General features: G+C 39.8%; 2 protein-coding genes and 1 pseudogene across 2 annotated transcripts; 2 read left to right on the forward strand and 1 right to left on the reverse strand.

The window, feature by feature from the left end:
- The first annotated feature begins 15163 nt into the window (after window positions 1-15163).
- LOC111159263 (olfactory receptor 10A3-like) lies at window positions 15164-16237 on the forward strand. Its single transcript, XM_022521687.1, is given in 1 exon segment — window positions 15164-16237. A coding segment is annotated over 1 exon segment (1074 nt).
- Window positions 16238-23656: 7419 nt separating this feature from the next.
- On the forward strand, window positions 23657-30571 carry LOC111159264 (annotated as a pseudogene).
- Window positions 30572-63626: 33055 nt separating this feature from the next.
- LOC111159265 (olfactory receptor 1030-like) lies at window positions 63627-64562 on the reverse strand. Its single transcript, XM_022521688.1, has one exon. The coding sequence runs from the start codon at window positions 64560-64562 to the stop codon at window positions 63627-63629; it is 936 nt and encodes a 311-aa protein (XP_022377396.1).
- Window positions 64563-72089: the final 7527 nt, after the last annotated feature.

Raw genomic sequence — 72089 nt, forward strand, 5'->3', positions numbered from 1 at the left:
CCTGAAGTAGTCTCAGCCTGCTACTTCTCTGCCATCTTGACTCCGCCACTCTCTCACATAAGTTTTTAATCCATCCTTTTTTTTTTAATTTAATGTCTTTTCAGTGTAACAGAATTCATTGTTTATGCACCACACCCAGTGCTCCATGCAATATGTGCCCTCCATAATACCCACCACCAGGCTCCCCCCCCAACCCCCGCTCCTTCAAAACCCTCAGATTGTTTTTCAGAGTCCATAGTCTCTCATGGTTCACTTCCCCTTCCGATTTCCCTCAGCTCCCTTCTCCTCTCCATCTCCCCATGTCCTCCGTGTTATTTGTTATGCTCCACAAATAAACGAAACCATATGATAATTGACTCTCTCTGTTTGACTTATTTCACTCAGCATAATCTCTTCCAGTCCCGTCCATGTTGACACAAAAGTTGGGTATTCATCTTTTCTGATGGAGGCATAATACTCCTTAGCGTATATGGACCACATCTTCCTTATCCATTTGTCTGTTAAAGGGCATCTTGGTTTTTTCCACAGTTTGGCGACCATGGACATTGCTGCTATGAACATTGGGGTACAGATGGCCCTTTTTTTCACCACATCTGTATCTTTGGGGTAAATACCCAGTAGTGCAATTGCAGGGTCATAGGGAAGCTCTATTTTTAATTTCTTAAGGAATCTCCACACTGTTCTCCAAAGTGGCTGCACCAACTTGCATTCCCACCAACAGTGTAAGAGGGTTCCCCTTTCTCCACATCCTCTCCAATACACGTTGTTTCCTGTCTTGCTAATTTTGACCATTCTAACTGGTGTAAGGTGGTATCTCAATGTGGTTTTAATTTGAATCTCCCTGATGGCTACTGATGATGAACATTTTTTTCATGTGTCTGATAGCCATTTGTATGTCTTCATTGGAGAAGTGTCTGTTCATGTCTTCTGCCCATTTTTTGACATGATTATCGGTTTTGTGTGCATTGAGTTTGAGGAGTTCTTTATAGATCCTGGATATCAGCCTTTTGTCTGTACTATTATTTTAATCCATTCTGAGTTTACTTTTCTGTATGGTATAGGAAAATGGTCCAGTTTCATTCTTCTGCATGTTGCTGTCCAGTTTTCCCTGCACCATTTGTTGAAGACACCCTCTTTTTTTCCAGTGGATATTCTTTCCTACCTTGTCCAAGATTAATTGACCATATAGTTGTGGATTCATTTCTGAGTTTTCAATTCTGCTCTGTTGATCTATGTGTCTACTTTTGTGATAGTGCCATACTGTCTTGATCACTACAGCTATGTAATATAGATCAAAATCTGGCACTGTGATGTCTCCAGCTTGTTTCTGCTTTTCAAGGTTGCTTTGGCTATTTGGGGTCTTTTGTGGTTCCATACAAATTTTAGGATTGTTTGTTCTAGCTCTGTGAAAAATGTTGCTGGTATTTTGACAGGGATCGCATTAAATCTGTAGATTGCTTTGGGTAATATGGACATTTAACAATATTTGTTCTTCTAATCCATGAGCATGAAATGTTTTTCCATTTCTTTGTGTCCTCTTCAATTTCTTTTGTAAGTGTTCTACAGTTTTCAGAATACAGATCGTTTATTCCTAGGTACTTTATGGTTTTTGGTGCAACTGTAAATAGAATTGATTACTTGATATCTCTTTCTGCTGCTTCACTATGGGTGTATAGAAATGCAACAGATTTCTGTACATTGAATTTATATCCTGTGACTTTACTGAATCTGTGTATCAGTTCTAGCAAGTTTTCTGGTGGAGTCTTTGGGTTTTATATATAGACTGTCATGTCATCTGCAGACAGGGAAAGTTTGACTTCTACCCTGTCGATCTGCATGCCTTTTATTTCTTTGTGTTTTCTGATTGCTGAGGTTAGGACTTCCAGTACTATGTTAAATACCAGTGGTGAAGGTGGACATCCCTGTCTGGTTCTTGATGGTAGAAGAAAAGCTCTCAGTTTTTCCCCATTGAGGATGATACTGGGTGTGGGTTTTTCATAGACGGCCTTTATTATGTTGAGGTATCTTCCCTCTATCCCTACTTTGTTGAGGGTGTCTATTATGAATGGAAGCTGTACTTTGTCAGATACTTTTACTGCATCTATTGAAAGGATCATATGGTTCTTGTCTTTTATTAATGTGATCTATCATGTTGGTTGATTTGTGATTATTGAACCCCCATGCAGCCAAAGAATAAATCCCACTTGTTCCTGGTGTGTGATTTTTTAAAAAATGTGTCATTGGAATCCATTTACTCATATTTAATGAGAAATTTTGCATCCAGGTTCATCAGGGATATTGGCCTGTAGTTCTCTTATTTTTTACCTGTTTTGGTATCAAGGTAATGCTGGCCTCAGAGAATGAATTTGGAAGTTTCCCTCCCTTTTCTATTTTTGGAATAGTTTAAGAAGAATAGGTATTTAACTCTTCTTTAAATGTCTGGTAGAATTACTTATGAAACCTCTGGCCCTGGACTTCCATTTGTTGGGAAATCTTTTTACTACTGATTCAATTTCGTTGCTGTTTATCAGTCTGTTCAAGTTTTCTATGTTTTCCTGTTTCAGTTTTGGTGATTTATATGTCTATAGGAGTTTATCTATTTCTTCTAGGTTGTCCAGTTTGTTGACATATAGTTTTTCATAATATTCTCTTATAATTGTTTGTCTTTCTGTGGTGTTGGTTATTATTTCTCCTTTTTCATTGGTGATTTTAATTATTTGGATCCTTTCTCTTTTCTTTTTGATAAATTTGGCTAAGGGTTTATCAATTTTATTAATTTTTTTTTCAAAGAACCAATGCCCAGTTTCATGGATTGTTTTTTTGTTTTTTTTGTTTTAGTTTCTATATTATTTATTTCTGCTCTAATCTTTATAATTTCCCTTCTGCTGGCTTTGGGTTTTGTTTGTTGCTCATTTTCTAGCTCCTTTAGGTGTAACATTAGGTTATTTGAGATTTTTCTTGCTTCTTGAGGTAAGCCTGTGTTGCTATGTACTTCCCTCTTAAGACCAGTTTTCCTGCATCCCATAGATTTTGTACCATTGTGTTTTCATTTTCATTTGTTTCCATGTATTTATTTATTTATTTATTTATTTTTCCCATGTGTTTTTTAAAATTTCTTCTTTGATTTCCTGGTTGACCATTTATTGTTTAGCAGTATGTTGTTTAACCTCCATATATTTGTGGTCTTTCCAAATTTTTTCTTGTGGTTGACTTCAAGTTTCACAGCATTGTGTTCAGAAAATATGCATGGTATTGGGCACCTGGGTGGAATAATCAGTTAAGTGCCCAACTCTTGGTTTTTGCACAGGTGGTGATCTCAGTGTCATGAGATGGAATCCCATGTTGGGCTCTGTGCTCAGGGCCGGGTCTGCTTGTTCTCTCTCTCTCTCTCAAATAAATTTTTTTAAAAGATTTTATTTATTTATTTGATAGACAGGGATCACAAGTAGGCAGGGAAGCAGGCAGAGAGAGAGGAGGAAGCAGGGTCCCCACTGAGCAGAGAGCCCAACGTGGGGCTCGATCCCAGGACCCTGGGATCATGACCCGAGCCAAAGGCAGAGGCTTTAACCCACTGAGCCACCCAGGCACTCCTCAAATAAATTAAAAAAAAATTTTTTTTAAAGAAAATATGCATGGTATGATCTCAATCTTTTTGTACTTATGAGGCCTGATTTGTGACCTATATGTGATCTGTTCTGGAGAATATCCTATGTACATGTAAAAAGAATGTGTGTTCTGCTGCTTTAGGATGAAATGTTCTGCATATATTTGTTAAGTCTATCTGGTCCAGTGTGTCATTCAAAGCCACTGTTTCCTTGCTCATTTTCTGTTTTAATGATCTGTCCATTGATATAAGTGGAGTGTAAAATTCCCTTGACTAATTGTATTATTACCAATGAGTTCTTTTATGCTTGTTATTAATTGTTTTATATATTTTAGTGCTCCTATGTTGGGCACATAAGTATGTAAAATTGTTAGATCTTCTTGTTGGATTGTCCTCTTTATTATTATATAGTGCCCTTCTTCAACTTTTGTTGTAGTCTTTGGTTTATAGTCTAGTTTGTCTGATAAAAATATTGTTACTCTGGCTTTCTTTTGATGGTCATTTGTATGATGGATGTTTCTCCGCCCCCTGACTTTCAATCTTCAGGTTTCTTTAGGTCTAAAATGAGTCTCTTGTAAGCAGAGATGGAGGGGTCTTGTTTTTATGTCCATTCTGACACCCTATGTCTTTTATCTGGAGTATTTAGTCCATTTAAATTCAGAGTAATTATTGATAGATAAGAATTTAGTGCCATTGTATTACTTGTAAAGTCACTGCTTCTGGAGATTTTATGTTTCTTTCTAGTCTTTGTTGCTATTGGTCTTTCTTTCCCACTCAGAGTTTCCCTTTAATACTTCTTGCAGGGCTGGTTTAGTGGTCATTAACTCCTTCAGTTTTTGTTTGTCTTGGAAATTCTTCATCTTTCCTTCTATTCTGAATGATAACCGTCTTGGATAAAATGTTTTTGGCTGCATATTTTTCCCATTTATCATGAATATAATATGTCAGTCCCTTCTGGCTTGCCAAATTTCTTGTGAGAGATCTACAGCTAGCTTAATGGATTTTCCTTTGTAAATTAGGGAATTCTTTTGTCTTGCTACTTTTAAGACTTTTTTTCTTTATCACTATATTTTGCAAATTTAATTATAATATGTCTTGGGGTTGAGCTATTGATTTTGATGGGAGTTCTCTGTGCTCCTGGATCTGGATGTGTTCTCTCACCATATTAGAGAAGTTTTCAGCAACGATTTCCTCAAATTAATTTTTTGCCCCCTTTACTCTCCTTTTTCTGTGACTCCTATAATACGAATGTTATTATGTTTGATGGAGTCACTGAGTTATCTAAGTCTATTCTTGTGTTCCATAATAATTCTTCATTAATTTTCCATTATTTTATCCTCTATATTATTTATTCATTCCTCTGATTTTTCTGTCCTTATGGTCATCACATAGTCTGTTTCCAGTCTCAGTTACTACAGTCTTCATCTCTGACTGATTTTTTTAAACTCTTTTATTTCTGTTGTAAGGGCCTCCCTGATGTCTTCAAGCTTTTCTCAAACTCAGAGAGTATCCTCATGTTTATTCCTTTAAATTCTCCATCAGGTATGTTACTTATATCTGTTTTTCTTAGATCTGTGGCTGTGATCTTATCTTGTTCTTTCATTTGGGATGAATTCATCTGTCTTGGCATTTTGTCTAAGTCTCTGTCTTTTTCTCTGTGTTAGAAAAGCTCATGATGTTTTCTTTTCCTGAGAGTAATGGCTTTATGAAGAAGAGGTCATATGGTATCCGGGCCTGGAACTTCAGGGAATGGCTCTAGTTTGTGCTACGTGCATTCTGATGTTGTGTTTTGGTTGCTTTTTTCCTTTGGGCCAGTTATCTGCAGTTCTCCTTGCCTGCAGTGGCCAGTGTTTGGTCCTTGGCCAGAAGATGGTGAGTTTTAACTAGGTGTGTTCTGGTCTGCTTGTTAAATGAGACCTGATACTATTTCCACTCGAACTGGGGCCCTGTAGAACTCTCTGATTAGGAGACATGGTGTGGGCAGTGGTTTGTGCTGGTATTCTGAGGAAAGGGCCTGCTGCAGTGGGATTCAGACAAGCTTTACAGAGAAAGGCAGTACCACCAGAGCACAGGAGTGTGGGACTTGGTATAAGCAGGTTAGGCAGCCAGTGTCCATCGCTCTGTATTGTTTACCACAGATGAGTGATTCTGTGTTTATGCTGAACCTTGGAGAGGTCATCTTCCTCAACACCACATCCTAGGGAAGATCTCCCACGAAGAGGGGATAATCTCCCCACTGTGGACCCTAGGCATTCTTCAGATCTTTGTTTCCAATCCACCAGCTGCCCCTAGGTTGTTTGCCTACCTTCTCTCTAGGAGGAGGGCAGCACCCTTAGAGTTCTATCCCAGCCAAACCCATTGACCTTTAAAACTCCAGGCTTTAAGCCTTGTTGGTTCTAAGAACTCACAATTAGCCTCTCTTGTGTCCCAGCCAAAGGCACTGGGGAGGTGTTCTTCTTGTGTGTATCCCCTGTGTGCCTCTCTCTCCATGACCGGCATTCTCTCCCATCTACAGCACCTTCAATCTTTTTCTCTGTCTCTGCATTTCCTACCTTCCTTGATGTGGCTTCTTCTCTCTCTTTAGTTTCAAATATTCACTCACATTATACTTTTTGTTCTGTTTCCTTTGTTCATTCTACTCTAAATAGCAGCCACTCTGGTAGTACCAGCTTCAAGCTCATGGCAGCTGGTAGGACTGATACTGGAAATCATGCTTTCCTGGTGTCAAAGTTGATGCCAAGATTTCCAACCACAATCAACAGAGAGAGGAAATAAGTGAACGTTTAAAATGTAAATCTTGGGACACCTGGGTGGCTCAGTTGGTTAAGCTGCTGCCTTCAGCTCAGGTCATGATCCCAGGGTCCTGGGATTGAGTCCCGCATTGGGCTCCTTGCTCAGCAGGGAGCCTGCTTCTCTCTCTGCCTCTGCCTGCTGCTCTACCTGCTTGTGTTCTCCCTCTCTCTCTCTCTCTCTCTGACAAATAAATAAATAAAATCTTAAAAAAAATGTAAATCTTATGATGTCTCTCCTTGTTTAAATATTTCAGTGGGTTCCTATGGATTCAGGATGAAAAACATCTTTAGTGTGGTGGGTGTAGCCCAGCTTAACTGGGCCTTGCCTGTGCTTTCTATTCTTTCATGTTGCAGTCTGCACTTGTCACAGCTCATTCCCTTGCCTACCTTCCTGGTGCAAGGTTTGCTTTCCGTTTTTGGTGTCACTATCCCATTCTGGGCTAGGACTGTCAAAACATGCTTTTGTCTCTATCTGATATGTTTATTATTCCACTTTTCAACTAGTTCTTACTCCTCCTTTAAACCTATTGAAAATGCCTTTCCTTAAGGTGATCTTCCTTGTTTCTCCCGTTTCCTAACTGTCCTCCTCAATTTGTTCTCCCTCTGAAAACCCTGTCCTTTCTTCATAGCTCTTTTTCTAAATTTTCTTTTAGGCATCAGAGTGGGATTTTTTCCCTCTTAGTGGGAACTTGTACCCAGTTTCTAAGATAAGAAATGAAATTTTTTGCAAAGTGATCCCGGCTGGGGACACAGATGTGTCCTTAGCTTAGTAAGCTGAAGTGCAAGACAGCAATTCAAAGAAGTTCCTCTTCACAGCATAAAATCTGATGTGTGTTTTTTGTCATCCTTCAAACTGACCAGTCCATCTTCCCTACCTCTGAGTAGTTCCACCTGCCTCCGTTCTCCAAAGCTCTTGAGCTTAGTTTTCAATGGTCTATTCATTGCACTCAGCTTTTTTGTGATCTACTTGCAGGGTCAAAGGAATTTTGTAACAACTGTATAATTCTATTATCTTCTGATGTATAATCCCCAACCCACTCTTAATTTCGATGCCAGTACATCTCCCTCCATAGTTACATAATTCCAAGTTATCATTTCTGAAAGATTTTTTTCATCACTGAATTTCCTGTTATGTCAGGACATTTCTATACACCACACAGAAGAAAGGATGGGATCTACAGGCCAGCCAGGTGGTAAAGATCCGGTCTCCAATCCCTATTTTACTGCCTGATTTCGCTGACTACTTTGTGTACCATCTTTGCTAGTTTCTCTGGGAAGAAGACACTGATATGGAGTCCCCCCAGGGAAGGAAGATACCTGGGAAAGAAAAAGGTTTGAAACAGGATTGTGTTGGATAAGCCCTTTGACTGGCACACAAGCCTGGAAGAGTCTTCTGCACACCCGACAGGGAGCTCCGGATTGTCCATTAGGAGCATCCTGCGTGGGTCAGAAGTGACAAGACCCCTGCTTGGTCATTGACTACAGACTTTCCCAGAAGAGTGGGTCTTGACTTGGAAGCTTAGTCTGACCATGAAGGAGCATACAGGAGTCAAATAACCATCTCCTTTGCATCTGGGCAGTGACTCTTTCTGGGAGAGGGACCTGAACAGCACACTTTCATGTCCACCACAATAGGTCAACAAGTTTGATGTATAAATGATTTAAATGGCAAGAGAAAAATTATAAATTTCCAGTGATATACCAGGGCAAAACCACTACCTATGATGGATTTGGGCTTTAGTCAAAGAAGAAACAAAGGAATTTATTTTGGTGTTATATGCTTGTCAAAAGCATGTTTGAAGGATATAGTAGAAGGTTTGATGAGCTAGAAAATACAAGTATAAATTAAGTATACAATATTCATCTTTGCTAATTGCATATGTGTGAAATATGATTGAAGGGAGAGGCAGTGTGGCTTTGAGGAACCACCAGGAATACACAACAAGAGTGAAATTACCCTAGTTTCATATACTGGCTCTGCCATTTTCCATGTTTTGACAGGTCCTTCTCCTTTCTGAATATTAGCCTCTTCACCATAAAAGCATGATGATGATAATAATAATACCATTTGAGATACTGTGAGGATCAGCTGCAATAACAATAATAGCAATAGTAGTCACAGAAGAACAACAACGAAAGGATCACAAGCTGTAGCTTTTGTGTGCCAGGTATTGTGTCAAATGCCAATACTTGTCTCATTTAATCCTCACAACAACTTTATGAGCTAGATACTATTCATATCCCTGATCCTTGAATGATTTCCTTAAGTACTCTTTTACATCTACTACTAGAACTGATCAAAAAATTCAGTGAGGTTGCAGAATATAAAATCAAAGTTTAGAAATCTGTTACATTTTTTGCACTAATTATGAAGTAGACAAAAGAGAAATTAAGAAAACAATCCTATTTACAATTGCACCAAGAATAAGAAAATACCTATGAATAAACTTAACCAAGGAGGTGAAAGACCTGTACCCTGAAAACTGTAACACACTGATAAAAGAAATTGAAGAAGACACAAACAAATGGAAAGACATTCCATGCTCATGGATTGGAAGAACAAATACTGTTAAAATGTTCATAGTCCCTAAAGCGATCTACAGATTTAATGCAATCCCTTCAAATTACCAGCAGCATTTTTCATAGAACTATAACAAATAATCTAAAAATTAGTACAGAACCACAAAAGACCCCAAATAGCCAAAGCAACCTTGAAAAAGAGGAAAAAATCTGGAGGTATCACAATCCCAGATTTCAAGATATATTAAAAAGCTGCATGCCATTTATCAGTGGGTAATTCCTTACCTTCTGTGTTGTTTTCTTCTGAATAAATTGCAAGTCATAAAAAAGCTGTAATCAAAACAATATGGTATTGGCACAAAAACAGACACATAGATTCAGGGAATAGAAGAGAGAGCCCACAAGTAAACCCATGATTATATGGTCAAATAATTACTGAGAAAGAAGGCAAAAATTATGCAATAAGAAAAAGATAGTATCTTCAAATGGTGTTGTGAAAACTGGATAACACATACACAAGAATGAAACTGAATCATTTTCTTACACCATGCACAAAGGTAAACTCAAAGTGGATTAAAGACCTAACCATGAGTCCTGAAACCATAAAAACCTAGAAGAGCGGACAAGCAGTAATTTCTCTCACATTGGTTATAGCAACATTTTTCTATGTGGTCAATTAATCCTCGACAAAGTAAGAAAGAATATCCAATGGCAAAAAGATGGTCTCTTCAACAAATAGTACTGGGAAAACTGGACAGCAACTTGCAGAAGAATGAAACTAGACCACTTTCTTACACCATACAGAAAAGTAAAATCAACCCATTAAAATCCTAGAGGAGAATACAGGCAGTAATAATCTCTTTGACATTGGCTGTAGCAACTTCTTACTAGATACATCTCCTGAGGAAAAGGAAACAAAAAACAAAAATGAACTATTGGGACTACATCAAAATAAGAAGCTTCTGCACAGCATAGGCAACAATCAACAAAATGAAAAGACAACTGAATGAATGGGAGAAGATATTTGCAAATGACATAGCTAATAAAGGGGTTTGTATCAAAAATATATAAAAACTTACATGACACAACACCAAAAAACCCCGTAATAATCGTTTAAAAATGGACAGAGGACCTGAACAGACGTTTTTCCAAAGAAGACATTTGGATGGCCAAGAGAAACATGAAAAGATGCTCAACATCACTCATTGTCAAGAAAATGCAAATCAAAAGTACAATAAGATATTATTTCACACCATTCAGAATGGCTAGAATTAATACCACAAGAAACAACGGTTGTGGGAAAGGATGTAGAGAAAGGGGAACCCTCTTGCAATAATGGTGGGAATGTAAACTTGTAAATACATTCTGGAATATGGTGTGGAGGTTCCTCAAAAATTTGAAAATGGAACTACCATACAATGCAGCATTTGTACTACTAGATATTTATGCAAATGATAGAAGAATACTGATTCAAAAGTACACAGGCACCCAGCCGTTTGTAGCAGCATTATCAAAAATAGCAAAATTATGGAAATAGCCCAAATGTCCATTGACTGATTAATGGATAAAGAAGATATGCTATATCTATCTATAAAACTACATATATATATATATATATATATAAAATTAGATATAGACATAGATATATAGTGAAAGAGATAGATAAAGAAGATATGTTATCTATCTGTAGATCAAAATATAGATATAGGTAGATGATAGATGATAGATAGATAGATAGATGATAGATAGATAGTGGAATATTATTCAGCCATAAAAAGAATGAAATCCTGTCATTTTCAATGACATGGATGGAGCTAAAGAGTATTATGCTAAGCAAAATAAGTCAGTCAGAGAAAGACAAACACCATAGGAGTTCACTTACATGCGGAATTTAGGAAACAAAACAGATAAGGATATGTGGCAAAAAAAAAGAGTCAAATGTCTTTATACACTTTTCATTACAGTCTAATACACATGGAAGAAAATGTACAATTGTGACCGTACATCTTGATGAACACTCATAACATGTACATCACCTGTGTTACCATCACCGACACAAGAAACTGACCATATATGACAGAAGCTCCCATGGGAACTATGGGGGCATGAATCATAGAGAATACATATGAGGCAGCATTTCCCTGCCTGGGGCATGGGACTGGTTCACAACGGGGTGTAATTCCCCCATGGTGAATGACATGGGAGGGATTCCTGGGTTGGAATGTGGAAGTGAAAATCCCTTTACCTCAGGATAATGGCTCTATTTCCCACTGGACACAGAGTAGAGAGAATGAATCCCTAAGTGTTGTTGGCAGCCTTATTGCTGTGGGGGGAGGTGAGCTTCCTTGAGAATGCAACCTGCTTTAGGAAAGTGCAGTGAGAAGTAGACAAAGGTAACCTGCATTCAGTCACAATGTCCAGTTCAGCACAGAGCCAAATCTGCAGAGTGATTCAGCTCTTCCCTCTGTGGGGACTGAGCCAAATGGTCTCCTTGATTGTTCACTCAGTGTCGACTGATCTCTGAATCTCTTGATTTTCATATATATTCAATGAGATTCATCACATTATGTTTATTTTATGGAGAAAGTTATAGAATCAGTAAACGTTAAATGATTTGCTCAAATCTCACAACTAGTCCAGATCATTGGAGTCATAGTTTGAAAGCTCTTTCAATAAAATCAATTGTAATGACATTTTTCTCACAAGTTTTCAGTGGCTCTATATTTCTTCTACAAATGATCAGAAGTTCTTGGATGGTGGGAGTTCAGTTGTCTAGAGCTCGGCTTCAATCCACTTGCCTTAGCTAGTTTCCCACCAGGACCCAAACTGTGCATTCCACCCAATCATCCTCTACCTGTAGCTTACCTGCCTTCCCTCACACTCTCACACCACTGATCTATTCTTTCCTGGTTTACAACTGTTAGTCAGCCTCTGTTTTCACCTCCTACTGGAGATGTCGTGGTGAACTGAGTCCCTTGTGTGAAGAGGCACTTATCCCCATTAGGAATACGAAGGAGTGATGCTCCAGGGGTGTGCTCTTGAGGGTTCTCATGGGGGGGGGGGCAAGGTCAAGCCTCTTTAGTCATCATGCAAAAATAGGAGAAGGTGTTTATGACATGATTCCACATTCTCCAGGGAGGGATTCTACAGGGCATATGATTCAGTGTCATATAATGTTCTAGAATCAGTGCCCCGAAGCACTGAATTGTATGTATGAGCAGGTGGCTTTTGAGTAGAGGTAAAACTTCTGACACAGTACTGAGAAATTTCAAGAGACAGAGTCAATAGGTAAGAATGGGAGGATTCTGCTGTGTGTGTGTGTGTGTGTGTGTGTGTGTGTGTGTTGGTGGGTTTTCCATTTATAGTTCCTCTCCAGATGATCGTGGAGATGCTGTTGAAGTGATGTGTCCATGCTCAGGAATCACTGGACACAGCTGACACATTGCCATCAGTAGACTCCTTGGTTTTGATGCTGGTGACTTTTCTTTTCTCTTTTTTTCAGAGATAAGTACTCTGTACATATTTTTTAAAAATATTTTATTTATTTATTTGACAGACAGAGATCACAAGTAGGCAGAGCAGCAGACAGAGAGAGAGGGGGAAGCAGGCTTCCCGCTGAGCAGAGAACCCGATGCGGGGCTTGATCCCAGGACCCTGAGATCATGATCTGAGCTGAAGGCAGACGCTTAACCCACTGAGCGACCCAGGTGCCCCAGTACTCTGCACATATTAATCATCAAGTCTTTGAATGTTGCAGCTGGAAGGGAACTTGGTATAAGTGCCACTCCCACCTCCTCATCTTGAAAGATGAAACCTACTTAGGGAGTGCTCTGCCTAAATCTTTCTGTTCAGGAGTTCTGCAAGACAGCATTGGGGTCTCTAAGTTCCAGAGCAAAGGTGCAGACAGGGCAGTCAGTGGCTTGTTACCAGTCATGAATGGCTTTGTTTTTTTCTTCATAAGATGCTTATAGTCCATTCTATAAAGTTTTTCTATTTTATTTACATGACACTTAAAATTTTCCAATTTTCAAGATCTATCCACTTCTAAATATTTGGAACTAAATGCACTTTATTCTTTTTTCTCATCAGAAATGGATTTTAAGTGTTTGATCCTGTGACTATAATTTACTGATTTCAGGAGTCTTTTCGATAGGCAAATGATAATTAGCATGGTTAGTATGGACATTTACTCTTAATGGATGATATGGTCAAACTTAGAAATAAATCAAGCTGCCTTCTACTCTCTGCTAATGTCCTACTGGTCTTTACTCAAGGTGACATGAGCTGTGTCCTGTTCTCTTGGGTTCCTCAGCTCCCACAGTGTACTTCTGCTGGTTTTCAAACATCACACAAAGGCCAGTAGGTCTCCATTGAAACGCTAGGGTGTCATCAAATACATGTGCTTTGAGTAAGACCCTCTTCTTCCTTATGCCTTTCTCCTTCCACCGACTGTACCTTCCACTGGTGACATGCTATAATTTGGTTATTCACACTCCCTCCACACTGAGAAGTATCAAATCCCTCACAGAAATATCTCATAGACCCTTGTTATTACCTCTGCTTGCCAACAGTGTTGTATGTTGGTTTCACTCTTCTTTTTGGCACTCTCTTTCTTAAAGCCAGAGTGGATTTCCTCATTTTTTTATTCTAGCACTCATCAAACATTGGCTTAGTATCAATTATGGGTCAGGGACTATTGTAGACATTGTGAATGTAGCAAAGAAAAAAACAAATTCTTGGATTCCTGGAGTTTATATTTATTGATGGAGTTAGATTTTGCTCATATGGAATCTGTAAATATTATAAACATATAATATATAAATTCTAACCCCTTTATTCACACACACACACACACACACACACACACAAATGTCAATTGCTGATAATGGAAAAACACAGAGCAAGGTATAATAGATAGAAACTGAATTACTGGCATAACAGTGGAATGCTGTTTTATGTATTTTTTCCAACTTTCTGTTGAGCTGAAAATCCAATGTTTGCCTACGATTACTGAACCTAGAAAATGGTACTTGTTCAATCAGTGTTTGTTGAATAATTAATGATTAAATGAACTCCTGATAAGAAGGAAAATAGGAGGGAGAGAAAAGACAGACAGACAGGAAATGTTTAAATCACTTTAGAATGATCAGAATTGGATGATTCTTAAATATCATGGTCACAAGGATTAGTCATAAAGAACTAGCTCTTAAAATTTCCATTGCAGGCCAATCTCCATATAATTGTCCATGACCAGTGTTTGCAAAATCAATAATCCTGAAGCAATTCACACTATTTACAGATCACCTAAAATAATGAAATATGAGATATGAAAACTGTGCAGGAATCCACAACTACAGTTGAACTTAGATATATTTTTCATATTTAATAAGCTTCATACTGGTATTTTGAAATGATAAATATTTATAATAAATATAAATCAACTGTGCTGTATCTTTGAGTCATTAGGTTGTCTTAAAAATTTTTGTGGAGGGGCACCTGGGTGGCTCAGTGGGTTAAGCCTCTGCCTTCGGCTCAGGTCATGATCTCAGGGTTCTGGGATCGAGCCCCGCATCGGGCTCTCTGCTCAGCAGTGAGCCTGCTTCCTCCTCTCTCTGCCTGCCTCTCTGCCTACTTGTAATCTCTCTCTCTGTGTCAAATAAATAAAAAAATAAAAAAAATTTTAAAAAAATTTTGTGGATATCTTTTTCCCTTTGTCTACTTTTTTTTTTTTTAAGATTTTATTTATTTATTTGACAGAGAGATCACAAGTAGACGGAGAGGCAGGCAGAGAGAGAGAAAGAGAGAGAGAGAGGGAAGCAGGCTCCCCGCCAAGCAGAGAGCCCGACGCGGGACTCGATCCCAGGACCCTGAGATCATGACATGAGCCGAAGGCAGCGGCCTAACCCACTGAGCCACCCAGGCGCCCCCCCTTGGTCTACTTTTTAATACTTTATTTTTATTTTTGGTAGTTTAAAATGCAACTACTTCTATAAAATTGAGAAAAACAGATAACTCTGATAGCAATGTTATGGGAATGGAAACTCAGTTATAAAATATCAATGTTTGTTTTAAGGCTAGGTTTAAAATCAAACTATATAACATGTAAGTTATAAGAGCATTTTGGTAATATACTTTTCAGACAAGACTTCCAAACTGGCATTCTTCACTTTCTCCTTTTTATTTGAAACGTTCATTATTCAGAGTGATTGGCCATTTCTAAAATCACCAAGATGAATTTGGTCAGGACATGTTCCTCTTTACATCTTCAGCCAAGAATATCTGGGGGGAATTGCAGATGCAGACTCTCAGCTATTGGACTGTGACTTCATAATTTGTATACAATGTCCCTAAAAAAAAAATACTCTCCACCACTGAAATAAAAAGGCAAAATCAAAGCTCTGTGGCTGAATTCATCCTCCTGGGCTTTTCTGACTTTCCTGAACTCCAAGAGCAGCTCTTTGGGGTTTTCTTGGTTGTCTACCTGGTGACTCTGTTGGGAAATGTCATCATTATAGTCATCATCTCCTTGGAACAGAGCCTCCATGTGCCCATGTACCTGTTCCTCCAGAACTTGTCTATGGTGGACATGAGTTTCAGTGCAGTCATTATGCCTGAAATGCTGGTGGTCCTCTCCACTGAGAAAACATCAATTTCATTTATAAGCTGTTTTGCACAGATGTATTTCATTCTTTTTTTTGGTGGCACTGAATGTTTTCTCCTGGGGGCGATGGCTTATGACCGATTTGCTGCAATCTGTCACCCTCTGAACTACCCAATGATTATGAACAAAAGGGTTTTCATGAAATTAATAATGTTCTCCTGGGTCTCAGCGATCATGGTGGCTACTGTGCAGACTACATGGGTTTTCAGTTTTCCCTTCTGTGGTCCCAATGAAATCAACCATCTCTTCTGTGAGACTCCCCCAGTGCTAGAACTTGCATGTGCAGATACCTTTCTGTTTGAAATCTATGCATTCACTGGCACCGTTTTGATTGTCATGGTTCCTTTTGTGTTGATTCTCTTATCTTACATTCGGATTCTCTTTGCCATCCTGAAGATGCCATCAGCCACTGGGAGGCAAAAGGCCTTTTCCACCTGTGCCTCCCACCTCACGTCTGTGACCCTCTTCTATGGCACGGCCAATATGACTTATTTACAACCGAAATCTGGCTACTCCTCAGAAACCAAGAAGCTGATGTCATTGTCTTACTCACTTCTTACACCTCTGCTGAATCCACTGATCTACAGCTTGAGAAACAGTGAGATGAAAAAAGCTTTGATGAAACTGTGGCGCAGAAAAGTGGATTCACACCCATTCTGATAGTACTGAGAAGACATGTGATATTTGGTCACTGTTTGACTGAACTCTATATAAATTTAAAAAATGGCCAAACATTCTATATTCCTATGTATGAACATGTTTAATTTGATTTTTCCACATTCAATATTAGGGATACCTATCTTCAACAGCGTACTGCTGTTATTCATTTTTTATAGAACATAGAATACAACACTTGATCCATTCCTGTACTACAACATCCAGGGCATTAGTGGACTGTGTCATTAGAAGGACCTTTCAATAAACAACTTCAACCCTCCATTATATGTACTGATATTTTATTTCTGATACATTCTTCAAAGTGATTCTGACGAGATCAAAAGTATGTGTCACATAAACATGACAGTAACATTCTTTGAAACCCATTTCCTATGATTGGCCAGACACAAGGACTCCATGTGGGATGTAAAAATGTAGACTCTCAACTCCCACCAAAGACTTCATGAATTCCAACTGAATATTAAAAGGATTCCAACTTTAAAGTGGGGGAAGCATTGGTGTATAGCATAGCTTATATCCTTATAATAAAGATGAGTTTGTTGTTCCCTTGCTACTCTGCCATCAGATCATCAGAACTTACATTGCCCCATATTATCCTCTTGACAGACAGCTTCCAGAAACTGTGACATATTTGTGGGATCCTCTGATCATCCATGCCTACCTGCTTTTCCCTTGTGTCAGAGTAGGTCCAGGGAAGCCTTTGAGAACCCTAAGTTCTAGAGAACTCTTCTAGCTTTGTCCAAATTGCCCACATGGAATCCCCTCTGAGTCTTCATGCATCATGTTTTGACCCTCACTGTTTTTGACAACCCTTTTCTCATATTGTAATTTTGGATAAGACATGTAGCGGTTGCTTGGAATATGAATTTGAGGCTTATGTTCTTATTAGTATTGTCAATTTAGGGAAATTTCCAGGATGCTAATACCATCTCTACTCTGAATTTTATGCTGCTGCATTTCATGTTGTATTTTTAAATAGAAACCCTGCCTTTAATTTTTTACAAAAGTACTAACTTTTTAAAATTCAAAGAGTACATATATATATATATATAAACTAATGCAAAAGTCTCTCAAAAATACCTCAACTCTCATTCCCGATTCCATTGTTAGAGCTAATCACTCTAAATTATTTATGTCCAGGCTCTTGATTTTTCCTGTGCATGTCCAAGGACTGGTAGGTTTACATACAGTTCTTTTTATCAGAATAGGAGAGAAGAGTTTACAGTCTGTTTTCCAAGTCTTTCATTTCATATCATTTTTCAAGGATATCATTTTGTGTCTCTATGCAGATTGCTTTGTTCTTTTCAATAAGTGCATCATATTCTAAACGAGTAAACATCACATTATGGCCAATTTCCTCAAGAGAATATTTTACTTCCAACTTTTCACTATTATGAAACTGTTGATATGAATATCCTTCTACACACCTCCAACATATATTTACTGTGTATCAAAGTTTAGGAAATAGAATGCCAGATCAAAGAATGTCCTACTAGATTACTAATAAATGATAGCATCTTAGATTTTCCTGCAGTAGGGCTTAACCAATCACATCTTCCAACAGAGTATGAGTGTCCCTTTGCAAAGTTCTTGCCAATTCTAGGTATTCTGTCCCACAATGCTTTGTTCATTCATTTGCATGTTTAATTACTAGTAAGACACATTATTCAAAAACAAAATCAGATGCCAACCACTCTGATCATCACACTTGAAGCTCATTGTATTTCAGAGCTACTCTATGCAAACTTCAATTCACATATTTCATTATGGACTTTTTCTACCCATTGATTCAGTAATTGGACTACTGGGTATTTACCCCCACAATACAAAACACTAATTCAAAGAGATACCTGGACCCTTACATTTATTTCAGCATTATTTACAATAACCAAATTATGGAAAGAGACCAAGTGTCCACGGATATATGAATGGATAAACAAGAAGTGGTATATATATATATATAATGGAATATTACTTAGCCACAAAAAAGAATGTAAGCTTGCCATTTGCAAAACATGGATGGAGTGAGAGGATATAATGCTAAGTCAGACAAGTCAGTTGGAGAAAAATAGATACCATATGGTTTCACTCATATATGTAGAATATAAGAAACAAAACAAACAAGCAAAGAGAAAAGGAGACAAACCGAAAAACCAGACTCTCAACTCAAGAGAACAAACAGGTGGTTACCGAGGGGAGGCAGGTGGGGGTAGTGTGGGTGAACTAGGTGAAGGGGATCAAGAAGACAGTGTGATGAGCACTGAGTAAATATATAGTATTGTTGAATCACTCCATTTTACATCTGAAACTAGTGTAACACCGTATGTTAATTATACTGGAATTAAAATGTCAAAAAATCATAAGGAAGAGAAAAAAAGAATCTTTGCATCTTTAGGTACATTGATTATGCATGCATTGGATCTTTTTTGTTAGCTTTACAAATTTATGTTGTTTACTTTGATCATTTAAATTGAGTTCATTTTAGTGCCTTCTTAGTGCAGTAGGTAGTGCATTAGTCTCATAAATTGTGTTCATTTTATTTCATTTTGCTTGGCTAATCCTCTCTCAACTACTACATTGGGCAGTGTCTATTTTGTTTTTCAGTACTTCCAACATGGACATCATATTTGTGAATTTTTTGGAAAAAATTCAACATCTTTCCTGAACACTGCCAACTAAAGTTTCATCAGTGTCTGTTGTTTTACTTTGTTTTCCCCGAGCATGTGTGATTTTTCCTTTGTGCTCGTCGTTACAGGAGCAGTAACTTCCTAAATGGTAAACATTCCTGGCAATATTCTTGCTGATAAATTTTATCCACTTTGTGGCTACACTTTCTAGTGAGTGTTTTATTCATCACTTGCTTTTCCTGTTCCATTCCTCCTTTTACCCTTTAGTTTCTCTGTGTTACACTGGTTCAGCATCTCTTTGATATCCCACAGTTGGAACACAGTGTACTCCCTCTGGACCAGCTGTTTGCAAAACGTTTGTCTGGAGATGTGCCAGGCCATATTTCACAAGTTCCCTGGAATTAGCCATAGTGAACACTAGCACTCTTTTGAAACCTGTTCCTCAATTATGGGTCAGACATAAGGGCTCCATGTGGGATGTAAAAATGTAGACTCTCTGCTCCCACCCAAGACTTAATGAATTTCAGTCTGCATATTAAAAGATCCACAGGGCCCGTGGGTGGCTCAGTCTGTTAAGCCTCCAACTCCTGGTTTCTGCTCAGGCCCTCATCTCAGGGATGAGGGATGGAGCCCAGTGCCCTGGGTTGGGCTCTATGCTCAGGGTGGAGTAGGCTTCAGATCACACACACATTCTCTCTCTCAGAAATAAATAAATAAAATCTTTTAAAAAAACAAAAACAAAAAATAAAATATAAGGATCCCCAGGTGACTTGGATACACTTTGAAGTTGGAGTAACATTGGTGTACAGCACGGCTCATATCTTTATAAGAAAGATGTGTTCGTTGTTCCTTTACTACTCCTCTGCCAACAGATCATCGAACTCACATTGCCCCATATTGTCCTCCTGACAGACAGCTTCCCAAAACTGTGGCGTATTTGTGGGATCCTCTGATAATTCATGCCTACCTGCTTTTCCTTTGTGCCAGAGCAGGTCCAGGGAAGCCTTTACCAACAGCATACCCACCCAGCTTTCTTTGTTGCAAACAGCAAGAAGATTGTCCTGCCCTCTTGGTGTGCTGTTCATGCTGATTTCCAGGTGTGGTTATGATGCACAGACTCATCTGGATGGAGATAAAGACATTGATTGCAGGCCCCACATAAGGGGTCTGTTTCAGTAGGTCAGTGGTGGCCCCTGCTAAGTTGCACATGGAGTAATTCCCCAGGTGGTTCTGAAACTGTTGGTCCAGGGACTACACTTTGAGAACCCTAAGTTCTAGAGAACTCTTCTAGCTTTGTCCAAATTACCCCCATGGAATCCCCTCTGAGTCTTCATGCATCATGTTTTGACCCTCACTGTTTTTGACAACCCCTTTCACATACTGTAAATTTGGATAGGACATGTAGCAGTTGCTTGGAATATGAATTTGAGGTTTATGTTCTTATTAGTATTGTTGATTTGGGTAAATTTCTAGGGTGCTAATGCCATCTCTACTCTGACTTTTTTTGCTACTGCATTTCATTTTGTATTTTTAAATAAAAACCTTGCTTTTAATATTTTACAAAAGCAATGACTTTTTAAAATTCAAAGAGTACATATATATATAAACTAATGCAAAACTCTCTCAAAAATACCTTAACTCTCATTCCATTGCTAGAGCTAATCACTCTAAATTATTTATGTCCAGGCTCTTGATTTTTCCTATGTATGTCCAAGGACTGGGTAGGTTTACATACAGTTCTTTTTATCAGAATAGGAGGAGAAGAGTTTACAGTCTGTTTTCCAAGTCTTCCATTTCATATCATTTTTCAAGGATATTTTGTGCCTCTATGCAGATTGCTTTGTTCTTTTCAATAAGTGCATTATATTCTAAACGAGTAAACATCGCATTATGACCAATTTCCTCAAGAGAATATTTTACTTCCAACTTTTCACTATTATGAAACTGTTGATATGAATATCCTTCTACACACCTCCTCATGCATTCACTACATATCCAAGGTTAGGAAATAGAATGCCAGATCAAAGAATGTCCTACTAGATTACTAATAAATGGTAGTATCTTAGATTTTCCTGCAGTAGGGCTTAACCAACCAAATCCTCCAACAGAGTATGAGTGTCCCTTTGCAAAGTTCTTGCCAGTTCTAGGTATTCTGTCCCACAATGCTTTGTTCATCTATTTTGCATGTTTAATTACTAGTAAGACACATTATTCAAAAACAAAATCAGATGCCAACCACTCTGATAATCACACCTGGAGCTTGTTGTATTTCAGAGCTCCTCCGTGCAACCTTTAATTCACATACTTCATAATGGACTTTTCTGTAGGATAGACTTTAGACAGCTTTTTTTTTTTTTTAAGATATATACTCAGAAGTCCTTGATTCTTTTGTTTCTTAGATATATTTTTAAATTTCCATTTTCTAATATTTTTGTTGTGCATAAACAATAATTTTGTAATAGTGATCTTGTCCTTTTTGGTTAGATTTATTAGTAACTTGATACTTCAGAAATTTTTAGATTCAATTTTTTATCATTTGCTGCTGGTCTTTAGATATAAAATTTACTTTGGTTGTTGATTCCTTATCTAGAACACTTGTCAAACTCTGTTGTTAATAGCAATACATCATTCCAGGATCACTAAGGTGTTCTGTGCACACAATCATGTCATATGTGAAAATGAGCAGTCTTAGTTCCCTATTTCTAATCCTTATACTTGGAATTTTACCTTTTGCCTTACAGGCTACAAGTTCTAGGGCAATACTGAGACAGCGAGAGTGGGGATCTTTCTTGTGTTCAGCATCTCAACGGGAACAAGTTTTTAATTTTTCCCTATTAAAAGCCATTTTTGCTATAGTTTGTGGATACCCATCATCAGACTGAGGGACTTTTCCCACATTCTTAGTTTACCAAGAGTTTTTGTCAGGGATGGATGTTCAGATTTGCAAGATCTTTTCTGCATCAATTGTAACAGGAGATTTTTCTCCTTCTATCCATAATGTGGTGAATTTGCTGATTGGTTTTCTTATACTTAACCAACTTTGCGTTCCTGGGGTTAAGCAAACTTGGTCACGATGTATTACCATTTTATATGTATTCCAGGACTTAATTCACTGATGTCTCACTTAGGATTTCTGTACCCATGTTCACGAAGAAGATTAGCCTGTGATTTTCCACTCGTGTAACTGTCCTTGCTCTGTTTTGATATTACAGTTATGTAGACCCCCCCAAAACCTGGGAACTGTACCCTCTTTTTAATTTTCTGATAGATTTATGAAAGATTGAATTTATTTCTTCTGTAAATGTTTGGCAACAAGTACTAACAAATCTATTAAGCATGGAGTTTACCTTTTTAACCCGTAAAGGTTTAATTACCCATTTGATATCTTGAGTGGTTTTGGGTCTGTAGGTTTTCTATTCTTGTCTCAATTTGGATAAGCTCTATATTTCTGAGAGGTCATATGATCTAAATTTCATATTTATGGTGCAACATATTGTCTGCATGTTCCATGGTAATATCCTGTTTTAAAATGCCTGATAATGGTTATATTTCATTTTATCTTTTTTTAAAAAAAGATTTTATTTATTTATTTATTTGACAGAGAGGGAGAGTACAAACAAGTGGAGCAGCTGGCAGAGGGAGAAGCAGGCTCTCAGCTGAGCAGGGAGCCTGACATGGGACTTGATCCCAGGTCCCTGAGGTCATGACATGAGCCAAAGGCAGACGCTTAACGGACTGAGCCATCCAGGCGCCCCATGTTTGGCTCTTTTGATCCTCCCACTATATAATTTACTTTCCATTTCATTAAGAGATACTTCTTCACTAATAATCTTCCAGGTCTATGTCCTATGTTTTTTTGCTTTTATCAAACATCTGGAAGTGCATACTAGGCTCACTGCTCTTCATGCTGACTTTAGGGCAATAGAGGCATTCTGTGCCTCATTCTTGTTTTGTGCAACATACTCTCTAATTTTCTTGCCTCCTCTTTCTTTCTCACATGTTATGTAGACAAGCATTTCTCAGGTTCAAACATGTGGTTATTTCCCAGTTATATTCAATTATAGAGTCTCAACAGAAGGTACTGTGATCGCACAAACTCCCATGGAGGGTGAATCCTTTAATGGTTGTTGATCATTGCTTTGTGGCCCAGGGTCCTGTCAGGTTCATGAATACTGCATGTGACTGGAAACAATATGCTTTCTTCCCAGGGCTGGATACATGTGTACTAGACTAAGGTGTGGTGTGAGTATTTTCTTACAGGTTAGTTATTTCTTGTAAAGATTATGTAAAGAAGCATGTTGGGTTCTCTGGCTATGACTGACAGTCCTTTAGGTTTCTTTGTGATTCTGTTGATATTTGCTTAATATTGTTGCTGCCATATTATTGCTTACTTGCAGGTTTCAAATTGTTATATCTTCTTGGAAACAGTTGCACCTTTGCTCGTTACAAAGTGACTCTCCTTATCCCTAGTAACATTTCTTCCTCTGAAGTCAGCTTCTTCTGATAATAATATAGTTGAATAAATTTCCCTTGATTAGCATCTTGGGCTATCTTTCTCCATCTTTTTCTTTTTAACCTTCCCATGTCCTTCTTTAGATGCATCTCTGCTGAGGAATGCTGTGGAGAAAAATAAGTCAGGAGAGTAGAGTTGGGGTTGGAGTTGATTTTCACGAGCATTGACTTGGGAGGAGCTCCTGGAGGAGATGTCCCTGGGGCCAAGGGACATAAGGGAGTTAGCATTTTGGAGAGTAATAGTCTATGTTCAGGGAAAAGCATGGAGAATGCTTTGAGAGGGGAACACAGCTGTCAGATTCGAGAACTAGTAAGGAGGCCAGCATGGCTGGATGAGAAGGGACAACAGGATGTAGTGGAGGTGAGCTCAGAGAGTAACAGGGAAATAGATCTTTAATATATGAATTTGGCTTCTCACCAGAAGGGATAGTGTGCTATTGGAGGGTTTTGAGCAGAGGTGAGGAAGGAAGAAGGGAGAAACTGAGAGGCCATGGCAATTATCCAGTTGAGAGACAATAGTAGCTTGGGCCAGGGTGATAGGCCAAGTAAAGGTAGAATGTTCAGTTTTTGGACACATTATCACATGAAAATGCAGTAACTTCATTTGAAACTCTTATTTTAGTAGTCTGAATTTCATTTCCAACTTCCTGTTAGCTAGAGATACCTTCAGAGTGTTTTGAATTTCCAAGGCTCCAGTTTTCTTTTTTGCATTTGGCTTTGGTTCTCTTGTTTTATTTCACAGTATGTTATGTGTATTAACCCCAAATATTTGAATTTGTTGCTATATCCTTCATACAATTATATCATGACTTTTCCCCATATTTTATCCCATAAATATTTTGAAAGGAAAACATAAACTTAGTAGTGTAAAAAGTGTTCGCTCTCTTATTTACTGTTATTATCATCTGTTAGAGCAATATTTTATTATGATAACCTCATTTCAATATCTTTCTGGTCTATTTTAACTGTCAATCATTGAGGGAGGTGTTTTTTAAATTTTTTTATTTTTTTTAAACATATAATGTATTTTTAGCCCCAGGAGTACAGGTCTGTGAATCGCCAGGTTTACACACTTCACAGGACTCACCATAGCACATACCCTCCCCAATGTCCATAACCCCAACACCCTCTCCCAACTCCCCTGCCCCCAGCAACCCTCAGTTTGTTTTGTCAGATTAAAAGTCTCTGATGGTTTGTCTCCCTCCTGATCCCATCTTGTTTCATTTATTCTTTTCCTACCCCGCAAACCCTCCACGTTGCATCTCCACTTCCTCACATCAGGGAGATCATATGATGGTTGTCTTTCTCCGACTGACTTATTTCGCTAAGCATAATACCCTCAAGTTCCATCCACGTCATCGCGAATGGCAAGATTTCATTTCTTTGGATGGCTACATAGTATTCCATTGTGTATATATACCACATCTTCTTTATCCATTCATCTGTTATGGACATCTAGGTTCTTTCCATCGTTTGGCTATTGTGGACATTGCTGCTATAAACATTCGGGTGCACGTGCCCCTTCAGATCACTGTTTGTATTTAGGATAAATACCCAGTAGTGCAATTGCTGGGTCATAGGTAGCTCTATTTTCAACTTTTTGAGGAACCTCCATGCTGTTTTCCAGAGTGGTTGCACCAGCTTGCATTCCCACCAACAGTGTAGGAGGGTTCTGAGGGAGGTGTTTTAATATTTCCACATTTTGATCTTTCTTTAATCTATTTAGTACTATTGGCTATGACATTATAGTTTTATATTAATACAATTTCCTTTTTATGCCCCTTGCATGTATCTGAATTTTTTCCACACTTTCATTCATGCCTAACATACATATATGAAGTGCACAGATCCTGACCCTACATCTTGATGAACACTCATAACATGTACATCACCTGTGTTACCATCACCGACACAAGAAACTGACCATATATGACAGAAGCTCCCATGGGAACTATGGGGCATGAATCATAGAGAATACATATGAGGCAGCATTTCCCTGCCTGGGGCATGGGACTGGTTCACAACGGGGTGTAATTCCCCCATGGTGAATGACACGGGAGGGATTCCTGGGTTGGAATGTGGAAGTGAAAATCCCTTTACCTCAGGATAATGGCTCTATTTCCCACTGGACACAGAGTAGAGAGAATGAATCCCTAAGTGTTGTTGGCAGCCTTATTGCTGTGGGGGGAGGTGAGCTTCCTTGAGAATGCAACCTGCTTTAGGAAAGTGCAGTGAGAAGTAGACAAAGGTAACCTGCATTCAGTCACAATGTCCAGTTCAGCACAGAGCCAAATCTGCAGAGTGATTCAGCTCTTCCCTCTGTGGGGACTGAGCCAAATGGTCTCCTTGATTGTTCACCCAGTGTCGACTGATCTCTGAATCTCTTGATTTTCATATATATTCAATGAGATTCATCACATTATGTTTATTTTATGGAGAAAGTTATAGAATCAGTAAACGTTAAATGATTTGCTCAAATCTCACAACTAGTCCAGATCATTGGAGTCATAGTTTGAAAGCTCTTTCAATAAAATCAATTGTAATGACATTTTTCTCACAAGTTTTCAGTGGCTCTATATTTCTTCTACAAATGATCAGAAGTTCTTGGATGGTGGGAGTTCAGTTGTCTAGAGCTCGGCTTCAATCCACTTGCCTTAGCTAGTTTCCCACCAGGACCCAAACTGTGCATTCCACCCAATCATCCTCTACCTGTAGCTTACCTGCCTTCCCTCACACTCTCACACCACTGATCTATTCTTTCCTGGTTTACAACTGTTAGTCAGCCTCTGTTTTCACCTCCTACTGGAGATGTCGTGGTGAACTGAGTCCCTTGTGTGAAGAGGCACTTATCCCCATTAGGAATACGAAGGAGTGATGCTCCAGGGGTGTGCTCTTGAGGGTTCTCATGGGGGGGGGGGCAAGGTCAAGCCTCTTTAGTCATCATGCAAAAATAGGAGAAGGTGTTTATGACATGATTCCACATTCTCCAGGGAGGGATTCTACAGGGCATATGATTCAGTGTCATATAATGTTCTAGAATCAGTGCCCCGAAGCACTGAATTGTATGTATGAGCAGGTGGCTTTTGAGTAGAGGTAAAACTTCTGACACAGTACTGAGAAATTTCAAGAGACAGAGTCAATAGGTAAGAATGGGAGGATTCTGCTGTGTGTGTGTGTGTGTGTGTGTGTGTGTGTGTGTTGGTGGGTTTTCCATTTATAGTTCCTCTCCAGATGATCGTGGAGATGCTGTTGAAGTGATGTGTCCATGCTCAGGAATCACTGGACACAGCTGACACATTGCCATCAGTAGACTCCTTGGTTTTGATGCTGGTGACTTTTCTTTTCTCTTTTTTTCAGAGATAAGTACTCTGTACATATTTTTTAAAAATATTTTATTTATTTATTTGACAGACAGAGATCACAAGTAGGCAGAGCAGCAGACAGAGAGAGAGGGGGAAGCAGGCTTCCCGCTGAGCAGAGAACCCGATGCGGGGCTTGATCCCAGGACCCTGAGATCATGATCTGAGCTGAAGGCAGACGCTTAACCCACTGAGCGACCCAGGTGCCCCAGTACTCTGCACATATTAATCATCAAGTCTTTGAATGTTGCAGCTGGAAGGGAACTTGGTATAAGTGCCACTCCCACCTCCTCATCTTGAAAGATGAAACCTACTTAGGGAGTGCTCTGCCTAAATCTTTCTGTTCAGGAGTTCTGCAAGACAGCATTGGGGTCTCTAAGTTCCAGAGCAAAGGTGCAGACAGGGCAGTCAGTGGCTTGTTACCAGTCATGAATGGCTTTGTTTTTTTCTTCATAAGATGCTTATAGTCCATTCTATAAAGTTTTTCTATTTTATTTACATGACACTTAAAATTTTCCAATTTTCAAGATCTATCCACTTCTAAATATTTGGAACTAAATGCACTTTATTCTTTTTTCTCATCAGAAATGGATTTTAAGTGTTTGATCCTGTGACTATAATTTACTGATTTCAGGAGTCTTTTCGATAGGCAAATGATAATTAGCATGGTTAGTATGGACATTTACTCTTAATGGATGATATGGTCAAACTTAGAAATAAATCAAGCTGCCTTCTACTCTCTGCTAATGTCCTACTGGTCTTTACTCAAGGTGACATGAGCTGTGTCCTGTTCTCTTGGGTTCCTCAGCTCCCACAGTGTACTTCTGCTGGTTTTCAAACATCACACAAAGGCCAGTAGGTCTCCATTGAAACGCTAGGGTGTCATCAAATACATGTGCTTTGAGTAAGACCCTCTTCTTCCTTATGCCTTTCTCCTTCCACCGACTGTACCTTCCACTGGTGACATGCTATAATTTGGTTATTCACACTCCCTCCACACTGAGAAGTATCAAATCCCTCACAGAAATATCTCATAGACCCTTGTTATTACCTCTGCTTGCCAACAGTGTTGTATGTTGGTTTCACTCTTCTTTTTGGCACTCTCTTTCTTAAAGCCAGAGTGGATTTCCTCATTTTTTTATTCTAGCACTCATCAAACATTGGCTTAGTATCAATTATGGGTCAGGGACTATTGTAGACATTGTGAATGTAGCAAAGAAAAAAACAAATTCTTGGATTCCTGGAGTTTATATTTATTGATGGAGTTAGATTTTGCTCATATGGAATCTGTAAATATTATAAACATATAATATATAAATTCTAACCCCTTTATTCACACACACACACACACACACACACACACAAATGTCAATTGCTGATAATGGAAAAACACAGAGCAAGGTATAATAGATAGAAACTGAATTACTGGCATAACAGTGGAATGCTGTTTTATGTATTTTTTCCAACTTTCTGTTGAGCTGAAAATCCAATGTTTGCCTACGATTACTGAACCTAGAAAATGGTACTTGTTCAATCAGTGTTTGTTGAATAATTAATGATTAAATGAACTCCTGATAAGAAGGAAAATAGGAGGGAGAGAAAAGACAGACAGACAGGAAATGTTTAAATCACTTTAGAATGATCAGAATTGGATGATTCTTAAATATCATGGTCACAAGGATTAGTCATAAAGAACTAGCTCTTAAAATTTCCATTGCAGGCCAATCTCCATATAATTGTCCATGACCAGTGTTTGCAAAATCAATAATCCTGAAGCAATTCACACTATTTACAGATCACCTAAAATAATGAAATATGAGATATGAAAACTGTGCAGGAATCCACAACTACAGTTGAACTTAGATATATTTTTCATATTTAATAAGCTTCATACTGGTATTTTGAAATGATAAATATTTATAATAAATATAAATCAACTGTGCTGTATCTTTGAGTCATTAGGTTGTCTTAAAAATTTTTGTGGAGGGGCACCTGGGTGGCTCAGTGGGTTAAGCCTCTGCCTTCGGCTCAGGTCATGATCTCAGGGTTCTGGGATCGAGCCCCGCATCGGGCTCTCTGCTCAGCAGTGAGCCTGCTTCCTCCTCTCTCTGCCTGCCTCTCTGCCTACTTGTAATCTCTCTCTCTGTGTCAAATAAATAAAAAAATAAAAAAAATTTTAAAAAAATTTTGTGGATATCTTTTTCCCTTTGTCTACTTTTTTTTTTTTTTAAGATTTTATTTATTTATTTGACAGAGAGATCACAAGTAGACGGAGAGGCAGGCAGAGAGAGAGAAAGAGAGAGAGAGAGGGAAGCAGGCTCCCCGCCAAGCAGAGAGCCCGACGCGGGACTCGATCCCAGGACCCTGAGATCATGACATGAGCCGAAGGCAGCGGCCTAACCCACTGAGCCACCCAGGCGCCCCCCCTTGGTCTACTTTTTAATACTTTATTTTTATTTTTGGTAGTTTAAAATGCAACTACTTCTATAAAATTGAGAAAAACAGATAACTCTGATAGCAATGTTATGGGAATGGAAACTCAGTTATAAAATATCAATGTTTGTTTTAAGGCTAGGTTTAAAATCAAACTATATAACATGTAAGTTATAAGAGCATTTTGGTAATATACTTTTCAGACAAGACTTCCAAACTGGCATTCTTCACTTTCTCCTTTTTATTTGAAACGTTCATTATTCAGAGTGATTGGCCATTTCTAAAATCACCAAGATGAATTTGGTCAGGACATGTTCCTCTTTACATCTTCAGCCAAGAATATCTGGGGGGAATTGCAGATGCAGACTCTCAGCTATTGGACTGTGACTTCATAATTTGTATACAATGTCCCTAAAAAAAAAATACTCTCCACCACTGAAATAAAAAGGCAAAATCAAAGCTCTGTGGCTGAATTCATCCTCCTGGGCTTTTCTGACTTTCCTGAACTCCAAGAGCAGCTCTTTGGGGTTTTCTTGGTTGTCTACCTGGTGACTCTGTTGGGAAATGTCATCATTATAGTCATCATCTCCTTGGAACAGAGCCTCCATGTGCCCATGTACCTGTTCCTCCAGAACTTGTCTATGGTGGACATGAGTTTCAGTGCAGTCATTATGCCTGAAATGCTGGTGGTCCTCTCCACTGAGAAAACATCGATTTCATTTATAAGCTGTTTTGCACAGATGTATTTCATTCTTTTTTTTGGTGGCACTGAATGTTTTCTCCTGGGGGCGATGGCTTATGACCGATTTGCTGCAATCTGTCATCCTCTGAACTACCCAATGATTATGAACAAAAGGGTTTTCATGAAACTACTTATAATGTCATGGGCCTTAGGTTTCATGTTAGGTACTGTGCAGGCATCATGGGTTTTCAGTTTTCCCTTCTGTGGCCCCAATGAAATCAATCATATCTCTTGTGAAACCCCAGCAGTGCTAGAACTTGCATGTGCAGATACCTTTCTGTTTGAAATCTATGCATTCACTGGCACTGTTTTGATTATCATTGTTCCTTTTATTTTGATTCTCTTATCTTACATTCGGATTCTCTTTGCCATCCTGAAGATGCCATCAGCCACTGGGAGGCAAAAGGCCTTTTCCACCTGTGCCTCCCACCTCACGTCTGTGACCCTCTTCTATGGCACGGCCAGTATGACTTATTTACAACCGAAATCTGGCTACTCCCCAGAAACCAAGAAGCTGATGTCATTGTCTTACTCACTTCTTACACCTCTGCTGAATCCACTGATCTACAGCTTGAGAAACAGTGAGATGAAAAAAGCTTTGATGAAACTGTGGCGCAGAAAAGTGGATTCACACCCATTCTGATAGTACTGAGAAGACATGTGATACTTGGTCACTGTTTGACAGAACTCTACTTAATAGATGGTGGCAACAATTTGCATTTCTTGGTGTGTGATGTTTAATCTCTTGATGTCTACATTAGTTATATATTTGAGGTATCTTCATATATTAGTGTTTTATTTCTGTTTTTAAATAAATGTATGATGTTCATTAATATTGGATATAAAAGAGTCTTTAAAATTCATTTATTGGTGGCCATACAGGTGTTTACGTTAGGTTTTGCCCCTTGCAGTATGGTAAATAAACCAGTTGTAAACACATAAATAAGGTGGCTTTAATTTCTGTAGACTAGGTTTCACAACATGGGTTGAATGGGTCAAAGCAACTGTGAGTTTGCAAACTTTTATAAATATTACCAAATTACTTTTAAAAAATGATCATTTATTTTAGAGACAGAGAGAGAGAGCGCAGGGCAGAGGGGAACAGAGGGACAGAGACCCTCCTGAAGCAGGCCCCTGTTGAGTGCAGAGTCCAATGGAGGGCTCCATCCCAGGATCCTGAGATCATGATCTTAGCGGAAATCGAGAGTTAGCTGTTTAACTGGCTGAGCCACCTGGGCGCCCCCCAAATTACTTTTTTAAATGTAATTCAGATTGGCTTTGAAGACCCATTGTGCCCCACTGACTGGATTGAGTGCTAAGAAGACAATAAAGAGATGGGGGTTTTTTGTTTTTTTTTTGGAATGAAAATCTGTTCCATGTATGAGTTGAAAAGAGCAGTTCTTTACTGAAAGGATCATATGGCCTCTATTCTGGGACCTATAGAAGTTATAGACCATATTTAGCTTTCATCAGTTTATCTTAGAGCATATTCACCTATGATGCCTGGGTGCCTCAGTTGGTTAAGCGGCTGCCTTTGGTTCAGGTCACGATCCCAGGGTCCTGGGATTGAGCCTCACATCGGGCTCCCTGCTCAGCGGGGAGTCTGTTTCTTCCTCTCACTCTGCCTGCTGCTCCCTTTGTTTGTGCTCTCTATCTCTCTCTGTCAAATAAATAAATTAATTAAATATTTGTTTTTTTAAAAAAGAATATTCACCTAGTGTGTGACTGGAAAACAGCATGGGATTGTTTTTGAAGATCATTTATTTGTTTAACAATATTTGTTGAATGACTCCTATATATCAGAAACCGTACTAGGTCCTGAGAGCACAAAGTTTAGCAAGACAGTCTCATGAGAGAGATAACTGCTAAACAAATAGCCACACACTGAAAATACAATTAGAGTTGTGATAACTGTTAAACAGGAAAAGCACAAGATACCCTGGGATCATCACAGGAAGGCTTTATCTGATTTGGAGTGGCTGTGGGGGAGAGCTGTGGCATTGGGAATGACTTTCTCAGGAACCTCCCTGAGAAAGTGACATTGAAACTGAGCCTCAAGGACAGGTAGGAGTTATCCTGGCTCAGCTCCAGCATGAGGGGGTAGAATCATCCATGTGGAAAGAAGGATGTGTGTGATGGTCTGGATGGGAAGGAACTTAATGTCATTCCAGGAAAGGGAGGAGAGTGTACAGCGAGGGAGGAATGAGATGATGATATGAAAAGGGAGGCATCAACTAGACCAAGTAAAATCTTGTTGGTACAAGAACTCTGAACTCACCTGCCAATGATAGGTGGCTAGTGAGTTAAGCAAAGCAGCAACACAGACATGTCTGTAGTTTTAAAATGTCTTTCTGGATTATTATTGATGAAAGAGGTTCAAGAGTGGAAACATGCTGGAGAAGACAATTGCTACAGCCCAAGTGAGAGTGATGTGCTTGGGCTGGGGTGACAGCAGTGAAGATGAGCAGTGTGGATGATCCTACCCATACTTAAGAAATCAAATTGACATCACTTCATAAGGGATTGTATGGGGGAGAGGGTAGGAGAGAGAAGTGAAAGATGAACCCATATTTCTGGTCGGAGCAGAAAGTGCATGGGAAAGTCCATTTGTTGAGAGAGGGAACACTGGAAAGGAAGAATTTGGGGGGGAGAAATCCAATTTGGGATGATTAAATTTTGGGATGTCTGTGTGAAATCAAAGTCAAGTCGATTGCTGGGATATAAGGTCAGGCTCAGAATGGAGGTTCTGAATTAGGGGAACAGGGCTACAGGGCAACACCTAGAGAGGGAAAAATTCAGGGAAGGTCTTCTTAAGATGGAGAGACTCTAGAATGTCTGAAGTTACATGGAAATAATCCAAAAAAGCAGGGGAGGTGCTGAATCAGTGTGTCTCGGGCCTGGTGCTGAGATGATTCTACACGAGGAAGAGAAAGATACAAATGGACAAAATGTTGCATAGATCCCAGAGGGAGAAAGACAGAGCTGTGAAGTTGTGGGGGTTCCAGGGACGAAAGAGCTAATAGTAGGAGGCTGGGGGAAGAGTATTAGGAATAAAGGAAGTGGATCTGGAAAGAAGCTTCAGGATGGTACCTCTAAGCCTTAAATGAATGAAAGTTCCAGGAGGGATTTATGAACTCTGCCAAAAGATGGACTAAATTCTTACTGCTGTCTAGTGGCTCAAGCATATAATTGCTTTAATCTCAGGGCTGAAATCTCAGGGAGCTAAACCTGTTCGTGGTTCACCAATATCATTTCTGGTGAACTCAGAGAAAGTAATAGAAGCAATCACATCAGTCCTGGGGTCAAAGAATGTGGGCAAATGACAAAGGCAGTGGCAAGTTTCATGTCCTTAATAGGTGTAGATGTACCTTTTTTATCAGGCTTAGGAGCAGAAAGGCTGAAGGTCATATTTATTCTTCCCCTTTTCCCACCTCCTTTCTTTTGCCCTCCCCCATCATGACCACCCCCAACCTCACCTCTATCACTACCCCCTTCACCACCACCATCACCATCAACATAATCATTATCTCGTGTCCCACACATTATACATTCACAATAGTGGGTTATGTCTTCAATCTCACTTGAATATCCATTCATAAAATCAAAACCATTCATTGGGTACCTAACATGTGTCCGTTGCTGTGTGGGATGTTAGGTAAAACTTCTAGGAGATTACTTGAGTGACCAAGCAAATAAATGAACCCTTAACAACATTGTGTGGTGAGTGTTAGAACTGTGGTTAGCACTTGTGCTGTGAGACTTCACTGGATAAGACTCTTAGGACTAGGAGTCCAGGAAGACTTCCTGGAGGAGAGGATTGTGGTTATAGTTTGTAAAGACTGACAAGAGTTAGTTATATGGCAAAAACAAGAAAGAAAACTCTACACCTAGAGAAAAGCTGGTCTGAAAAGCATGGTAGATTTTAAGATCTTGAGTGGAATTGTGTAACAGCTGCATAGAAGACTTGAAGAATGACAAAATAAATTCAGACTGCGAATGACTTTATGAGCTAAACAAAGGCATTTGAACTCAGTGTTGAAAGGTATGGGAAAGTCACTGAAGGATGTTCCATAGGGGAAAGACAAAAATCAAACTTGCATTTTAAAAATAGCTAGTATTTATTGGACATTTACTACATATCTGGCTAAGCCCCTTATGTGGTTGAGCTCAATTTATTCTTCACAACAACATTTAACAGAGGAGGTGAGAATACTTTGTCCAAGTATTTGTCCAAAATAATTTGTCCAAGTATTCAAGATTATTTTGCGGCTGTGTGGGATAAGAACACATGTTTCTTGGATGTCTGCATTCGTGCTTTTGGACCATCAGTTGCTTTATTGTATCTTACATAATGGAACCAAAGGAAGTGAAAACACTCTCAAGTTGGGCTTATGTGTCCCAGGCATTTCTCCTATGGCCGCACCCTGAGCTGTTATCCCAGTGTACATCCCAGGCTGGAGCACCCTCCTGGAGGGGGCCACAGGGCTAGCGCTGTAGTGCCAGAGCAGGTCATTAGCAGAGATTGTTGGGCAGAATGGTTAAGATCAAATACAGTTTTTTTTTTAATTTTTTTTTTGAGACTTTATTTATTTGACAGAGAGAGACACAGTGAGAGAGGGAACACAAGCATGGGGAGTGGGAGAGGGAGAAGCAGGCTTCCCCCTGAGCAGGGAGTCCAAAGTGGGGCTCAATCGCAGGACCCCGAGATCATGACCTGAGCTGAAGGCAGACGCTTAATGACTGAGCCACCCAGGCGCCCTCAAATACTGTTCTTGCAGGAGAGATAAGACCTGAGATCATCACGTGGTCCTCGTGCAACTCTCCTGACACTCCATGTGAACAATATGGGCACAAGAAATAGCTGCTTTGGGGTTCTAGACAAAGACAATTCTTTTCAGAAACCTCACATCTCCCCTAATTTTTGACTTTTCCACCAGGCTTTAAGAGGGGAAAGCAGGCATTCGTTGCACACAAAAATTCTTTCAATCTCTGTTGTTACTGTTCCCCAGTATGACCTCCTTCTTTTGCCAACATTTTAGCCTTTGCGAATAAACTTTGTAGACTTGTGATATTTGGCAATTTATAGACTATCAAGTCAATGTTTCAAAATAAAAATATACCAAACTTGGTTTCTGTATTAGGGCTTCTAGATGGGCTATTTCTCTGTTTTTCTGATAATCATCCAGAAACAGGAGCTGACCATCCCAGGTGCCATTATGACAACATCCCAGCAGTAGGCCAGAACTCCTTCTAGGTTGTGATGGTCAAAAACAGTGGAAATATCAAGAGTAGGGCCCAGATACTTCCATCTTAGTAACTGCAACCTTTTTTTCTTGCTCTATTTCTTTGTTTCATTTAGAAATAAACTATTCAGGGACCATATTTTATTGCAGTTTTGTTTAGAACAGTGGTTCTCAAACTTAGTTTGGGGACTCCTGACAGATGCTGAGACCCTTTTAGGAGTTCTGTGAGATAAAAATTACTTTAAAGATATTATTTGCTTTTATCTCTCATTCTCTCAGAAATGTACAGTAGAGTTTGCCAGAAACTACATGATACATCATATCACAACAGACTGAGAATTCAGTTATGTCCTGTTAAGCCAGACATCAAAGAGATTTGCAAAATTGCAAAAACAATGCCCCTCTTTTTTTTTTTTTTAAACTTCTGAGGTATCTTTTAATTTGGAGAATTTGTGACATTAGGTGTTTTTTTTAATTTAAATTTTATTATTATTATTTTTTAAACATATAATATACTTTTATCCCCAGGGGTACAGGTCTGTGAATCGCCAGGTTTGCACATTTCACAGCACTCACCATAGCACATACCCTCCCCAATGTCCATAACCCCACCCCCCCTCTCCCAACCCCCCTCCCCCCATCAACCCTCAGTTTGTTTTGTGAGATTAAGAGTCACTTATGGTTTGTCTCCCTCCCAATCCCATCTTGTTTCATTTACTCTTCTCCTACCCCCTTAACCCCCCATGTTGCATCTTCTCTCCCTCATATCAGGGAGATCATATGGTAGTTGTCTTTCTCCGATTGACTTATTTCACTAAGCATGATACCCTCTAGTTCCATCCACGTCGTCACAAATAACAATGCCCCTCTTCTAAATGCTTTTTGAAAATATAATTATTTTCCATCAAAATATGTCATTTCTGTTCATGTGGAATGGGTCACTATTGTTATTTTTAAAGGAGTTAAGTAAATATTTTAAAAATGTCTTTGTTTTCATTTCTAATATAGTAAACATCAATTACTATAATCTGTATGAATAAAAGCTCTTTGAGGTTCTCTATAAATTGTCAGAGGATAAAAAAGTCCTGAGACTACAAAGTTTGAGAATGGTAGTCCTAATAATTCACTGTAGACAATTTCTCAACGATTTCAGAGGAGGCTGTATCTCTTGATTTACTTGGCATCACCCTTATGCTAAAGGAAAACAAAAGGCAGCAGAAATACACATGCTTACAACTTCCTGGTCTCCCTGTGTCAAATATGGCTCCCTGTACAGCTGATCTGTTTCCTTGGTAACTAAACTGTACCTGCCATGTGCGGTCTACTAACAACCTCCCTTGGCTAGCTGGATTCCACAGGGTGATGGCTGTCTGGGAATAATTAGGGAACTTCGTAAGGAAGTTTCCTCAAGCAGGAAATTGGTTCCTGTGGAACTTGTTAAACATTAACTCTACAGTGAAATCATGAAAACATTTACTGAAATCAGTAATAGTGTTCAGGTCCTCTGGGAACACTTACCAAGGGCGAACAGTGTCAGGAACAAGGGATATGAGTTTATTCTTAAAGGTTTAGGTGTCAGTTTTAAGCTGTGATGAGGGAGCAATTAGGTTAAAATGACTCCTGCGTTAAAACCCTGGTCTAGAGTAGCGGTGTGCGATGTAATTAAAGTCTACTTAAATCCAGATGTTCCCGTTCACTGAGCCCCTTCTGCCACCGCTGACAAGTCACTCACAAACGCTTGATCCTGGAGAAGTTGGCCAAACTTCAGACAGCCTTAGTCAATCATGAATTTCCAACACCTTGGCCAATCTCAACCCCGAGGAGAAAGCAACAGAGTTTCCCCTAGCTCACTCTTGCAGGCTTTCAAACTTGTCTAACACAAGCACATGAATCTAAGGTAAAAACAAAACAAATCTACAAGCAAAACACAGCTCTATATTCCCAAAAACAAAAACAAAAAAACAACCCCTGAGAATACAACACAAGTTAAAAAAAAAAAAAAAAAAAAAGACAAAGAGCAGAGTGTAGAGACCCCCACCTCGGGGACACTCCCTGAAGGAGTCCGTTCTGGGGCTGCAGACTGTGAACCCCCACTCTGCACCCCAGCCATGGTAGTGCTGTCATCTCCTGTCACTGGGTGTCATTCAAATGCGTTATTGATGGGCTCGAAATGTAAGTTTCAGGAGCACTTGAAAGATCAGCAAATCACATTGAAAAACATGTGAGCAAACAGGGAGAACATTTTGACATGAAGATTTTGCAACAATAGAAGAAGAAAAATAAAGAAGGATGAAAATATAATAAGTCACACTTTGGAGTGCCTGCTAGAAGCCGGGCCTGTGCAGAGTGCTCTTGAGCCCTCTGTTAATGCTCTTAACGATCCTGTGGCTTGGGCCCTACTGTGACCCTCCTTTTACACAGGAGGACACCTAGCTGTGGACAGCTTACAGACACTGTCCAAGGATAAGGAGCAAAATTGGAAATAGAGGGTCTTTTCCTCTAATCCCAAGTTCCGAGTTTTTGACCACAACCTATACTCATCAGGTCCAACTGACTTCTTTATTCAACTACTATGTACTCAGGCATCCCTGTGTCAGACTCTAAAATATGGAGCCAAGATACAGTGTTCCTGCCCATGTGGAGCTCTTGGTAAATCACAAAAGACGTAAATCAAATAATCACACAAATAAGCATATCATTCCAAGTCAAGATGTGCTTGAAGGAATATATAATGCAAACCAATGACCACACACACGCACGCACGTGTGCACATGCACACACACACGCACTCATGCACACACATGCACATGTGCATGTGCACACACACACACACACACACACACACACTTCTCCTTGCTGAAGAGGTCAAGAAAGCCATCTAAGAAAGTGATATTTGCATTAATATCTGAAGTTTAAGTAGGAAATCACAAGAAAATCTGTGGAGGGCAGGAGGTAGGAAGAGTGTTGTGAGCAGAAACAACAAAGGCTCTGCAGAGCAGGCCGCCCATCCCAGGAAAAGAACCCAAGGAAGTCAAGTGTGGGATTCATGACTAGAGAGGTAGTGGGAGCCAGGCATGTAGGACCCTACTGGTGTGTTAAAGAAGCTACTGAAAAAGTTCTGTTGCTTTGCTTTGATTTTGAGTTTGGTTTGGTTTGAGATTTTTTGGGCTGTTTTTCTCCTGTGAGAAATAGTTCATGTATGGAGTACAGAGAAGACTGTAAAGGCTGTTCATGGAACCTCTACCAAATTAAGTGAAGCATTATCATTAGAGGATGCTTTGGCTAATATGACCGCAGCTCTAATTGAAGTCTCTTGTATACCCCAATGACACTGAAAAATTTTAAGCCAAGGGCAGGCATGAACAGACCACGCTTTGAAAATGTCTTTGGGAAGTTGTGGAGTAGAGAGTGAATTAAAAGGGAATCAGCGTGGATGCAGACATTCCCATCAGCTGACTGATGAGGCTGTCCGAGTGAGTGGGGTGCTGGCAGAAGGGACAGGGATGACAGACTGGGGAGGAATTAGGATAATACTGGCACGACCGAGACTGAGGGACTGGTGAAGAGGAATAAGGCGCTGGGATGGAGCTGAAGGGAGCTCCTGAAATGCTCTCTCATGAAATAAAGTGATATTTCTAGGAGGAGAGGTATCAGTTCTTAATGATGATCTCCAGAGTTAAGAAAAAAAACAAACAACCGAATTAAAATAGACACAGAACAAATAAGGTGATTGTTGAAAGCATACAGTTAGATTATGCATATTTTCAACTTTTCTAGATAATGGTTAACTGTATTCCAAAGTGGTTGTACTAATTTGAGTCCCGGTGTAAACTGGTGAGTTACGTTTTTGAACGAGTTAAATTCTTAAAACTTTCAACTTGGGTTTTAGATTGACCCCAACATCTCTATCTACCATATCCTTCTCCTTCAGTAAGATTAAAACCTTAATACGCTCTTGTCTCCTTCCTCCCCAAACCCCCTCCCTCACCCTGGAATTATTATCTGCCATGTTGAGATTGCTTGCAGCACTGGTTACTTGGGTTGAGTTCTATGGTTTACTTGTTTCTTAGCATTTTGGTGTGTGTGTGTGTGTGAGAGAGAGAGAGAGGCAGCAGGAGAGAGGGAAGGAGAGAGAGATCTTCCTTTAGTCAGGTATACCTGGAGTATATCTTTGAGTAGTCCTTTCAGGAAGATTCTGAGAACAATAAACTTTCTGAGTTCTTTTATGTTTGAAAATGCTCTATTCTTTATCTCCACTATGTGCTATTTGGATGCAGAGTTTTAGGTACAAAAGCAGCTTTCCTCAGATTTTTTTTGAACATACTACTCTGCTGTGTTCTTGAAACGATTGTGTTGCTGAAGAGCAATGTGGATTTCTTTTTCTTTTAGTTCTTCAGAGTGAAATTATATTTTCTCTCAAGAAAATTTGTAGCATTCCCCTTTATTCTTGCTACTCTGGACTTTATCATGAGATCTGCATTTGAACCTCCATCCATCATGCTTACTATTCAGGGAGACTTTGTGACCTAAAGACTCTGTGTTTTTTCAGCTGTATGGGGTTTTCTTAAAGTTTGACTGTTTCACCTCTTCCATTGTCTTCATTTGCTTTTCCTTGGAACTCCTCTCAATAAGGCCTTGGGTTTCTGGATATATCTTTCATATACCAGCTTTTCTCATATGTTTTCCAAATCTTTTCCTTTAAAAAAAAAATGTTTATTTAAGTAACCTCTGCATCGAAGTGGGGCTCGAATTCACAACCCCAGGATCAAGAGCTGCACACTTTGCTGACAGAGCCAGGCAGACACTCCCCCAAATCTTGTCTCCCTGTATTGCTTTTGGGAGCAAATAACTTGACTTCGTTTTCTAGCCCACCCATCCCTTCCTTGACATTGCTCACTTCTATAGCCAGCCCATTCTCTTTCTTATCTAATAAGTTTTCTAATATTTTTTCAATGGTTAGAATTTAAAGTATTTCTCATTTAGTGGAAGCATGATTTTGTAAAACATGTTTGATTATATTAATTGAAATAATTTTTCCCATCTTTTTTGTTTTGTGATGTTGTTAGGTATTATCTCTTCTGTTTATAAAATTAGGTTCCTCTTTTTCAAAGCAAAAGCTTTCCTCCAGTGCTTCACGTTTCTTGATTTTCATCTCACTTTGGGACTGAAAATTCCAATTTATTTATCTAGGGATATGGTCTCTGATGAACTTCCCTTCATCTGTTTGGAGGAATGGAACATGCTACTGCGTGGAGTTGGGCCAATGGTTTTAAAATTTGTTTTGATTGTTAGTATATCCATCCATCATGGTTTTCTCACCCCACCTGGAAAACTATCCTTAGTCTCTTTTTCCCCTACCCACATAACTGCTTTTGTTTCACAGAAAATGAGATTTTGGCCTACTGTTCAGCAGAAGCAGAGGAAAAGACATTGACCAACCACTGGTAATTCCTCATTAACCATTCTGATAATTAGCTCTAATGTCTCCTCTTCTTGCTTGTATGTATTGATTCTGAGTTTAGAGTTCCCTTGAAGAAACCCCAATGCTTCTGCTTCTGGTTCTTTCTTGGGGTGCTTCCTATACTTTTCTCTGCCAACTTAGATAATAATATCTGAAAAACATGATAATTTTGGTCATTTTGTTTCTTTCTTTCAGCATTTTCTTCCTTATTATCTCCCCTTACCCTCACCTTGGTACGTTGCATGATCCAGGACTTCTAGAAGAGAGCTTCCAACTAGCTGACCATAAATATAGAGGTGCTGGGATGGCCAGAGTCGTAATGTCTATTGTGTCCAGGAACGAATAAAATCTTTTTTTTTTTTTAAAACAGCGTTATGACCTTACTATTATCATTTCCAAATATTCTATGATGTGAGAAAGATTGGAAACTACTGCTCTAGAACGATATGGACAATAACCCCCTTCATTTATATTTCTTAAATTATATGTTACAAAATGGTACATAGCATCATATTGAATCTAGCAAAGTATTTTTACCCCTGTGGTGATATATTTTTCCCCATTCAGATTTTGCATTTTCTTCTCTCTTTTCCTACATCTCCTTATTTTCTTCTTCTTCTTTTTTTTTTTTTTTTTTAACTTCTTTAGACAGACTTGCCCAGGAGGTGCCAATTATTGGTCATTTCAAAGAAGTATTTTTTCCCCCTTTAAATCAAGTATACTGATTTTCTGTAGTTTATCTAATTTGTACCTTTATATATATATATCAGTTTATTCTTTTTTTACATTAGCAATAATATTTTTATATTTTTCTAGCACTTTGAGTAAATGTTTCATTTTATAAATCACACTCATTTCTAAATAGTGTTAAGGCTAAAAATTATCTTCAGTTTACCACTTTGGACAAATAGTGATACACATTGCTTTCTTCAGAGGATAATGACTCATTTTTAGTTATGCCATAAAATGGAAAATATTTTTTAAAATTCAAGTCATTTATTTATTTTTTTAATAAAGATTTTTATTTATTTATTGACAGAGAGAGATCACAAATAGGCAGAGAGGCAGGCAGAGAGAGAGGGGGAAGCAGGCTCCCCGCTGAGGAGGAAACCCGATGTGGGGCTGGATCCCAGGACCCCGGGACCATGATCTCAGCAGAAGGCAGAGGCTCAACCCACTGAACCACCCAGGCGCCCTAAAATTCAAGTCATTTATAAGAGGGGTATTTAAACCCTTTTTTTCCCGGTTTTCTGTTACCAATTTTCAGCCTTAATTTGTTTTGGTGAAACACGACACCCTATACGATTTCTATCTTTTGAAATTTATTGAGATCATATTTGTAGTCTCATATGTGATCAATTTATATAAGCGTGTCATTGGCATTTGAAAAGCATATGTATTCCTGTTGGAATCTCATGTTAAACACACACATTCATACACATGTGTTCATATGTACATCTCGTTTTCCACCTATCCGTTCACTTGATCGTTTGCCTGCTGCCCCCTGCTGGCCGGGCAGGAACTCAGCTGCCTTTGTGAGGCTGGGTGTAGATGTCGACCACCTCATGGTCCTAGCTGCCTGCAGGGCCTCATCTAGGGTCACCGTTATTGTAGAGAGACCTTGATTGCTGCTAGAACCTGGATAGTTTGGGCAATTCAAGACAAAAATAGAGTCTGGTGGAGAGATTCAAGTAATGTTCACTAAATTTGCTAAAATTAGTATTTTATAGGTCATGGGACATTAGGAAGAAGAAAGAATCAATAATGATATGTGATTTATGGCTATTAGGGAACCAGGAAGCTTACATAGTTCTTGTTTTTGTTGATTATCTTGGACTTCACAGGAAAACAATGATAACTAGGTGTGCTTCTCTTCAGTATTGAGAGACTTACAAGTCTGATGGTGGCTGAATCATCAGAGACTTTTCTTGGTCCCGAGAAGTAAGAAAAACCCAGCTGAGATCTGGGTTGTAATGGCTAGCCCCTTCTGACTCCCAGTGCTTCCAATAAGTGGGCATTAGTGAGAATTAGAGCAATAGTTGAGTGCTATCCAGATAGAGCCAGAGCCCAATGATTCACTTCCTCTGACGTCACTTGAAGAAGATAGGATTAGGGAGATAGATCGTTTCCAGCAAGGATCATTCTTATTAGGAAGAATAACTCATCCAACCAACTCGAGGAGATTGCAGTTCCTATATTGGAGGGGATCATGGAGAGGACACAACTACCAGTTGACCTAAGAGTAGTGATGAAGTTCTAGAACCTAGGTGAGGTTCGGTGGGCTGAGGTCCGGAGCCGATGACCGAGAAAGAATTCTTGAGACATCTTTGGTGCAAAATGGTGGTTTATTAAAGCACGGGGACAGGACCCGTGGGCAGGAAGAGCTACTGCCCCAGATTGTGAGGGATGGCAGGTTACCCTGCGGTTGGGGGAAGGTGAGGGAAAGGGAGGTTTCAAGGAGTTTTCATATGCTAAAGAGGGCCTATAAGGTGCCGGGATACCAGGAGGCCTTGCCCTTGTGGCTTGATCAATGTCAAGATAGTTGGGAGATTCTTGGTGGGGTGTCACAATCCTGCTACCAATTGTCTTTGTTAGTGAGATTTAGGTTTAGAAGAGATTTAACTATATTTACATTCCCTTCTATCTCAGCCTCCTTCAGTTTTGTTTATGGTGGGGAGGGAGACATTAGGGCTTGAGGAACTGAGTTATTTGCCTCTGGCTATTGATTTGTAAACCAAGGGAGACTCCTGTCTTGTAGGACTGTGATCTCTGCAAGTTAACTTTTTGTTTCTCGCTTATGGCAGTCAGGGGTGCCAGAGGATTGCTACACATATGAGGGGGAGCAGATGGAGAGGGGGTGCAAGGTGCCAGCTTTTGCTTTGTTTTCAGCCAGCCTCCTGCTCCCTCATCAGTAGGATCCCAGGCAATCAGAGGCTCCTCACCCCCTTTCTTGTCCTTACAGTGTGCCTTCTGCCCACAGTTCCCACAATAACAACCAGTTTCAAGGACACGACCTTGAAAGAGTAAGGTGTTGTTGAGATCATTTGGGGTGGCATATGTAACAAAACCCAGTTAAGGCCCTATGAAAACTTTAAGATTCTGGCGGGTGAGTGCAGACATCTACTCATTGTGCCGCTGCCAAAAACAAGCCTTGAATGTAAGTTCCCGTGCTTACTAAACCTGCCACCTACCAATGTAGAGTGGCCTGCTTCTCTTTTTAGGTCTTTCTACACGTACAGGAGCCAATTTGCAAACCAAGACTGTATCTTGTCTATTCTCAATACCCCTGGTCCATCCACTCTCTAAGGGATTGCACAAAGAGAAGACACATTCATGGGGATTTGGAAGTAAATTTAATGAAGGTAGTATTTACCAAGGTATAGACAGGCTTAAGGGGACCCATGAGGGATGGTGAAACACCCTGAAACTAGTAAAAGCATTATATCTCTAGGCAGGAAATGGAAAAAAAGGAATGAGAGCTACCAGAGATGAATGAAGCCTGGAGCTAAGGGCTGACCAGAGGATTGCCTAACAGAAGAGCTAGTTGTGATGGGAATAGACACAACCAGATCCATGGTGCCAGGGCAGAGACAGAGTCTGAGAACACATATCCTGACCTCCTTCTCCCCCATCCTCTAATCTTCTGCTGGTGCCTTAGATGGGCTGGATCCAATGGGAAAGCAGAGGCATAGGTGCCTGAGTGAGGCACGTGTGTGCGTATGTGGGCATGTCATCCAGTCAAGCTGCCACATAAAATTAACCATCACATACTTTTAGGGCTTTATTCCTTGGAATAAATTTTTCATAGTACAATTTTTATGTATAAGAAAATTGAATTTTTAACTTTGATAAATAGTGTGAGATGACTGGCCAGAAAATAAAAATGCCTTTTCCTCCATGGTCTCACCAGCACGGGGGATTTTTATTTAAAATTCTTAAATTTTTTATTTATTTTTTTACCTTTTTAGAGATTTTGTGTATTTATTTTTGTGAGAGAGAGAGAGAGAGAGAGAGAGCACAAGCAGGGGGAGGCGAAGAGGGAGAGGCAGGATCCCCACTGAGCAGGGAGCCCGATGCATAGCTGGAACCCAGAACTCCAGGATCATGACCTGAACCAAAGGCAGGCACTTAACTGGCTGAGCCACCCAATCACCCCTATTTACAATTTTTAAGTCTTGGTCAACCTGGTGGGTGAGAATTAGTATCTCACTATTTTGTTGGCATTGTTCTGGTCTCAAATAATGTTGAGCTTCTTATCTTACATGTATTTTGTTTCTTTAAGCCATGTCTGTGTGTGTAGATACATACATTTATATACAGAAGAAGGACTTCTAAAAAAAAGTTATTATTTATTTAGAGAGTGGGAGGAGAGGCAGAGAGAAAGAATCCCAAACAAGCTCAGTGCTCTGCACGGAACCTGATGTGGGGCCCTTTCCAAGAACCCTGATATCATGATCTGAGCCGAAATCAAGAGTCAGGTGCTCAACCAACTGAGCCACCGAGGCACCCCCAAGGACTTCCACTTTTATTCTCAATGTATTGTTGGAATATTTTAGTTTTTAAAACGATATATTTGTTAACATAATTAAAAGAAATTGAAGAAGAAAAAAGCCCTCGAGGAAAGCACATGACAGTTTGGTAGTGGTTAATTTCTAAGAAATGAGATTGTGGGAGGCTACAGTATTTATTTAATTTTAATATTTTAAAGCAAAAACGCTGTGTTACATTTGTTATGATTCATAAACTATAACAAAAATGTATTAGTAAGTTTTTTTTTTCCTCATCTTAGGCAATAGGTAGCCTCTCCTGAATTGTATTATTTCTTACATTTGGGAACACTTTCAGTGTCTTAATGATGATTAACATGTTGCTACTGTTTTGTCTCCCTTAGCATAGTTAATTATATTAACAGTTTTTATTCACATTTGACTTCTTGAAATAAACCTTACCTGATCATGGAGTTGATTGTTTAACACATTGTTGAATTAAAATGTCTCATATTGGATTTAGAACTTTGGCTCTGTATTCATAAGAGATTTACATAAAGTTTCATTTTTTGTGTGTGTTTGGTAAAATCATCAAGGTTATGTTACCTTCAAAAAATAAATTTGGAAATTATGTAAATAAAACTTCCACGCCTCCCACATTTGTTATTTTTTAAATAGTGGGATGGGTTTATGCACAGGTCAAAGGTCAAGTTCTATGTTCTCATATTCTTGTTAGACTCTTGGTACCTATTGAACAGTCTCTTTTATGTAATATTGTTTTTCAATTTTAACTCTTTCCTTGATCAGATTTTTCTAGAGGCATTCCTATTTACTGAATTTTTAAATAAAAGAACCAACGTTATGGGTCACCTGGGTGGCTCAGTGGATTAAGCCTCTGCCTTCAGCTCATGTTATGATCTCGGGGTCCTGGGATCGAGCCCTACATTGGGCTCTCTGCTCAGCAGGGAGCCTGCTTCTGCCTCTCTCTTTCTGCCTGCCTCTCTGCATACTTGTGATTTCTGTCTGTCAAATAAATAAGTAAAAAATAAAATCTTTTAAAAAAACTTTTTGGTATATTGTTTTCCTATTTGCAAACCATAGTTGACCCTTGAACAATACAGAGGTTAGGATTACCAACCCTTCACACTGTTGAAAATCTCCATGTAACTTAGATTCCCCCAAAACTGAACTACTGATAGCCTACTGTTACCCAGAAGCCTTACTGATAACATGGCCAACTAATATGTATTTTGTGTGCTGCATATATTATACATGGTATTCTTACAATAAAGTAGTCTAGAGAAAAGAGAATGTTAAGAAAATCATAAAGAAGATAAAATAGGGACACCTGGGTGGCTCAGTTGATTAAGTATCTGACTCCTGATCTCAGCTCAGGTCATGATCTCAGGGTCCTGAGATAAAGCCTCAAGTCAGGCTGTGTGTTGGGTGTGGAGCCTGCTTAAGATTCTTTTTCTCCTCCTCCCTCTACTCGTCCCTCCTTATGCTCTCTTTCTCTCTCCCCTCTAAAAAAAAAAGAGAGAGAGAAAGAGAGAGAAAATACATTATGATACAATATTGTAGTTGTTTTCTTCTTTGATCATAACTCCTTACTTTTTATATATTTTATTCCTTTTTACTGTTTTGAGTTGAATGTGCAATTAATTTTTTATTTTCTAGGTTTTATAATAATAGTTGTAATAATAATAGCTTTAATAATCATGCAGATTTTTTAAGTACAACTCTGATCTGAGGGAGCCCTTATTTCCTTACTTGTCTCTGTGATTCAACCTTCACTTCATCTTGGTACAGGGGGCAGGACTAGAGTGTAAGTTGAGATACAACTTGTTTGACTTTTATGTTTATGATAGATTTATTTATTTATTTATTTAATTTATTTATTTGACTGAGAGAGACAGCGAGAGAAGGAACACAAGCAGGGGGAACGGGAAAGATTCAAGCAGGCTTCCTGCTAAGAAGGGAGCCCGATGCAGGGCTCAACCCCATGACACTGGGATCATGACCTGAGCGGAAGGCAGACACTTAACAACTAAGCCACCCAGGTGCCCCTATGGCTGAATTATTTAAATTTTGCTTATTTAAATATTGCTTTTTCTCTGTTCTCCATATTGAGACTCTATTTTCTATTTTGTTTATTTTCGATTCTATTTTATTTTCTTCAGATTGTACTGAATCTCTGAGATGAGATGCATTAAAAAATCCTATCATTCTCTGACATGATATTATACATAGAAAATCCTAAAGACTCCACCAAAAATTATTAGAAGTAATAAATGAATTCACTAAAGTTGCAGGATGCAAAGTTAATAGCCAGAAATTGGTAGTGTTTCTATACACTAATAGCAAAGTAATAGAAAGAAATTAAGAAAACAATACCATTTACAATTGCACCCACAATAAGAAGGTACCTAGGAATAAATCTAACCAAAGAGGTGAAAGACCTGTACTTTGAAAACTATAAAACGCTGATGAAAGAAACTGAAGAGAACACAAAGAAATGGAAAGACATTCCATGCTCATGGTTTGGAAGAATTAATGTTACTAAAATGTCCATATTACTCAAAGCAATCTACATATTCAATGCAATACCTACCAAAATACCAACTGCATTTCTCACAAAACTGGAACAAATAATACTAAATTTCGTGTAGAGTCACAAAAGACCCCAAGTAGCCAAAGCAATCTTGAAAAAGAAAAACAAAGATGGAGGTTTCACAATCCCAGATTTCAAGATAAACTACAAAGCTGTAGTAATCAAAACAGTATGGTACTAGCGTAACAACAGACACAGATCAATGGAACAGAATAGAGAGTCCAGAGATAAACCCATGATTATATGATCAATTAATCTGTGATGAAAGAGGTAAGAATATACACTGAGGAAAAGACAGTCTCTTCAATAAATGCTGCTGGGAAAACTGGACGGCTACACACAGAAGAACAAAACTGGACCACTTTGTAACATCATACACAAAAATAAATCAAAATGGATTAGAGACCTAAAAGTGAGACCTGAAACCATAAACACATCCTAAAAGATCGCACAGGCAATAACTTCTTTGACATTGGCTATAGAAACATTTTTATAGCTATGTTTCCTAAGGCAAGCAAAAATAATCTATTTGGACTAACTATATTAAAATAAAAAACTTCTGTGTAGCGAAGGAAACCATTAACAAAACAAAAAGGCAACCTAGTGAATGGGGGATATTTGCAAATGATGTATCTGATAAAGAGTTAATATCTAAAATATATAAAGAATTTATATGACTCAACACCAAAAAATCAAACAATCCAGTTAAAAAATGGACAGAGGACCTGAACAGACTTTTCTCCAAAGAAGACGTACAGATGGCCAACAGACACATGAAAAGATGCACAACATCACTCGGCATCAGGGAAATGCAAACAAAACCATAATGAGACATCACCTCACACCTGTCAGAATGGCTAAAATCAAAAACACAAGAAACCAAGCGTTGGAGAAGATGTGGAGAAAAAGGAACCCTGTGCGCTGTTGATGGGAATGCAAACTGGTGCAGCCATTGTGGGAAACAGTATGGAGTTTCCTCAAAATATTAAAAATAGAAATCCCATATGATCCAGTAATTCCACTACTAGGTATTTACCCAAAGAAAACAAAAACACTAATTCAAAAGATAAATGCACTCTTATGTTTATTGCAGCATTATTTACAATAGCCAAGGAATGGAAGCAACCTGTATCCGTCCACGGATGAATGGATAAGGAAGATGTGGTGTACACAAACACACACACACACACACACAGACACAGTAGATTGCTGTGCCATAAAAGGCTGAGACTGTGTCATTTGAGACAACATGGAAGGACCTAGAGCGTATTACGCTGAGTGAAATAAGTCAGACTGAGGAAGACAAATATCACATGATTTCACTCATATGTGGAACCTAAAAAATAACATGAATATGCAAAAAGGAGGATCGGACCTATAAATCCAGAGAACAAGCTGATAGCTTCCAGAGGGGAGGAGTGTGAGGGGATGGGCAAAACAGGTGAAGGGGAGGGGGAGATATGGGCTTCCAGTTATGGGATGAATAAGTCACAGGAATAAAAGGCACAGCATAAGGAAAATAGTCAGTGACATCATAACAGCATCGTACAGGGACAGATGGCAGCTACCCTCATGAGCACATCATCAGGGGTAGAGAGGCTGGCAATGAAGTTAAACCAGTGAGATGGAGAAGGAGTCATGGCGCTTCGTGGCCACCAGTCATTACGAAGATGTAGAAATTATTAATCCAAAGAAGGTCAAAAAGTAGAAAACATGGAATATGGGACAGACATGTAAAGCAGGTGGAAAAATAAGAGGGTCAGTAGTGGAAGGAGGTGGGATGGATTGTACCAAGTAGCTGAGTCATGCCAGTGGCACCCACATGCCCACATACTGGACACCCCTTTGCTCAGAACTTTCCAGTGGTTTCCTGGCTCACTGAGAATCATTCCCAAGTCTACAAGGCCCTCCATGCCCTGCCCTCCTGCTGGGCCTCCATCTCATTTCCTGTGGCGCTCTTTCTTGCTAACTCCACTTACCCCCATCTGCCCATCTTGCAGCTCCTCCAGCATGCCAGCACACTCCTGCCTCTGGGCCTGTGCACATTCTGTTCCCCCTGCTGCATGGAACACTCTTTTTCTGGCTACCGTCGTGACTCACTTCATTAAGAGTTCTCTTCAAAGGCCACCTCTTCAGAGACGGCTTCCCTAAACAATCACCTTGTTGGAGACAGCGGCTTCCTCTCTGTCACATTCCAAACATGCCCTGCTCATCTGTGGAGAATCCTTTCAGCTCATTGTATCTAATGCTGCACCCAGAGACAGCAATTTAATTTTCTGTTATTTACACACTTTAGGGGAAAAAAAAGTGGAAGGAATTAGCCAATATTATTTACAGTGCATGCTTCTGGGCTGATGAGATTAGAGGTCATTTATATCATTTAAAATATTTCCTGGTATTTCCAAGTATTTTCTAATGGGCACGGGTAACTGTTCCAATATGAAGCAGAACTCTGAGAAGTACAGACAAAGGAGCACATCGTAACTGAGGCCCGTGGGTGTGGTTGAAGACACAGGCTTCTCTACAGCCCAGCTTACCATGTAGCTTCTTCCCTGTCACCTTTAGCCCCTCTCAGAATAAGTGTTGGTTCCTTTGCACCTTTCCTCTCTGTCTAGATGTTTCCCACCGTCACTTCGATTTCCTTTTTCTTTCTTTGACTTTTTTCTCTTATTTTTCCACTTTCACCCTGGTGCTTTATTTACCTGCCATTACCCCCCTTCACTCCATTTTCTGACTGTAAAGAACCCCAGGCGGTGACACGGCAAGAAGCCCCTGCATTAAACTGTTTGATCTTGTGTTCTGTAATCTGCAGGGTCGCGAGGCCAGTGGCCCCCCTTCTGTGTACAGTGGGCACTGACTGGTGCTTTCCACGTGCCAGGCCCTGCCCCAAGTGCTTTACCCATATTCTCTCACAGAATCCCCAGGGCACCTATGCATCTGGTACTATAGTTGGCCCCATGTTATGAAGTTGGAACAGAGAGATTATGTGAGTGGTGGCCCCAAGATTCAAACTTAGGCCACCTGACTCTAGGGCTTTTATCCACAGTGTAACCCAGTCCCTTATTCCAGCCAGGGAGCTGCTGACTCCTGGCCCCAGGCCTGCCTGGGTGCTGTGGCCTTCTTCTGCATTAGGGGAAAGAATTCTATGTTCTTATTTTGCTGGGTCCCCCATTCACTTAATAAAGGAGACACTTCAAAATATAAAGGCATTTGGAGACTCTAAAAATGTATTTATTATACATAAAAACTCTAAATGCTTTCTGAGCTTACTTAGCCTTTACACTCAGTCAGCCTCGTAAAAACATCATTTAGTCAATAAAACCAGTCAACCTCAAGGTTCCCTGATAATTTCAGTGGTTCCCTATGTTTTCTTTAGTGTCTCATCCCCGTTGTCTTCTAATGAATGCTGTCCTAATCCTGAAGGATGTGTATGGGAAACACACCGTTCTCCCCGAGTGCAGACGGCTCCTCTCCCACACCGAGGTAGAAAAGATGGTTCCCTTCTTTGGCTCCCACTGTGCCCGTGCAATCTTCCACTATAGCACACAGGGTGTATTTCCTCCATTTTTCATTCAAGAGACTCTCGCAGTCTGGGATCCTGTCCAATTCAGCCTATCCACTCAGGCTCGAGCATGGACCTGAGGACATGGAAAATAGAATACTTTTGGAGGTAGGTGTGTTATCCAGAAGGGGCCAACTTGCAAATTCACTATCACCCCTGGCCAGAAACTCTCTTTGTCCCAAATTTGATTGGTTTCGGGGATCCCGAATCATCCTAACAAAGCTCACAAAAGACTTATGGCTACGGTCAAGTGCCACCTTACTCAATTACAATAAGAGAAATTAGACATCGGAGTTCAAGTGGTCTGGAAAACTTCCCCTCCCTTAAGCCTGGAATCAGGGTGGGGGAGTTCTGCTAGTGATGTAGCATCAAATGTCAGGACGTCCTGGTATCTTGAAGCATCCTTTCTCTAATCAGGAGGACCTGGTATTTGGGTTGGATCTACAGGGCCCCTCTCCCATGGATGGTTTTTAGATGGTACTGTTCTTGGTTGCACTGACAATTCTCTTGCTTCCACTGCTGACACAGTCTCCTGTTAAATGGCACATGATTCTGTAGCACAAAGAATCCTGTGCAGTATTCAGTAAGCACTGGGGCCACCGTACAGGAGTGGAGGGTGAAGTGAACAGCAACACAAATGAGAGGAGTTGAGCATCCAGATGAGATTATGAGTCATTTCCTGTCCTCAAGGAGCTTACGGTCCAGTGGGAGCAACAGACGTGTCAACATCAATTTCATCCTAGGTGGTGGGTGCAGTGGAGAAGGCCTGGGCAGGAGGGACTGGGCTGTTTTCTTTTGGCCTGGCCTAACTTTTCATTTTTGCATTATTTCTGCAGGGCTGGTTTAGGCTGTCACTGCTGTTATAAGGAAGAAAGGCACACAAATAAAACCATTTACCAAAAGCAGAAATAACTTTCGATTTGATGTCAAGATTACAAAGGCGATAAAGACAGGGCAAGACACTCCTGTTTTTCAAGAGGGTGCAAGTATGGGGCGGCTGAGTGGCTCAGTGGGTTAGAGCCTTGGCCTTCCGCTCAGGTCATGATCCCAGGACCCTAGGATCGAGCCCCACATTGGGCTCTCTGCTCAGCAGGGAGCCTGCTTCCTCCTCTCTCTCTCTGCCTGCTTGTGATCTCTGTCAAATAAATAAATAAAATCTTTAAAAAAAAAAGGAGGGTGCAAGTGCTGTGACTTTCCTAATAATGTCCTCATAATTTTCTCAATAGCAGGATTAGTACCAAATCCCAGGGGAAAGTTGCAAGAGCCCATTTTCTCAAGTTATTTAAAAGTCAGACTTGACAGACTCCCCCCATTTATACCACAGTACGAACCTGGGGACCAGACCTTCAAGGTATAGTGAAGGCATGCGTGTACGGGGCTGCTGTGACAGTGCCTCAGATACTTTTCGAAAAGTTAATTTAAAATGAGAACTCAGAGGCAGTATATCAGGCTTCAAGAGGTTTAGAAAGTTAGACTTGAATGCATCATAAGGCTGTGTAATGTATCTGACAGTTCAACTCAAATTTTAAATCAATATTTTAAAATATTTTTATCATACTGTACTTGAATTCTGCAAAGTTTTTAAGGTACAGTAACTGGGGACATTATTTTTTTTTAAATGTTTTAAAGGCTCTTAATTAAAATGTTTCTTTTTCATTCCTATTTATTCTTTCTGCGGGGCTTACAAATTACTTGTTGCTGCTTTACTAAACAAGCAAAGATTTGTAAGGTCTTAGAGGCTGTTCCTTTCTTTTCTTTTCTTTTTATTACAGAATTTTAGCAGTTGTTCAGGGCTCATATATCATGCCTCGAAATTTGGTTTTCACTATAAAACCGAGAGGTTTAAATGGGATTTAAATTGTCAAAAAAATTGGGTCCACTCTAATGCTTTTTGAATCATGCCAGTAATTTGATCCTGTAGCTTAAGAAGATAGAGGATATGGAAGTGTAAGGAAAAATAGGGCTCGGACACCTACTCTGAGGCAGTGATTTACCAGAATGGCCGACGAGAGGAGACCCACCTCTTGCCATAAAGAGCCTGAAGTGAACATTCCTTGGAAGAGAATATGTAAAGCCTTCAAAAAAGCCTACAGATGTGTTTATTGTTTTTAATTAAATTTAAATTTTTTCAGTGTTCCAAAATTCATTATTTATGTACCACACGCAGTGCTCCATGCAATATGGGCCTCCATAATAACCACCACCAGGCTCAGATGTGTTTATTTTTGTGGCCGAGAACACTCTGGACAAAAACAAGCTACAGAGGGAAAGCTGTGCTTTGCGAGGGTAGCGGCTGAGAAGGGCCTCTAGCCAGGCCGGCAGGGCCTCTCCTCTCCTGTGTTCCCAGCGCTGGTCTTCCTGCCTGAGAGCAGTGAGGGGAACAGGTCAGTCCAGGCATGAGAAACAATAGGTCACAGTCCACTTCTGCACTCCCCAGAAGCAGTCTGGGGCCCAAACCCAGCCCCATCTTTCAGCTTTTGTGCTATATTCAGCCGCCGCTTCCATAACATGCCTGCCACATCACTGTGTTTCTTATTTTGTTTTTCTTAAAAGGAAAGTGAAAAAATTTAATGAATAAAGCTTTAAAACTTTTCAGGAGGGTCTCAGACCTGGAGCCTCTGTAAGTAAGAGCAGATGACCAGTCCTCCCCCACGTTAGAATCTGACCGCCATCATCGGCACACTATGTGACCCAGGATATGTCCCTTCGCTTCCCTGGGTTCTGCTTTAGTTACATCTGCTGGTGTGAGGATGCAGGCAGGTATAAACCCCCGTAGGCAGAGTGCTCAGCGCTGCCGGCAGGGCATGGAGAGCCCAAGGACTGGTAAATGCTGGGATTAAGACCCCTGAGAACGGGCTACCTCTTTGGCGCCAGTATACCTGGTATCCTGAGGAGGCTCCTCTGTGCCTTCTTCACAATAACGAAACTAAATATGTCAGTGGCAAGTCCAGACAAGAAGGGCAGAGACTTGTGATTTCCTAGGTGTCAACAGAACCCTGAAAACTAGACAAGTGAGAACAGGAGGAAGGGACTTTTTTCTTTTTCTTGAGATCAGTCACGGAAGAACTCTCTGAAAAAGTGGCATTGAAGTCCCAGTGTGGAACAAGAGGATCCCTAGGTGGAGGAAAGGGTGAGGTGACAGATAGCTAGCTGGTGGGTAAAACAGATCTCTTGATTCCCATTTTGGTGTTTTCTTTACTGCCTCAAACTGCCTCTCTCAGTCTCTTCCTGGAATCTCCAGAAAATATCACTGATAGAGTACTGACACATGAAACTATAATAAGGGTCATAGGGAACCATATTCATTCATTAAAGAAATGTTGGATTACTGCTATGAGCAAGGCTCTGTGTTGCATGTCTAAATACCCAGCATCTTCCTGCTTAACCATGTCCCTTTTGGGCCAAGGGCCTCCCTGTCAGACATATGGGAAACCTCACCATCTTCTTTCACTCCTCCTTGTCTCATTTCCCCCTTTCTGCTCCCCTTACTCACTGGACATCTAGAATGTGGGAGCAGCCTTTAACTTGGCTCCCTGCTCTGGGCTTCATACTGGGCACTAGGAAGGTAACTGGAATTAAATATGTAGGATAGAATCTTGGCTAAATGTTTAAGACTCTATCTTGAATTCTTATTTTTTGTTTGTTTATTTATTTTAGATTAAAAAATTATTTGCGAGAAAGTGAGAGAGGGCATGAGCTGGAGGGGAGAGGGAGAGGGAGAAATAGATTCCCTGCTGAGTTGGGAGCCTGGTGCAGGGATCGACCCCAGGACCCTGGGATCATGACCTGAGCCAAAAGCAGACACTTAACCGACTGAGCGACTCAGGTGCCTTGTTTATTTCTAAATAATCAGCAAAAAGCACCTGGGATTCTATCACCTAGAAATAACCAATACCAACCACTACTAGCAATGTGTATATCTCTATATAGTTTATATAATTTTTAATTTAATTTTTTATTTTTTAAAAGATTTTATTTATTTGACAGAGAGAGACAGCGAGAGAGGGAACACAAGCAGGGGGAGAGGGAGAAGCAGGCTCCCCACTGAGCTGGAAGCCTGATGCAGGGTTTGATTTCAGGACCCTGGGATCAAGACCTGAGCTGAAAGCAGATGCTTAAACAACCAAGTCACTGAGGTGCCCCACTTCACATAATTTTTTAAAAAAATAAAATGACATCATATGCAAAATTTAAAATCCTTTATACATATACCATGAGTATTTTTTTAAAATATATTCACGGGGCGCCTGGGTGGCTCAGTGGGTTAAAGCCTCTGCCTTCCCCTCAGGTCATGATCTCAGGATCCTGGGATCGAGCCCCGCATCAGGCTCTCTGTTGAGCGGGGAGCCTGCTTCCCTTCCTCCCTCTCTGCCTGCCTCTCTGCCTACTTGTGATCTCTGTCTGTCAAATAAATAAATAAAAATCTTAAAAAAAAAAAAAGAAAACATATTCACATTATTTTAATGGATGCATTATTATATGTTATTATATCACTATTGCTTTATTTAACCTTTCATTGATTTACCTTTGTATTGCTACTAATATTTTACTGTTATAAACATTATTATTGTAAATTATAAAATGCACAGATTTTGTACATTTCTTGGAGTGTTTTTATCAAATAAAGTCTCATATAAGAAGTTGCTAGATCAAAAAGGTGTTTAAGACTTTTGGTGAATATTGTCAGACTGCCCTCTGGAAATTTTATACCAATTTACACTCCCCAAAGTAGCCTACAAGCATAGCTTTTTTCCTACACTATCACCTGCTTATTGATATTCTTTTTTTTTTTAAGATTTTATTTATTTTGCTTATTGATATTCTTTAATAATCTTTGCCAATCTGCTAGGTGACAAATGGCCTCATTATTGTATTAATTTCTATTTCCTTGACTACTAAGGAAACTAAACATCTTTTGCATGTTTTAGGCTATTTATACTTTTTATTTTTTGTTTTCTATTCATATCCTATAACTATTTATTGATTTACCTTATTTGCCTGTATTAATTCTGTCATATATACATTATAAATATTTTCCTACTTGATGTTTGTTTTTGTTTACTGATTAGTGCAGCAGAAACTTGAAATTTTGGTTTCACCAAAACTGTCACACCTATATTTATAATTTCTGCCCTTAGTTCTTTTCTTAGAAAGGCTTTTCCTATTTCTAGACTAGCAAATATTCATCTATATTTTATTCGACTTTTTCTTTCTTTTTTTAATTTTATTTATTTATTTGACAGAGAGAGAGATCACAAGTAGACAGAGAGGCAGGGAGAAGCAGCTCCCTGCTGAGCAGAGAGCCCAATATGGGGCTCCATCCCAGAACCCTGAGATCATGACCTGAGCTGAAGGCAGAGGCTTAACCCACTGAGCCACCCACGTGCCCCTATTCGAGTATTTTTAAAGTTCCATTTATTATATTAAAATCAGCTTGATACTAAATTTATGTTAGTATAAGGCATAAGACAAAAAAGTATGTGTATGGCTTAATTTGCTCTCATTGGTTGATAAATCCATCATTTCCCCACTGGTCTGAAGTGCTGATAATATCACTCACTAAACTCAATCTACTGGGATCTTTGAGGTGGGCTGTTAGAAGCAAAGCCATAGGGAGGTCCAGGTATAAAATAATGATAAGGGCAGTAATAAGAATGAAAGGAAGAGGATTAATGCAAGAAATCTTATATTGATGCATAAATAGAGGTTGAATCTTGCTTATTTGAAATGTGAAAAAGGAGAGGTCAAGAGTAACAATAATTTTTCTGAGGCAGGTAACTGGGGGAAAGTGCCATGCACAAAACTGTGAAAAGCAGAAGTTGGCTGTGAAGTAGAAGATGATAATGATTTGATCATGTAGATTTTGAGCTTGTGGTCTTCACAGAGCCTCTATGTGATGGTGATGATGGTGGTGGTGTGTGATTGTGTGTGTGTGTGTGCATGTGAGAGAGAGTGAGGAGAGGAAGAGGGTGAGGGAGAGAGAGTAGATTAAACCAAAATTCAGCTAACTTTAATTGAGTATCTACTGTATTTCATAGGCAATACGGCGGTTTCCTGGATGGTTCGTCAGTCCTTGAAAGATTTTGCTCTCTTCCTCAGAGAAGTAAAGCAATAGCCAGTGCCACCACGGAGTCTGAGAAATGGCACAGCAGTTGCTCCCTAGCCCTCCCCTCCTGCTCAGCCTTAGAGCCTCCCTGTCTCAGGTCCCTGATCACCCTCCACCTGGAGAAGAGATGGAATCCCCAGCCCGAAAGCCTGCAGGGAAGGTAGGGAGCACAGGAGGGAAACCTGTAGGGGAAGAGGCTTCGGTGGGATGGGAACTGTGGGGCTGTTTCCTTGAAACTTCTTCCAGGCCTACTGCTAGTCCAAGCAGGGGATGAGGGAAAGGAGCAGGAGAAAGTGAGTGAGAGCCCCAACATTGCCCACCACCAGCCTGGCCTCCATCCCGCATCTCACCTCTAGCTGTTCTTTCAGAGGCTGGGGTGCAGCCAGAGCAGCCCAGGGCAGTCACCGTCTTGGGCATGAGAATGTTGCCTTCCACAGAGTTAGCTGTCCCAGGTAGTAGAGCAGTTCCTACTGGCCCAATTTGGAACGTCAGACCTCTGTTCTATGGGAACACGTGACCTGGAGTGGTTTAGGGTCAATGAAATGTCAGTGGAGATTCATGATGAATTAAGAAGACTTTCATAGTCTGTTGCCACATGCAACTGTGTTTCCATGGACAGGGTGTCCATGTTCCAAGTCACTGACTTGAGAATAGACATTAGGGTGAGGCTCCTGGAAATTGGAAATGGGCTGTACTGTTTTCCAATCAAGTAGACGAAATTAAAAAAAAAAAAATCCATTATTGGATGCATTGCAAACTTCCATGCTTTGTAGAGACATTTTTTCAGGTAAGAATTTTCCAAATACTTGTTTCAAATCAAAGATTCTTTAAGTTGAATACTATCAGAAGTGGGAGTCTGGTTATTAAAGATAAAAGCTTTATACTTTTAAATGTTTAAAATATACCTTAGCATATCCTGTACTATTTGGTTCCAGAGTAACCCTGCAAGAGATGATTTTCCCCATTTTCTAGATGAAAGCCAAGACTGGGATGGACCAACCCACTTGACTGATACTATGGTTCAGAGCAGACCTGGGGCTCAAGTGAGGACCCTGCATTCCATCTCCATCCTCCTCCTTCCTACCCCACCAGCAATGCTACAGGCTTTGAAGCTCTGCTTTTTTGAGAACACATTTCTTTTTTAAGATTTTACTTATTTATTAAGTGAGAGAGAGAGAGAGCACACTAGCATGAGCAAAGAGAGAGGGAGAAGCAAGCTCCCCTGCTGGGCAGGGAGCCCGATACAGGGCTCGACCTCAGGACCCTGAGATCATGACCTGAGTCAAAGGCAGGTGATAAACAACTGAGCCACCCAGGCACCCCAAGACCACATTTTTGGTTGTTTTTGGTTTTGTTTTTTGATAAGCATACATTTGTTTCAGGCCTCAGCATGATTTATTTTGTTTGGCATGCTGACGGGTGTCACCTATCCCCAAATGTGAATTTACACTGTGTGATCAGAAGTCCGTTACGGGTTTAGTGAAGTGATCACATAGACATGGCCTCCTTTTGATAAACTTAATAATTTAATGTCCTGGGAACATGAAAAGGCGAGGATGGCAAAGCTTAGCAGACAGCCCTTTAACACCTAATCAGTTAAAGCAGAACAGAGTACTATACTCTTAGATTAAAGGCCACAGTGTTATTTTGTGCCTATGGACACCTTAGGAACTATTTGTGGTGTGTGGTAAATATAAGAAGGAAATATAGTCCAACGTATGTGGAAGATATTTTAACATTTTTTATAAAAATGACTCCCCTCAACATAAATGACATTAATTAGAATTTCTTTCCAAGTTGCTACATTATGACTACATTAATTTTACCATTAATTTTACGTTATTGCATTTGTAATTTTACCATTGCTGTATTACTTTTACCATTCATTTAAACTCTGCCTCTGAAAGATTTGTAAGGAAAGTTCCTCTCTAGTTTTGCTAAGGCAGATGATAAGGAAAGATACTATTTATGATACCAGCTTTCAGATGAAATAGGAGATGACAAGACTAGGAGAGTTAAAAACGGGTTTAAGAGGAAAGACACTGAAGACGGAATGAAAACCTACAGAAATCCAGAGATGAAACTAGGAGCTCTCTGTACTCTTGCCCATGTATGAGAAACCTACAGGGGTGTGGCGCACTGAGCAGAAGTGACACAGAGCAGGGCTGGAGAGGCCAAGCCTGGCCGGTTCCTTGCTCTAGTCCTTCTCCTTGTACCATGCCCCCCGCGGAGGGCAAACAGGACTGACTGAAAGGAGGGGTAGAAGCTGCAGTGGGCAGGTGTCCAGGTGCCAGAGTGGTCCACGCAGCCAAGCAAAGCAAGGGAGCACGTAGGAGTAAAACATTTTCTTTCAGGACACAGACTCTCATTTTCTGGGAACTATTAGGACAGGTCAGCTATTGTAAAGGTGTCAGAATTATTTGTTTTTTAAAAATAAAGATTACCTTTTCCTTGCTGCAATTTGCACACTCTTATCAGAGATGGAAGTTCTTTTTAAAATGTTTGTATTTTTGTGGAAAAAAAAAAAAAAAAAAGAAGAGCTTAAAAGAATAGGGCTTAATCTGTCACCTTCCCAGGAGCCTCAACTCCCCAAGTTCTGACATCAGTGGCTCCCTGTGTCTCTGGTGGATGGGCCCCTTAATTGTAGGCAGGCAGGAACCACTCTTGAGCTCTGAATTAACATCTTTCTACTCTACCTTACTCTCCAAAGAAAGCTAGGATTGTACATCCAGGACAGAGTTGAATATTTGGGGACACACATATGAGATTTTTAAATTCTTCAGTTTTTGAAATAATACAAAAGAAAATGAACAGTATTTGCCTTCTCATGTTTCCCTTTTCATGATCAACATCTAAAAAATCCTTTGGCCTATTTCTAAGCATGACAAATCAGTAGCGTACCAAATGAGGAGAAATAAGGCATTTAAATTTAAGCTGATTAAAAATTCAGAATTTATATGCAAATGAGTATAAATTTATATTTATGCATTTTATTTATGGTTTAGCTACATATTACATTTGTTAATGCAAACTGCCTATGTGGTGAATGTTGCCAAATAACATCCATTTTTAGGATTACCATGAGGAAAATGGATTTACATTTTATTTTTATGTGAGAACAGTTTTATTATTTTCATTTTCAATGAAATGTTAGACTCTGAAAATCCAATAAAAGTAAAACATTTTTATTTTGGTAACATTACATACTAAGATATTTGTTTATTTGGGGCTGAAAAATTAGTATAATTAAGATGAGTACTGATGAAAAGATCCTCACTTTATAAGTGAACAAAGATGCATATTCATGTTGGTTTCTCGTATGGCTTAAATATTGTCATTTTAATACTACAGACATGTATATAGCATGCTATATATATTTTTTTAATGTCAGTAATTGATTGGATTCTGTACCTGAGACTTTTCTTTTCAACATTTGGGAAGGCATAACGGAGAAAGCATTATGACATATTGTCTTGAGTTCTCTCTAAAAAGAACTGAAGAGCTGATGACATTCACCCTTAGACCAAGCAGTCCTTTGACGACATGAGTATAATTCATTTGCCAGGAGACATGTATTAAAACATATATCTACTTACTATTTTTTTCTCTTTCTAAACCAAACTGACATGGAAGTAGTTCCAAAAATATTCAAGAAATGGGATACGGCGTGGGGCACCTGGGTGGCTCATTTGGTAAAGTGTCCTCTTGATTTCGGCTCAGGTCATGATCTCAGGGTGGTGGGATGGAGCCCTGTGTGAGGCTCTGTGCTGAGTGTGGAGCCTGCTTAAGATTCTCTCTCTCCTTCTTCCTCTGCTCCTCCGTCCAATCTTACCCCCTACCCACCCCCCCCCCCCACTTACCCCCCAAAAAAAAAAAAAAAAAAGTGTGCCAGAGAAAGAGAGAGAGAGAGAGAGGAAGGAAAGAAAGAAATGGGTATGGCTTTTTATTGGAAACATAAATTTCTCATCTGAGTGTTGGTACTTGCTCATTTTCTTCTCAACTAATGGCAACGTCTTGCTATGGTAACCGTTCCTTGCCTGTCACAGTCGGTTGTCAACTCTAGCTATTACCATCATCCCAAAAGACCAACTTCCCCGATGCATCCCCTGTACCGGCCAGGTTGTGTTACATTTGTATGTGTTCCTGCCTTAAAGATGTTAGCCTCCCTTGTGGCACTTGGTGGTGCAGTCAAAACCCCTGGTTTTGCCTCAGGTTGTGATCTCTGGGTAATGAGATGGAGTCCCGAGTTGGGCTGCATGCTCAGTGCAGAGTCTGCTTGGGACTCTCTCTCCCTCTGATTCTCTGCCCCTCCTCCCTCCTGCTCTCTCTCTCAAATAAATAAATAAATCTTTTTTTTTTTTTTTTTTTTTTTTTTAAAGATGTTAGCCTCTTGGGGGAGTGGGTGCGGATATTGAAGAATGGTGTTCCTGCCATGACTGCATTAACTCCCTTCCCTCTGTTACTTTCCAGCCACAGGACCATTGCTGGGCAGCATGTCCACCCACCCACTGGAATCAGGAATAAATGTTTGGTTTGGTTCAGCAGACAGAGCTGTGGTAGGTGTTGGGGTGCAAAGTGAACAGATCTCTTTAGTCTCCAGGAGCTCGTGCTTCAATAATCTGTCTCATATTATCCTTCAGCATCATCCTGCCCACTTGGCTGTTCCTCTTTTGTTCGTTGTTGTGCGAGCTCTCGAACGTCCTGGCCTTGCTTCACACCTTTCCTCACTTTGTTCTTTAATCCTGGTACTAGATTTCTTTTTAATCATGGCCAACACCCCATCCCCAAATGTTTTGGGGAGCCTCCAATTTAAGTCTCCAGAAAGCTTTCTGAGCTAAGTAAAAGACATTCTAAACATTTAACTCTTTTTATTTTTCTAAATTACTAGATCATAAGCAGCAATAAAATAAAAGATGGCACCATCGTGTCTGAAGTGTTAATCTGGGGGCAACAGGAATCCCTTAGTTTCTTGAGTAATTTTAAATTTCTATGTAATTGATTGGTGATATATGTTCTTAGCTATTTAAAAAAAATCAAAACAATAATGATATTTGAAAACAACTTAGGGAGAAAATCTAATGGTTTACGGCAGATTTGTACATCTTAAGAATGATTTTGGATGAAATATTAAAATGGAGGCTTGGAAATATCATAGAATGCTCCTATTCTTGCCTAAATAAAAAATTAAAGGAGATTTTTCTTGCTCCTCTCCTCAACAACAGCAAGAATTTATAGATTTATATAGATTTCTAAGAAAGTGGGACAGTCAGATCTGTGAAAATAGAAATAAAGAACATGGAAACTGTTGCAAAACGAAAGTATTTCTCTAGATCATTCAGATTATTTAAGACAATAATTTCATTTCTCAGAAACACGCATGCTCTGGCCTGGTTATCTTTGGAGACTCTCCCTGTTTCCCTTTCTTGAGATCAGGTAGGACTCCCCCCGCCCCCTCCTCAACTATGCTGCACTGTAGCTGGGCTTCCCAGAGCCTAGAGAAAAATTGAACTCTGGTGGTTGAATAAATGACTACTTTGTCTCTGAAAGTAGCCTAAACCTTATCACTTCTAATTAAACAAACAAAATCCCCCACATTTTACTGATTAATAGTTTTTCTATTTTTTTCCTCCCCTCATTTTTGCTATAATACCATTATATCTACTGTTCATTTTAAACATGCAGTATTTCAACTACATTTAGATTAACTAAGCTTCTCACGATCTGGTCTTAAAACTGAACTACCACCTATCGTAATATGTTATGAAGAAATACGTTTCAAGAAGAACAAGTGATTTGCTATAATATAGGCCATTTTATGCAGGAAAATGTTTATACAGGAAAATGTTTCTAATAACACAGACATTCATGTGTGGGGATTTGTACTCAGGTTCGGTAATTTATAATTGCACCCAGAATGTTGCTTTTGGGTATCTTTTTAAAATTTAGAACTCATATTATTACCCAACTGGTAGTCAGCCACTTCTTTTTCAACATATGAAGGATGTAGCTGTTAACTCTGTAGCTTGTAAATAGATTCTGATTAGTCCATGATAACTGGTTGGATTCAATATTACCATGTCAAGCAAGTGGCCCGGTACTTCTGGTCTTTACAGAAAATTCCCAACTGGGTGGACTGCATGGCAGCAGGTCTGCTAAATTTCAGTCATGTTGGTTATACTGTGTCAGCATATGCTACCTCCCCAAAGCTACGTCCTGCCAGCTCACTCACTATGGCTGTTTGCCCCCTAGCATCTTTTTCAGGGTGTCCTTTACTTCTGTGTTCCTCAGGGTATAGATCAGGGGGTTAAGCAGGGGAATTACGAGACTATAAAACACAGAGACCACTTTGTTGGACTTCCACGAATCCCCTGCCTTGGGATGCTGCAGGTACATGAAAAACAGGGTCCCGTAGAAGATGATGACCACAGTGAGGTGGGAAGCGCAGGTAGAAAAGGCTTTGCACTTGCCTTCCGAAGACTGGATTTTTATAATGGAAAAGAGGATGCAAATGTAGGAGATGAGGACCGTCAGGAGGGATCCAGTGAGGTTCACTGCTGAGAAGATCAAGAGCTGCTTTTCTTTGTTGCTGGTGTCTGAGCAGGAGAGGGTCAGGAGAGGGGGGTCAGCACAGTAGAAGTGGTGGATGATGTTGTTGTCGCAGAAGGACAACTGGAAGGTGAGAACTGTTTGTATTACAGAGTTCAGAAAGCCGTAGGTGTAGACCCCTATCACCAACTCCTTGCAGACCCGCTGTGTCATAATGGCTGTGTAGATCAGGGGGTTACAGATAGCCATGTAGCGGTCATAGGCCATTGTGGCCAAGAGGAAGCATTCGGTGGTGGCAAAAGCACTGGAGAAGTACAGCTGGGCAAAGCAGCCTGAAAAAGAGATGGTTTTTTTCTTCACCAATAAATTCTGCAGCATCTTGGGCCCAATGGAAGATGAGTAACAAACATCGATGAACGCCAGGTGGCTGAGGAAATAGTACATGGGGGTGTGGAGCTTCAAGTCCACCTTGATAAGCAGGAGCATGCCAAGGTTTCCTACCAAGGTGATGAGATAAATTACCAAGAACACCACAAAGAGGGGAAGCTGGAGCTCTGGACGGTCAGTGAATCCCATAAGGACAAATTCCGTCACTGTGGTCCGATTGCCTCTTGCCATTTTGTTCTCTCTCTTGTTGGAAAAAGAAGAAATATGGCTTCAAAATGATTAGACTGAAAATAAAAGCTTCTTACCTCCTTGTTACAGTAGCAGATGACAGAAATGTGGCTTCACAATCCCAGCATTAAAGACTATCATTAGCGATAGGGCTTTATTCTGCCAAAAGAGACTCAGAGGAGTTGGAGCCCATCCATTTTCTCTTCGGAGGGAGACTGACCGACTGACCTCCAGGTAAGCTGCACCAAGTTACATGCCCAACAACACTGTACAAGAATGCTGGTTTTCCCACAAAACCCAGATCTTATCAAATTTCAAACCTTTGCCACCATCATGGTGAATTCTGGGCAACTCGTGTCATCTTGATTTTTAAAAATGATGAGTAGGAGTTAATAACATTTTTCAAACAATTATTTGCATGTGTATTTCTTTTTCATGACTGCTCAGTTCCGTCCCTTTGATAATTTTCCCATTAGGTTGTGGATCTTCTAAGCATTTTATTTACAGGGACTCTTTGTTTATTAAGGAAAGCAGCCATTTGTATGACACATGTATTGCAAATTATTTCTTAGTTTGTCACTTGACATTGGTGTGTGATTTTTTTCTTTGTGCTACATGGTAAATTTTAAAGAGTTTGGTGTCAACTTTATCAATCTTTTTTTGAATTCTGATCTTAGTGACATAGTTAAATAAGCTTTCCTTGATTAAAAATTATTTTAAAAATTATCTCTTGCTCTATTCCAAGCTTTATCGGATTTAATTTTTTGTTACAACCTTTGCTCTATCTGGAGTTTAATGTTGATATAAAGAATGAGGTAATCAACTCTTTTCACGCATTTACCCAAATAGCTAACCAGGTGTTCTAATGCCATTTGTTGGTGTAACAATTTTCCAGCTGATTTTGTTGATTTAAAACTCCAGCCTTATCATAGAGTAAAACATTCGTAAGTAATTGGGTTGATTTCTGATTCATTTTCTTTGTAGTCTCTTCTAGAACAAGGACGAAACATTTGAATATAATACCACAGAATTGATTTTAGTAACTGGTAACAAAATTTCTGGCTATTTTCACATATATATTTTCCAGATGAACTTTGGCATTATTTTATCAAGTTCCAAAAAAAAAAAAATAATAATAATCCTGTTTTCACTTAGAATGTGATTGCATTGAATTGGTATGTTAATTTGCTGAGAATTGACAGCTTTGCATTCAAAATTTCTTTGAGTAAGGTATGTATGCCATTTATCAATGACTTTCCTAAACAGAGTTTTAAAGTTTTCTTAAACTTTACAGATAAACATTCTATATATTTCTTTGAAGTCTATTTACAAATGTTGTATCTTTTTGTAAAGGAAGCTTTTTTTTTTCATTTTGTGGGTTTTTAGGGGCTTTTTATATATAGAAAAGCTACCGATTTTTGTAAATTAATTTTATAACGATCTTCTTTACTACAGTTCCCTATCACTTAAAAATAGTTCATAGTTGATTCTTTTGGGTTTTTCAAATACAAATTCATATAATATGAAAAGGATACGAACTTCTTCCTTCACTTCTGTATAGGATCTCTCATTCCTTTCTCATTTCAACTTGTATTGGCTAGTCCTTCCTGATTAATATTAAAAATAGTGACAAAGGTGCCATTTCTTACCTTTTTTTTTTTTTTAAGATTTTATGTATTTACTTGACAGAGAGAGCAAGAGAGCACAACAGGGGAAACAATAGAGGGAGAGGGAGAAGCAGGCTCCCCGCTGAGCAGAGTCCAATGCAGGGCTCAATCCCAGGACCCTGGGATCAAATTTTTACCTTCCAGCATTGTAAAGAGTGCTTCAAAAGCACAAGGGGGCTCTCAGGCACATAGACCTACAGGATAGCCTGTACAACACAACTGGTGCTTGAGAAAGACAAGGCTTTAAATAACTACCCGTATTTGGTGTGGGTAAAATACAGGCTCCCTAGAAGCAAGCCTGCCTTTGACACTGGCAGGGATCAGGGTAAGAATAACAAATGGGGGCCTACGTATCTACACCTTAGTAAGTAAAAGTTAAAAGTAAAGATAACAAATTAGTATGTTCCAGCTCTCCTCCTCAACAAATATACCTTTATAATAACCTGGAAGGCCGAATCCTTGGAGTTCATGCTGGGATGAGGTGGTGAGAGAACCTGCTTCTGGCCCACGGTTGTGGCTGCGTGGGTGTGAACCTGCCAGCTCACATGATGTACCTGTTCACACCCCTGCAAAGAGCCATCCCTTGGCTTTTCTTAAGCCTGAAGTATGTAAACATTAGCATTGTGGTTTACTCTTACAAAGGTGATCTGGGAAAGAGACTCTTGTAAACTCTGAAGGCCATCTGAAGGGCAAGGGTCTTGGTACCTGAAAGATGGTCTAGAAGGGAAGGATAGGATGAACGGAGGTTTGGAGGGGGCACATCTCTTTGGCCTTGTCCCATGGAGTGTGGTGCAGTAGGAAGAGGCTCAGGATTGCCCTGAAGAATGTGGCCAAGGCAGGGTCCCTTTTGTTTGGCTCTAAGGGTAGTGTTGCCTGTAAGTAAATGCACCTCTGGGCTAGATAACTGAGGGCCTCATCCATTCTGAGGAGTTTGGTCTGTACCCTAGACGGAGTAGGCAGCCTTTGGAATGAACTGGGATGGTCATGGAAGATGGAAAGAACCTCAATTAGTAAAAGATGGATTCAAGGAGAACATTTTAGTAAGGGATAGTTGAGCAAAGAGTTGATTCAGAGCAGCTCAGAGCGTGTTGAGTAGACTGTGAGCATCCTTTCTGTTAAGAGCAAGTACATCTGAAAGAGATGAGTGAGAAACAAACTGGATGGGGGTGGGGCTGCCATATTGTGTAGAACTTCCCACGTCAGGGAGATTTTAATAACTAGATCAGTAATGAATGTAGACCCATTAAACATCAGAGCAGTAGGATGACTTGACCAGAGTTAAGCTTTCAGGGAGTTACTCTGGGAGCATGGGCAGGGTGGATAGAAGGGAGGGAGGGCGCCATCAGTAGGGACACCAGCTAGGATGTTAGGGCAAATAGGTACCCCAAAGGCTGAGTCTGTGTCACTTGGCAATTGACTGAGATTCAAGTTTTAAGTCTGAGAGACCAGGATAATGATAACCTGAGAATTGATAGTTCAATTAAATTTTACCTTGTCTCTTTCTCTTTCCTAAGAATCTGACACAACTTAAATACGCACACGCATACACATACACACACACACACACACAAGCACCAATAAAGTTGAGGACATTCTGAGGAGAAGAAAAAGAATCAGATTTCCCGCTGTATTTATACAAGTCACTGTGAGGTAATGCTTTTAGTAGAAACAGAAATTCTGGGCTAGGAGTGGAGTAAGAGGGAAGGGTGTTGAATTCAGTCTGAGGGGATGGTGGATGGCTACCACACAGGCACAGCTAGCAATATCGATTTGAGAGCCATTAATGGACAGAAGATGGTAAAAGTTGTGGGAATTCATGAGACCATTCAGGGACAGAGAAATAGGTAACAGCAGTAGTTAAAAGGACAGATCTTTGGGAAAATTATATCTTAAGGTCTGGGGAAAGGAGTGGTTGTCTGAGGTGCTGGAAGATGTCCAGGCTAGTGCATATCAGGAAATGGTAAGGAGCTTTTTAAATATGGACCTTTTTAATACTCCTGGGTTACTCACGATAGACATAGCCTATTTTGCTGTGGTCTTACTTGTCTCAGTAATGACTTCCAGCAAAACCAAACAGTAAGATCTTTAGGAGTGGCACATAAGCAATCTTACTCAGTAAAATTTTGTTGTTCTGGACTCTGTGCCCTCTAAAGGCAAGAGGACATGTTTTTGTATTTATTTCTAGAATGGATCAAGACTCCCTGCCTCCCTTCAGAGTATAATGGTTCTTAGTTAACTGTGATGCAGAACAAGTTGGTAACTCTAGAAAGACCCGAAGAGCCAGTGGACCAACACTAGCTGTATTTATCAGCTCTTGCATGACAGAATATTTTTCCTATGTTAGTGATCATTGACATAATTGCACATTTGCCTGTTCAGGTTCTAAGACATGGTTAATACATCCTGATTTCTAGATTTTTAAAAAGTTTCTTTTGGAATAGCAAAATATTTATTCCTCATTTATCCTATGGAAATGCTTTTTTTTGCAATCAAAAATCTTCTAATTGAATGCTCTTTCTTAACAGTTTTCAACCCATTATGGACTCTGATTGTCTTCACAGGCAATTAAGTTTAAGGCTTACTGATAATATGAGTGCTTAGTCTGTTAGTTCTTAGAATATATCTAGGCCTCATGATAAATTCCAGGAAAAACAAAATAACGAATTTCTCATAATAAATATTTGACTTGTAATTTTCTACCTAAGAAGAGACTTATGGTCCCTTTAAGAAATAAACTACTGAACATTCTGATTGATGACTCTCAAACTTAGTGATAATAACCAGTGATTATTTAAATACTTCTAATGTGCCCAGATTCATTCATTCTACTTTATACATTATTTTATTTAATACATAATTACCATTTCCCCCATTTTCTCAATGAGGAAACTGAGACACAGAAATATTCAGTAGTTTTTGCCAAATTTACAAAGTAGAGAAAGTAGATGAGCCAGGATTTGAAACCAGGTGGGATGATTTTGGAGTCCTCAGCCTAAACTACACTGCTTCCCCATTATGATTCCTTTATGATATGATTTATATATATATGTATATGTATGTGTGTGTGTGTGTGTGTGTATATATATATATATATATATATATATATATGCAAATTTAGATTCCTATGAGGAAATTTAAAATGGGTTCAGTAATATTTCTTGTTAGTTTGTTTGGGTACATTAAAATTTATTATGTTTAACTAATATATTCAACGTTTGGTAGTTCGGAGTATTGGTTTGTGTTTGAACAATTCAAACAACTTTGTTGAATAACCCTAAGAAATCTTCTTAACCTCTGGGAAGGGAGGGGCACATGAACTACTTTGAGAATCTGGTTAAAAACTAAGTATCTGTTTCTGAGAAAGTTTCACTCATTCAACATTCTGCTTGTGATCTCAGAGATTTTATGAGTTTATCAGGCCTGTGCTATGGTTTCCTAAGAGAATAACAGGCTGACAAAAAAATCCCAGCTTTTCCAAGTAAAAGTCAATCAATCCTTCCCCATTTGCTTCTCAGGTGGAAGCAAAGCATGGCTGTCCTAACGCCCTGTCCTCTTCACAGTCCCAGACCTGAAACCCTTCTCTTGCCTGCCTTGTACTTTTTCCCATAGCAGCCTTGGAAATGAATAAAACTTACCAAGCACCTATCGGGCAGTCAGTCAGGATTTCCAACGTTCTGGAAGCATCCACTTCGAGTATTTCCAGTGAGACAAACAGACTTCTTCATGTCTAACTGGGAGACTTGGCTTCTGTGTTCCATACCGACAAACCTGCGAGTATTTATAAAACGTAATGAGTCTGTTATCTCTTGTTATTTCAGAGCTTCCTGGGTACCAAGGGAACAGTATATACAGAGTTTCTAGGAGATATTTTACATTTGATTTAAGCCACCCTTGGGAGTAAAATCCCTGCATCATCCTGGTGACTAATGATGGCTTGCATTCTGATGCTTTAGTGTGTGTACTCAGGATGACTCTGAAGTCCAGAACCTTTGGTGTGATACTTGGAACTGTCTTCTTGCCCTTAGCAGGGTGTATGCAGTGGGTGGCCTTGAAGTTGTGGCCGGGGCAGGTGCCCAGCAAATGCTTTATAGGAGACAGGGTAAGGTTTTGCAAAGATTATATGCCTAGGATGCACATATGGGACATTTTCGTTTGCAGAGAAAAGGTGATCTTGGCTAGCATATTTATGACATCAGACAATGAAAGAGAAAAGCATCTTCATTTACCCTCTGGCTATATATTTCCTGTTGAACCAAATTAAGGAATAAAGTCATATTCAAAGCCAGGTCAGCAACTAAATGTTCTAATGGTTCCATAGGCTTCCTTCCCTTTCTCTCTCCCTTCCCCATTCCCCACCGGACTGAAATTGGGGCAATCAGTACACCCGATGTGTCCAGGGCAGTTCTCCAGTTTCTGGAACCTAGACCTCTAGGCCATTAGTTGAAGAGATGTGACCCATCCCATAAAGCATGGCTGCAAAGAACACTGCCCTCAACACTGGCCTTCAAAGTGAGGGAGCTAAGGTGAGAATGGTCTCCAACTGGAAAGTGCATTTGCTGTCTCTCAGCATTTCCCAAGTTCATTCCTTCACACCAAAGAGGAGGAAGCTAGAAGAGATATGTGCTTGTGTCAGACGCAGAGACATGATTCCAGTGGCCTTTCCCAGTCAACTTTGCCATTTTAAGTAACTTGTAGCAGGTAGATGTATGACTTTTCATTCTGCCTGGAGGAGAGAGTTGCCGGCCATAGATGGTATAGAGTAAAATGCAGGTTTGATTTCCTGAGCTGAGGAAGTCCATCGTTTTGTAAATGCCGTATCTGATTGCAAGCGGATTACCCTGACATTAAGCAATAGAACTTCTATTTTGAGAGTCCCTGGGACTGAAGGCCTGTCGTGAGGGCTGGAGTAAGGGACAGAGGCAGAGAGTCAGCGCTGCCCTTCCTGTCATACCTCGTATCTAGTCCCAGGTCAAATGATAATCAATGTGCCTTTTATTGAGAATTGGTTTTTCTACGGAAATTCTCATTCTCAAATGAGCTAGTTATAGGAATTAACTATCTGAGGGAGAGGAGGTGGGGGAACAGCTAGGCCTCCTAAAGTCTGTTCTTGCAGAAAGCAGATGACACATCTTGTTTGAGCAAGTGCCCAGCAGGGGGGAGGTTAGGAGAGAAACTGATACCAACAAAGCTGAGGGAAACTAGCCATGGCACTTTGGGGCCAGAATTTACACTGTGCTCCATTCCTCAGCACAACCGGGAAAGAATTTCTAGGTCTAGGAGTGAGATTCTGAAGGGGAAGGTATTTTGAAGAATCCCTGGATCACGAGATTAATTGCAATTTTTAGGAAGGACTTGAGTTGAAGGAGGGTACACAATTCATCCATTTAGCTGGGGATAAACTTTAAAAGCGAACATTCTCTGGGGTGGTGACTAGAGGCATATCTCAGAACCGCTAGTACTTTTTTCTCCCATAACCAAGAACTCAGTCAGCTGTGAAGAACGGTGAGTTGGTGGGTGCTCTGAATTACCATGTTTGCTTTGGAGTCGCTGTTGCTTTTGGTTTGAGGCTTAATTACACATTTAGATTTTCCTTGGTGGAAAGTCCCCATCTTAATAGTACAGAGTAAGTTAAGCAACTGGGAATATTCACTTATAATTCTGTCCTAATGTTACCAAAATTTAAATAGGCCTGGAAGAAAGGTGGGTGTTATTGTCTGAGTGGAAAAGCTCAACCTGCAGAGTAAAGAAAGGCTTCTTCACTCTTGTATTTACTGTGTTTGTATTTGCGTGTCATATGCTAATGCTGTGACTTCCCATGAAACAGTTTCGCCATCTGGCTTAAGGAAGGCCTCTTTATGATCTG

Source organism: Enhydra lutris, unplaced genomic scaffold, assembly GCF_002288905.1.
Source record: "Enhydra lutris kenyoni isolate GAN:26980312 unplaced genomic scaffold, ASM228890v2 scaffoldscaffold68, whole genome shotgun sequence".
Taxonomy (NCBI): Eukaryota; Metazoa; Chordata; class Mammalia; order Carnivora; family Mustelidae; genus Enhydra; species Enhydra lutris.

Coding starts and splice junctions, on each gene's coding strand:
- LOC111159265 (XM_022521688.1), bottom strand. CDS start 64,562: ATGGCAAGAGGCAATCGGACCACAGTGACGGAATTTGTCCTTATGGGA.